A 72,089-nucleotide genomic window follows, 5' to 3' on the forward strand; every position below is an offset into this window, starting at 1 on the left:
TGGGAATAGTTTCTTCGAGCTTTTGAGTTTCTTATTCTTTTACTACTTGTTCAGCCCTACTCTCTGTTTGCCTCCATAACTTAATATAACCAGTGGATTTATAATTATGAAGGGCTGTAAAAATATACACACTTCATTAGGCTAAAGTAGGGTTTCTTGACCTTGGCAACATTGACATTTTGGGCTGGGGCACTTGTGGGGCACTGTCTTGTGCATTGTCAAATGTTTAAATGCATCTCTAGCCTCTTCCCACTAAATGCCAGTAGGCAAAATATCACCAGATATTACCAAATGTTCCCTGAGGAGCATAATTACCCCTGGTTAAGAACTAGTAGACTAAATCAACCATCTTTAGTTAAGTTCCTGAGCAAGTTTATTTCAACTCCTACCACTCAGTTGAAACCGTTCAAATCAAAATTTCCAATTGCTCTCTTGTAGCTAAACCAGTAGATACTTAAGACACATAAAGACCAGTCCATACTTAACTTCACCTCTCCAAAACATTTCATGATTCCCTTTTTCTTAAAATGTTCTCTTCTCTCCTTGACATTTACTTCCCCAGTTTTCCTCTAATTTCTTTGTGTATTTCTTTGCAGCTCCTGTTCCTCTACCCATCTCTTAGAAGTCATTTTTCTCAAGTGTTCTGTCCTAGGCCCTCTGACCCTCTCACTTTATATACTTTCCCTGGGTGATCTCCTCTACCCCTATGGAAGCTATTTCTCTCTGTGCATTGATGATGTCTTTGTCCTTTTCTCAAGCCCAGATCTCTCTCTTAAGCTGTTGGTTCATAAAACCAATTGCCTACTAGACATTTATATTTGAGAATACCTCAGGCACTTCAAAATCAAAATGTACAAAACCAAGAAAGTACAATCAAAAAATGGTTTTTTCCTCCTGTGTTTTCTATTCCAGTGAAAGTCATCACGATTTACCAGTTGACTAAACCAAAACTGCAGGATTCATTTTTGATTCCTCCCTGTCTCTAACTTTCTCTTTTCGTAACCATTGTTCCCCAAGTCTTGTTAACTCTACCTTCCAAGTCAGTGCTTTACAAACTTTACCATGAATAAGAATCACAAGGAGGGCTTGTGAAAGAAAAGGTTCTTCTTGGATTCAGTTCCAGAAATTCTGATTTAATGGGGGTGGGGGATGGCAGAATTGTATTTCTAACAAGCTTCTAACTGCTGCTGTTGCCCTGAAGACTGCATTTTATGTCACACTGTCCTAAAAGACTTCTCATTGTTCCTATAGTAAAGCCCAAGCATGACTTTCAAGGTTGTATAGAATCTTATTTACCTCTTTACATTCATCTCTCACCACTCCTCTGACTTGCAATCTATATTCCAGCCTCACTTACTTTTAGTTCTCTCATCTCACCCCTGGTACTTGTCTGCCCTGAAATTTGAAAACCTATCACTTTGCTTGTCTGATTCCTCCTCTTCCTTCAATGTTTAGGTCATTTTTAAATTCTAATAGTCTAGAAATTCAGGCAGATGAGTTTTTTTTAGAAAAAAATTTACTTTTCTAAAATTAAACTTAATTGTTTGGTTACTATTCTACTGGGTAATATACACCACATCTCAATGTGAGTAATCTTAATAAATTCCATCTCCCCCACATCTTGCCCAGGTTTTATCTATGTTTGAGATGACCTATGAAGTTTCCAGATGCTAGGCAGTGGGATCTCAGTTATCACCATCCAAATATGCTGGCATCCACCATCTATCCGTAGTCTCTTACTCACTTGGCCTTCAAGTGTTGCTGCATCCTTTTTGTTCCACCAGCGAAGTCCTTTAACATAGGGTGACCAACCATCCTAGTTTGTCTATGAATGAAGGGTTTCCCAGGATGCAGGAAATTCAATGTTTAAATCAGGAAAGTCTTGTTCAGCTTGTCAAAAACATGTGAAGACTCTGTGTAGTGCTGGCATTGAGGAAACTGTGTAAGCTTATTTCAGGCTTTCTGTCTAGATATTCCATGAAGCCCTCTCTACTCTATGCCTCCTGGTCCATATTAGACATAAGTGAGCTTCACAAAGCTTGTTACCTTCTTGGGTTTCATTGAGGAAGGGAGAAATATGTTTCCTTTGGTCTTGGATTCCTCAAAACTACTTGAGATGCTATCATTATGAATATATTGGGCTGCAAATAGTGGACTACCCTGCTATAGTAAATTATTATATAAGTTAGGGGTTTGTTTTCTCCAATACAAAATCTAGAGACAGGCAGTGCAGGATTAAGAAGCCAACCCAAGACTATCTTTCTGCTCTGCTGTCCTTAGCGTGTGATTTTTATTTCATAGTTGCAATACAACTGCTGTAATTCCAAGGTTATGAACACAAGTATTTGTTTTTTTATTTCTATAGTAGAGAAAGGTAAGGCAGAAGAGTTTGGAATGTTTGAGCAACATACAGTATCTCCCACAAGAACATTAGTGATGTCTAACTCTATTGCTTTTCCTATAATTCTCTTTCACTAATACTTATCAGTCAAGTGATGACTCTGATGGCTTATGTATTTATGTTTTATGTTTTTTTGTTAAAAAAAAAACAAAAAACAGGTGGTTTGGGCTTTGGAAAAATCAAAATCCAAAAACTAACAGCTAATATCCTATCAGAATCTTCCCCTCTCCTTTTTATTTAGAGACAGGGTCTCATTCTGTTGCCCAGGCTGCAGTGTAGTTGTTGCAATCATGGCTCACTGTAACCTCAAACTCCTGGGCTCAAGCAATCCTCCTACCCCAGCCTCCTGAATCACTAGGATTACAGATTTGAGCCACCATGCCTGGCCACAATCTCCCTTGATACATTGGATGCCTCATGGTACATAGAAATATTAGGGGCAAATACTCACAGGTTAAAATATCAAAATATTGTCCCACCACAATTCATGCAACAAAGTTTTTAAAAATGTTTTGCAGGGACAAGTTTTCACTGTGTTGCCCAGGCTGGTCTCAAACTCCTGGGCTCAAGCAATCCTCCTGCCTCAGCTTCCCAAAGTGCTGTGATTACATGTGTAAGCCACAATGCCTGGCCAACAACAAATGTTTATTGAGTGACCACTGTATGTTGGGCACAGTGCTAGGCCCTGAAGATACAATAGCATACAAGATATCAAAGCATCTAATAGAGCTCATAAACATGGAAACAAATAAATATTAGGAGTATAATAAAAAGTATGAAGAAATCTAGATCACTTTAGAAAGTATGCTGAGGGCAATCTCCTTGAGGAAGTGATATTCAAGGTATTATCTGAAGAATATTGAGATTGAGCTAGCCACATGAGAGGAGGCACATAAGAGGAATAGAATGGAGGCATGTAAGCCTGGAGCATAGTGACGAAAGGGAAGAGTGGTATGAAATGAAGCAGGAAAGCAGGCAACATCTTGATTATGTGGGGAATTCCTAGCTCATGATAAATAATTTGAGTTTTGTTTTCACTTGTTTTTTCTAATTTCTCTGGCTACTATTTAGAGAATAGATTGCAGTAGGTGGTGGGACAAATTGGAGGCAGGGAGATAAGTTGGAAGGCTATTGCAGTAGCCCAGGAAAATCCTGACAGTGGCTTGGACTAGAGTGGTGGTGGAAATGGAGAGTTGATGGATTCAAGGTCTATTTTGAAAGTAGAATTGACTGGATGTGGGGACATGGTAATAGGATCAGATGTAAGGAATAAGAGAAAATAAAAAGATGTTGACTGGGTCTTAACTTCAGCAAATAGATGAATGACATGACTGTTTACTTAGATGGGAAAAACCAGGGGAGAAGCAGCTTTTGGAGGAAATTTGAAGGATCCATTTTAAGCATATTGTATTTGAGATGTCTACTTGACACCTAAGTGAAAATGGTAAGTGAGCAATTGCTTATACACATGTGGTACTCAGGAGACAGATTAGAGGCGAAAGATAATAAATTTAAAAGTTGTTAATATACAGAGGATATTTCAAGTTATGGGACTGGATGAGATCACCCAGGGAGATAATTTTACTGGAGAGACCTAAGTCTGGCATCTTTTAAACTAACATTTAAAAGTTAAGAATGGGTAGCCGGGCGCGGTGGCTCACGCTTGTAATCCCAGCACTTTGGGAGGCCGAGGCGGGCGGATCACGAGGTCAGGAGATCGAGACCACGGTGAAACCCCGTCTCTACTAAAAATACAAAAAATTAGCCGGGCGTGGTGGCGGGCGCCTGTAGTCCCAGCTACTCAGAGAGGCTGAGGCAGGAGAATGGCATGAACCCGGGAGGCGGAGCTTGCAGTGAGCCGAGATCGTGCCACTGCACTCCAGCCTGGGTGACAGAGCGAGACTCCGTCTCAAAAAAAAGAAAAAAAAAAAAAGTTAAGAATGGGTAAAGGACCCAGAAAAGAAATGGAAAAGAATTACCCCATGAAGGAGGAGAAAAGAAGACAGCAATCAGCTGGAAGCAAATAGAGGAGCATGTGCCATGAAAGAGAGAGTGGTCAGGCTGAGTCAAATCTGCTGAAATGTTAAGAAAATGAAAGACAAAGAAGTATGTCTTGATCTGACTTATCTTCTCCTGGAATGGCTGGGTTAGTTGCTACTCCTATGTGGTTCCATAGTTCTATGTACATGTTCTATAGTATCACCCACCATACTTTATTGTAACTGTTTTAATTACCTGTGGCTCTCATTAGATTGTAAGCTCCATGAAGACAGAAGCCATGTCTGACTGAATTACATTTGTAGTACAGTGTCTGGCATATAGTAGTACCTGAATATATATTTTTCAATTGTAAATGAATGAGTGAAGGATGAATGAACCAGAGATATACAAAGGCCATTGACAATCCTCCATCCCAAATGAAAAATAAGAATTATCTGGCTCCTTGACTCTAGCTATTTCATCAAAATTCAACAATTGAGGTCTCTACATGGTTATATGATCATATTGGGATTCATGATATTGCTCTTTTTTTTTTTTTTTTCCTTGCAGATGGAGACTTGCTTTATCATCCAGGCTGGAGTACAGTGACATGAACATAGCTCACTGTAGTTTTGAACTTCTAGGCTCAAGTAATCCTCCCACATAGCTGGGACTATAGGTGCATGTCACTATGCCTACTTAATTTATTTTCTAAAATTTATTGCAGGGCCAGGCACAGTGGCTCACTCCTGTAATTCCAGCATTTAGGGAGACTGAGGCAGGCGGATCACTTGAGCCCAGGAGTTCAAGACCTGTCTGGGCAACATAGTGAAACCCCATCTCTACAAATACAAACAAATTAGCCAGGCATGTTGGTGTGTACCTGTAGTACTAGCTACTCAGGAGGATGAGGTGGGAGGATCACTTAAGCACCGGAGGTCGAGGCTGCAGTGAGCCAAGATTGTGCCACTGTACTCCAGCCTGGGCAACAGAGTGAGACTCTGTCTCAAAACAAAAAATATTGTAGAGACAGGATCTTGCTATGTTGCCCAGGATGGTCTCGAACTCCTGGCTTCAAGTGATCCTCCTGCCTCAGCCTCCCAAAGTGCTGAGATTACAGGCATGAGCCACCATGCCCAGCCCAGGACATTGGTCTTAATTCACAAAAGTAGTGCAAGAACAGGTGGAGAAAGGAAGAGTCATTCCAAAAACTAGATCTCGTATACATTATAAATAGTCCATAAACTCAACTTTATAAACACCACAAAACTGGTGAGGTTGTTCTTTCCCTCCTACAGAAATAAAGCTGCATTTTACCTCTGTGCAACAATTTTTCCCCATTTGATATTGTGCTACATGTTCATTGTTAACTTGATTTCACCTGTATAATTATTCCTGTTTTTTATTGGGGGAAGAGGAGCTACATGAATTTGCACCCTATCATGCCTCAGTCCTCACCATTCAGGAATATGTTTTGAGTTATGCACTCACTGAAGTGTCCTCACATTTTTGCAGCTCTTCTCTAAGGAGGAACTGGAGTTCTAGTTTTTTTGTGTGGCAGTCCCTGTTAAGTTTATACAGACCAATCATAGTTGACTCTAAGACTGACCTAAATTCTTTTTTTTTTTTTTTTTTTTGAGACGGAGTCTCGCTCTTTCACCCAGGCTGGAGTGCAGTGGCGCAATCTCGGCTCACTGCAGGCTCCACCCCCCGGGGTTCACGCCATTCTCCTGCCTCAGCCTCTCGAGCAGCTGGGACTACAGGCGCCCGCCACCTCGCCCGGCTAATTTTTTGTATTTTTAGTAGAGACAGGGTTTCACCGTGTTAGCCAGAATGGTCTCGATCTCCTGACGTCGTGATCCACCCGCCTCGGCCTCCCAACGTGCTGGGATTACAGGCTTGAGCCACTGCCCAGCCTGGCCTAAATTCTTAAGAGCGTAGAATCTATCCCAGAATTGGCCTGAATCTCTTTCAATGCTTCGACTGTTACGGGCTACTTGTTTTCTCACAACATACTTAAGTGTGTTTCCCATGGCTGCTATAACAAATGATCACAAACTTGGTAGCTTAATACAGCACACATTTATTCTCTTTTAGTTCTGGAGGTCAGGAATCAAAGTTAGTTTCACTAGGCTAAAATTAGCATATCTGCAGGGCTGAACCCCCTCCAGAGGCTCTAGGGGCTCCTTGTCTTTTCCAGCTCTGGTGTCTGTAAGCATTCCTTGGCTTATGGCTACATTGCTCCTTAATCTGCCTCTGTGGTCACACTGCCTTCTCCTCTTCTGGGTGTGAAGCATCTCTTTCTGCCTCTCTCTTATAAGGATACTTGTGATTGCAGTTAGGGCCCACCCAGATAATCTCCCCATCTCAAGATCCTTAACTTATATAAAAAAGACCTGTTTCCCAAATAAGGTAACATCTACAGGCTCCAGAATCTAGGAGCTGATATCTTTAGGGGCCGTTATCAGCCTATCACAATTCACATCTATATTTACCCACTCTGTGCTCAAAAGTATGCCAACCTACTTATTGTAACCCATGAAAACTTGCACTACCTTCTTAAATGTCAATGTAAGCTAAATGTAAAAACTTATTTTAACTTCAAAAATTATTTTGGTTGAGTGTCGTGGCTTATACCTGTAATCCCAGCACTTCAGGAAGCTGAGGCTGGAGGATTGCTTGAGCCCAGGAGTTCAAGACCAGCCTGGGCAACATAGCAAGACACGTAAGATACCGTCTCTATAAAAAAAAATTAAAAAATTAACCAGGTGTGGTGGCACACACCTGTAGTCCCAGCTACTCGGGAGGCTGAGGTGGGAGGATTGCTGGAGCCCAGGAGGTTGAGGTTGCAGTGAGCTGTGATTGTGGCACTGCACTCCAGCCTGCGCAGCAGAGTGAGATCCTGTCTCACAAAAAAATTATTTTGTTTTACTATAAAAAATTTTAATTGCTTTGATTTAGTGATAAATGCAAAGTAATGCATTTAGTTTCTAAGATGACCAAGCTGTTAAATGATCAAATGCACACAATTTGAAAAATGGTTGAAAGGATTGGCTGTATCGAAAAGAAGAAAGGAGAAGGCTTAAAGGAAGAACACACAGCTTTCTTCATATGTTTATAGGGAATAGGGATTCCATATATAATGTATAAATAGAAACAGTATTAATTGCAGGTGAAGAGAGGCAGATTTCAATCCAATATGAGGAAGTGCTCAGAAAGAACAATGGAAGGTGCTCTCTCAAAATGAAGTTCTTTCCTAGTTCTAGAAGTGTCTATAAATGTGCAAAGACCCTAAGGGGAGGAATGTGGAGGAGAGAGGTAGAAAATATATCTTTAGATACAATCATGAGGATATTTTATAAAACATAGAGTCTCTTTAATGGTTGGTTCTAAACAAATCTAAAATATTATCCTTCTCCAATTCACTTTTCAAATTATAGCCAGAGTGGTCAAATCTGATTATGTCAGTCATCTTATGAAAATCTTTCATTTGCTTAAAGACCCTTTCAGTATTGATCCCCAACTTCCTCATGGTCTCTTCTGGAGTTTTTTTTTCTCCCTAAATTCTAGTCACATTTACAGTTGCTCAATTTTAGATGCTCCTTCCTATCTGAAGCCATTGAACATGCTGTTATCTCTGTTTGCAAAGCTCTCCTGTCCTTCCTGACTAGGTTACTCTTACCCAAAGATAACTTTCTTCAGGGAAAGCTTCTCTAGCATGCTAAATCAGTTGGGTTCCCATACATGCTTGCAAGATACTCTGAACTGTTTCATCAAGATGAAAGCATTTATTGTATAATTGACTACATCTGTCTTCCCTGATAAAATGTAAGCTCTGTGAGGACAGAGACATTTTATCTTGTTGAGCACAGTGCCTGGCATATGGTGGGCACATTTAAATATTTGTTGAATGAATTAACCGACTCTTTTTCTTTGAGACAGAGTCTTGCTCTGTCGCCAGGCTAGAGTACAGTGATGCGATCTCGGCTCACCGCCACCTCTGCCTCCCGGGTTCAAGTGCTTCCCCTGCCTCAGCCTCCCGAGTAGCTGGGATTACAGGCTTGCGCCACCATGCCCAGCTAATTTTTTGTATTTTAGTAGAGATGGGGTTTCACTGTGTTGGCCAGGATGGTCTCAATCTCCTGACCTTGTGATCCGCCCGCCTCGGCCTCCCAAAGTGCTGGGATTACAGGCGTGAGCCACCGCGCCCGGCCTCTTTTTTTTTTTTTTTTAACCTGGTTTGATGTATGAAAGACGATTGATTTTTTAAAAAATGTTTACCTGACACCAGGTTTCTAACAAATTTTCAGAAATATTAGTATGATTTCTTAGAGGAGTATGGTTTCTTGGAGGCAGGCCGGGTGTGGTGGCTCACACCTGTAATCCCAGCACTTTGGGAGGCCGAGGCAGGTGGATCACTTGAGGTCAGTGTTCAAAACCAGCCTGGCCAACATGGTGAAACCCCCGTCTCCACTAAAAATACAAAAAGTAGCAGGGCGCGGTGGTGGGCCCCTATGGTCCCAGCTTCTCGGGAGGCTGAGGCAGGAGAATCACCTGAACCAGGAGGCAGAGACTGCAGTGAGCCGAGATCACGCCACTGCACTCCAGTCTGGGCGACACAGCGAGACTCCATCTCAAAACTAACAATAAAAACAAACAAACAAAAATGGGGATGCAGATGAGAAAAAACAACCGATCATCAAACAAGCCACCTCAAGGTGGAGTACCATGGAATGTCAGAGGCTTCATGAAAGACAGAAAAACTGAAGAGCACTTGGGGTTAGGAATTCAAAAGTGGGCAGGTCTTATACAGACCTTGCCCTCAACGAACCTATAGCCTGATGAGAGTCAATAAACACTTAGGAAAGTATTAATAATATCCATGGAGTGTGTAAAGCCCTGGTAAAGGAGGTGGTATACTGGTGTTAAGAAACACCTAATTTTGCGAGGTGGGGGAATGCAAGGATGGGGGAAGGAATGGGTGGTCAGGGACGCGGTTTAAGCTGAGACTTGAAAGACGATGGAGTAGTTGACCAAGCGGTCAGAGGAACTGGGAGGCGCTATGATTCGGGATCCCACAGAGAGAGATTGAAGGGCACCTTGGCAGATTTGGTTTACAGTGACCTATGGTGTGAGAGATCATTAGCCTTGTGAACATCCCCTCGGCAAAAACGATGAAGTTCTGCACTTCATTTCCCCAGAGCTGGGCTCGCCTCAAATTCCTGGTTCCTTATTCCCGCAGGCTCCCACCAACTGAAGAGCAGAGGTGGCTCGCAAGCGGCGGGGCTCTGCCCTAGATTGCCAGTAGGCGCTCGACTCACATCCAGCTCCACTCCGGGAGATGCCCCAGAAGCCCCGCCCACGTCCAGGCACGTTCTTCTGGGGCTAGTCGCAGGGGCCGCCCAGGCCCCGGCGCTCACGTGACCTGAGGTGTGACGTAGGAGGAAGGAGACGCCATTAGAGGGAGGCAGAGAGGGATCGTTCTTCGCCTTTCCTCCGGTGCCTGACGTGGTGGCCTGGGGCCCTTCATTCTTGGACTTTCCCTCAGCCCTTCCAGGCCTCGCCCGAGGAGGGAGTGGGGACAGCGCCCGGGTCGGCGGGGCCGGGGTGGTGGGGGCTGAGCCGGCTGTGGCTGTGAAGGCACTGCCGCGGCTGTCGGGAGGGCGGCGCGACACTCGGGCTCGGGCGGCCGGGAAGCGACGGGATGGCTGCGGCCGGCGGCGGCGGCGGGGCGGCGGCGGCGGCGGGCCGAGCCTACTCGTTCAAGGTGGTGCTGCTGGGGGAAGGCTGCGTGGGGAAGACGTCGCTGGTGCTGCGCTACTGCGAGAACAAGTTTAACGACAAGCACATCACCACTCTGCAGGTGCGGACCTCGGGGAGCGGGAGGGGGCGCCTCAGGGCCCCTACCGCTCCGGGGCTGGGGAAACTTTGCCGCCCCGGTCCCCTGGATCTAGGCTGGCAAATCTCAGGCATGTCATCTCCGCCTTCGGTTTACCTTTCCGAATTCGCTCTGGGGAATCACCAGATCGGGGCAGCCTGTAGACGCGAGGACAGGCTGTTGGGAGGGAAGTGGAAGGGCCCTGAAAAGTCCCCAGTGTCCCCCGTGGTGGCTGCGCACGTTGTGGTCCCTGTCCGTGGGCTGTTTTTTCCCATTTACTGCACTTCCTGGGTCCCAGGTGTCTTCAACGTTGCAGTCTCCAAATGTTAGCTCCTTTTCTTTCTTTCAGAATTAGGAACTTAGCTGCGCATTTGATTTTGCGAATTAGGTGATTTGTAACTTCAGCGCTTACCGATGACTAAGTGTTTATGCAAGTTCCATTTTGTCCTGAGTAACAGGAATGGCAAAAGAGCCATCTCTGGAGGTTTTTTGAAATGACCGCTTGACCAGGCGTGTTACGCAGTTTCATTGCAGCCAGCTTGGGTCTGACTTGTGGGTCACTCATAGTCTGCGAGGTCGATTGACCCACGCTGAAACATCAAGTGAATACTGGCCAACAATTGGTCCCCAGACTAAAAGCCGCTGCTGTTACTCAGTTTCTTTTGCCTGTAATAAAAGGCTGGCTTTCTTCTCCAGGTACACTGGAAAGGTGTTAAAATGTTATCATTGATTGAGAGTGAAGCCAGGCCTTTGAGGGAGTTGTACTCACCCCAACTCTCCCAGAGAAATCAGTTTTGATGTATTAGAAGAAATTTATCCTACTAATTTGACTTACCAGTTTGGTCAAAGGCAGTAAAGTCTAGTGGACTTTGGAGCCTGATTGTCCAGGTTCATGTCTCACCTCCATCCATTTAACTAGCTGTGTCATACTGGGTAAGTTACTTAACCTGTCTGTGCCTGTTTCTTCTGTTAAAATGGTCATAATAGTAGTATCTAGCTCATAGGGTTGTCAGAATAAATATACAGAAAAAGCACTGATGACCTGGTCCACTGTAAGTTGTCTGTCTTTAATTACTGCCCCATCTTGCACAATAGGTCTTAATTAGTAAATGTGTAGCATGTGAGAACATCGACACTACTTAATAGAATGCATAATCTCCTAATTGTTGTGACATTGGATGTTTGATGCTATTATTAAACTACTGAGTCTAGAATTTACAAGACGCTCTGGCTCTGATTCCATGTTCTATTTTTACTCCTCTGATTTTACTCGTATATAAAGCATATCTGGAAAAGTGGGTGCCAGGAAACTGCATTTTTAAAAAATCCTTGTACCAGAACACTGACGAAATTTTAATAATGAATTGTTACTGTTCAGTGTCATTAGTGAGAGCCTGGTGTTTTAGATTAAGAAAATTCACTGGACAAATGCCTAGGATCGTTTGGAAGTTTAGAGATTTACTTAGGTAAAGTAGTAACAATAGCTAACATTTAGTGAGTTCTTACTGTGCTGATTATTTTGCTTGCTTTCTGTCATTTAATTCTTATAACACTCTATGAAGTGGATAGTTTAGTGGATAGCCCTACAGCTGAGGAAAAAGGTTTAGTTGAGTAATTTTGCTGGCAGTAATATTACCACAAGTCAATGGTGCAGGAGTTTCCAAGCTCAAATTTGAACCCCTGTCTGACTTCAGATTTTGAGCAATTAAATCACATTACCTCGGGATATTGGTAAATAACCCATCTAGTGTTTTCCTTTATGCAAAGATCTAAGATAAAAGAAAACTATTGTAATTGAGGTCTTCACGTTTTTTTCAAAAGATAACTTGAGTCTTGCCCTGTCGCCCAGGCTGAAGTGCAGCAATTTCCACTCACTGCAACCTCCAACTCCTGGGTCAAATGATTCTCCTGCATCAACCTCCCAAGTAGCTGGGATTACTGGCACGCGCCACCACACCTGGCTAATTTTTTTGTATTTTTAATAGTAACGGGGTTTCACCTTGTTGGCTAGGCAGGTCTTGAACTCCTGACCTCAGGTGATTTGCCCGCCTTGGCCTCCCAAAGTGCTGGGATTACAGGGGTGAGCCACTGCACCTGGCCATACCCTTTCAACTTAAAAATTACACTTCCATTTTAAATTTCTAAAACATTCTTGAAACTAAAAGCAGAGTAAAGGTTTTTAAATATATGAAAAGCCACTGTACTCCTACAGAGGGGAGGACGAAGTTATAGTAGATATCCAGTATTATATCTGAATTATATTATAGAATTTAGGATTTTGTTGTACACCAATGTATGTAAACAGCAATGTGTCTAATCTCTTTCAGAGATATCAGTTCACCTCATCTTTCTTAACAATTTTTCAGAGGAATTTGATTTATGTGACTCGTAAGACACAACTTTGTATTCTTTTAATTTCCAAATGGAGAGGAAATCGTGTCAGAAGATATGAGAGGAAGAGTTCACCTTTTTTCTTGTCAACAGAGTACCTATCTCTGTAAACTCCTTTGTATTTTATAAAGTACATTCTCATACATTTCAAAGAATTGCAGGATTGACAGGAATTTAAGACAGTTTATGTATGGGTCACTGTTTTGGTCTTCTAATGTTTAGTCAAGTGATTGTCCCCCCCCCTTTTTTTTTTTTAACATCTTGGAGGTGAAATGAACTGGTATTATGGAAAGTGGAAAGCTCACTATGTCCTAAGGTGTCCCATTTCATTTTTAAATTTTTTTCTTTTTGAGACGTAGTCTCACTCTATCGCCCAGGCTGGAGTGGAGGGGTGCGATTTCGACTCATTGCAACCTCTGCCTCCTAGATTCAAGTGGTTCTCCTGCCTCAGCCTCCTGAGTAGCTGGGACTACAGGTGCGTGCCACCATGCCTGGCTAATTTTTGTATGTTTAGTAGAGATGGGGTTTTGCCATGTTGGCCAGGCTGGTCTCGAACTCCTGACCTCAGGTGATCCACCTGCCTCGGCCTCCCAAAGTGCTGGGATTATAGGTGTGAGCCACCACTTCCGGTCCCATTTTATTTTTAGACAGGTCTAATTTCTAATAAGTTTTTCTGTATAGAAAGCCAAAATCTGTTTCCCTGTAGTCTTCAGTCCTAATTCTCCCCTCTGAATCTTGGTGTCTCATATGACATACCTTCTGATAGTTGAAGATAGCTATCTTGTCTTCTCTTGGGTAAACAACTCTAGTTCCCTTAACTGGATCTCCAGTGACAGTGAATCGTTTTAAATCCTTTCACTTTTTTTTTTTTTTTTTTTTTTGGGAGGCAGAGTCTTGCTCTAGTGGTGATATCATAGCTGCCTGCAGCCTCCAACTCCTGGGCTCAAATAATCCTTCCACCTCAGCCTCCAAGTAGCTGGGACCGCAGGCGTGCACCACCATGCCCGGCTAAATTTTTTTTTTTTTTTTTGGTAGAGTTGAGGTTTTGCTATGTTGCCCAGGCTGTTCTAGAACTCTGAGCTGAAGCAATCCTCCTGCTTTGGCCTCCTGAAATGCTGAAATTAGAGGTATGAGCCACTGTGCCTGGCCCTTTCACTATTTTGATATCTCTTCTAGACACTATTTAATCATTGTCCTTCTTTCCTTAAAGTGTGATGCCTTGAGCTGTAGAAATAATTCCAGTTGTGGTGGTTTGAACTGAACAGAGAAGTGCAGGCTATCACCTCTCCTGTTGAGAATCCTTTTCCAACACTGAAGTAGAAAAGATTCTCTGAGCTTTTAGGGAAGCTCTCAGAATTTCTTTTTGATAAATATTGAATTTGCTGTCAACTGAAACATCTTAGTCTTAATTGCTTCAAAAAAAGGGCATTATTTGTATCTCTCAAATTCTCTTTTCTTTGGTATTGTAATTAAGCTTTTTCTTTTGTTTCTAATATACTTGACACATTAAGGTTGGCTTTGGTAGATTTGCTCCAGTAGTTAAGCTGTGAATGTCCTCTTTAATTTGGATTCTGTAATTCACGAAACACTCACTGGGCTCCTGTGGGCCAGGCACTAGGTTGGGTCCTGGACATTCAAAGAATAAGGTGGAATCTACTGTCTGGATTAGCTACTTTTTAACTTTGTCATCTGAAAGTTAGGTAAGAATGCCTTTAATGTTCTCAGCAGTTCATTATTAAAGACTTTGAAAGAAAGCAGAGAGAGAGGGCCAAGTACAAAGCTCTGCAGCCAGTTTTACTGTAGTCCAGTGATGCATGACCAGAAGTGCAATTTTCTGTAGACATAGAATCTTAGGGGCTTTTTCGGGCCATGCATGGGCCACAGGCCATCCCCTCCTCCTTCCTTTGAGTAAGAAACAGTTGTTAATGGAGTGCTGTACATATTAATGATAATGGAAGACTGACTGCTATGGGCTACTACCTAGTGGACACAAATCCGTTAATAAAATGTAAACAATTACTCCAGCATTACAGTTCTCCTTTGTGCCCAAGCCACATCTGTCTTGCCCACAAGGTTATCATGAGATGCTTTGTCAAATTCTTGCAGAAGACAAGATACGCTATGTTTCTGCAGTACTCATCTATTAGGAGGCCATATAATGTGGTGAAAAGAGAAAGGACTTTGAAGTTACACTGGGGTTTGAATTCTTACTCCCACTTCATAGCCATCATGATCCTGACAGGATATTCTAATTCACGTAAGCAAGCTCCTTTTCTGTAAAATGGGAGTACCTTACTCATAGGACTTTATGTGGATTACATAGACAGCCGTCATATGTAAAGCTACTAGCACAGAGCCTGGCACATGTTTGTTTAATAAATGTTTGCTGTTTGCTGTTAAATGAATAAATGATGCTGGATTTATGTTTTTCTTTCATGGTAATTCAGCCAAAAAAGGTAATGGGATTATTTTCACGTGAATTATTTTGAGAACTCATGCTGTCTCTGAGGGGTCATTACATTTTAAAATTGCTTATAGGTTAAATATTTTTAAAATAAAGCAAATCCATTCTAGTGTTTTCACTGAGATCTACATTTCCGGAATTCACTTTCTTTTTTTTTTTTTTTTTTTTTTTTTTTTTTTTAATTGTGACATTTGCCATACTTTGGTGTTTTAGTGTGGCTCTCTTTTTCCAGAGCTGCTCCAAGGTACTGATAGTTACGGAGTAATCCTGTAGGTAAGCTCTCTTAACTTATATAGAGTCCCCAAGCTCTCGTGTGATTTCCTCGCTGATTTGAGGCTTTGATAAACTTGGCAAAAATAAGAAAGACAATTGGAGTGAGGGAGTTACTACTGTTTCTCTGGAATTTACAAAGGCAATACTGTTGAATCTATGCAGTTAAATTCAAGAAACATTTATTTTATACTTGGTATATGTCAAACATTGTATTAGCTGGGGAATATAAAGATGAGCAAGGTACTTTAACTATCAGTTACTTTTCTTGACTTTATTCTTAAAGGATTGTGCCATTTTGGTTTTAACCACTTCCTCAATTCGGTGTGCCCTCTTTATATCTGTGGTCTTGGGTTATGTACCCCTTTTTTTTTCCCTTATTGAAGGTGCTTATTGAAGATTAATCAAGATCAGCAGTCCCCTTTCTTTTTAGAGTCCCAACTTCAGAATTCTGCCTGCCTCCTGAAGTCTAGGATAGGTGCCTGGGTGATTAACAGAGTAGTGCTGTAAGGTTGGCTAGGCAGTAGTATCCTAACAGTTTGGCAAATGAGGAAACTAAGACTTGGATTCGGCTGGGTGCAGTGGCTCACACCTATAATCCTATGCTTTGGGAGGATGAGGTGGGAGGATTGCTTGAGGACACAAGTTCAAGACCAGCATGGGTAATGTAGCAAGACTCCATCTCCAGTTTAAAAAAAAAAAATAGCTGGGCATGGTGGTGCACACTCATATGCCTGGGTACTCAGGAGGCTGAGGCTAGTGGATCCCTTGAGCCTAAGAGATTGAGGCCGCAGTGAGCTATGATTGTGCCACTGCACTCCAGCTGGGTGACAGAGTGAGACCTTGTCTCTTAAAAGTAAAAAAGACTTTAATTAAATTTCCAAGGTCCCACAAATAGAAATGGTGTGCCAGCTGGGCATCGTGGCTCAGTAATCCCAGCACTTTGAGAAGTGCAGGCAGGAGGATAGCTTGAGCCCCAGAGTTTAAGACCAACCTGGGCAACATAGTGAGACCCTGTTTTTAAAAAATAAAAATAAAAGGGCCGGGCATGGTGGCTCACATCTGGAAGCCTAGCACTTTGGGAGGCTGAGGTGGGTGGATCACCTGAGGTCAGGAGTTCAAGACCAGCCTGGCCAACATGGTGAAACCTTGTCTCTACAAAAATGAGGGCCAGGTGCGGTGGCTCACTCCTGTAATCCCAGCACTTTGGGTGGCCGAGGCAGGCAGATCACAAGGTCAGGAGATTGAGACCATCCTGGCTAACACGGTGAAACCCTGTCTCTACTAAAAATACAAAAAATTAGCCGGGTGCAGTGGCGGGCGCCTGTAGTCCCAGCTACTCGGGAGACTGAGGCAGGAGAATGGCGTGAACCTGGGAGGCGGAGCTTGCGGTGAGCCTAGATAGCGCCACTGCAGTCAGGCCTGGGCGAAAGAGCGAGACTCCATCTCAAAAAAAAAAAAAAAAAAAAAGAGCCAGGCATGATGGTGGGTACCTGTAATCCCAGCTACTCAGGAGGCTAAGGAAGGAGAATTACTTGAACCTGGGAGGCAGAGGTTGCAGTGAGCCAAAATTGTACCATTGCGCTCCAGCCCGGGTGATGGAGCAAGACTCCATCTCTAAAAAATAAATAAATTTAAAAAATAGAAATGGTGTGCCTTTTTTGGCCTAGTCTACTACTTCTTAAAAGTAAATTTATTTTATTTTATTTTGGAGACACTCGGCTTTTATTTATTTTTTAAACACACCTTAACCTGAGCAACACGTGGCATTCAGGTTGTAGCAGTGGTTTTACATTTTGCATCATAGTCTTAGTCTAGGAATCTTGGTTTCTTTGTTTGCATAAAGAATATTTTGAGTGTTCAAAGTATCTTCTGAGTATGCTTGAAAGCCAATTACTTGTTGATTTAAGTGATTTATTATAATGTCTTCATACAGTATAATAATTGAAGTTCTTTTTAAAATCTTTTTCTGCTTAGTATTTTATTGGTATTTTATAGAAGTTTGGGTGATTTTACTTAAGAAATGAGTTTTTGTGAATGTGGCCACAAATTTCTGTATCTGACTGCCATTTTCTGCTTTGTGCTTTGAGTTACTCTTTAAACATGATTCTTTGACTTTCCTTTTGAAAGTCTTTATTTGGACTCCTAAACTAATTATAGTCCTTGTTTTTAGAAACTAAGAAGAAATGTGGAAATATACAAGCACCTAGTTTAGGTTTTTTTTTTTTTTTTTTTTTTTTCCTGAGATGGAGTATCGCCCTTTCGCCCAAGCTGGAGAGGAATGGCATGATCTCCGTTCACTGCAACCTCTGCCCCCTGGGTTCAAGCAATTCTGCCTCAGCCTCCTGAGTAGCTGAGATTACAGGTGCCCACCATCACGCCTGGCTAATTTTGTATTTTTAGTAGAGATGGGGTTTCACCTTGTTGGTCAGGCTGGTCTCGAACTCCTGACCTCAGGTGATCCACCCACCTCAGCCTCCCAAAGTGTTGGGATTACAGGCGTGAGCCACCGCGCCCAGCCTAGCTTAGTTTTTTGGTAGCTAATTTTTATTGCCTTGCTAGAGAGGGCTAATTTTATAAATTAACCTGCCTGAATTCTGTCATCTCTTAAGTCTGGAAGTGGTAATGCTTTATTCATTTATTTTTTAATTTTATTTAAAAAATTAACAAATAATTGTACAATATTCTTTAAATACTTAAGTCTGCATCAGTGTTAGCAACTAGCAAGAATATTTATTTTGCGCGCGTGCACACACACACACACACATACACACACACACACACACACACAATCTTACTCATACACTCCCCAATGGCAGGCCCCCAATTAATGAAATCTGTTGAATTTAGTTGATACTAGATAAAGCCAGGAAAGTATTTGTTCACAATGTAGTTACTATATTGCTTTCAACAGATACCTTATAACTAACAAATACTACTTTAGGTGGTTTGCTTTGACAAAACGGTAGTTAGCAAGCACAGCAAATGGTCCAGTTAACAGAGAACCAAGAAATTGATTAAACAAGTTATGAAAAGACTTTAATTTGGCAGATATATTTTTTCTCTATTATTTCTCTCTTATAATCCTTTTTTTTAAGTTTTTAAATTTTTAATTTTTTTCCTCCTCCCTGTGATTACCTGTCGATTTTTTTTAAAATAGCATTTTCTTTTTTGTCTTCCACTATGATTTCCAGTAAGCTGTTGGGTAAACAAGAATCAGGTATTAATACAAGTTACAGATGACAACATGAGCTAATAAGATTGTTAATTTTGTAATATCACTAAAGCATAGAAGATGAAATAATTGAGATTAGAAGATGTGCTGGTGAAATAACTCAGGATTTGAAGGAGGTAGGGTGGAGAATGTGCCATTACTTACGTGGATCCTTGCTAGTAATACTTTGTGCCTACCCTGAGAATATTTGGGGAGGTTAGGGTCCAAGAACACTTACTGTCCAAGTGGAGGAGTGCCAGGTTAAGAAATGTGTGTATGTTCTAGAATAGTTAGCTTTGTGCAATGGAAAAACCATTGTGGAGTCAGACAGGCTTCCACCCACTGCAGCACCCAGCTGAGTTGTCTGACCTTCTGTGAGTCACTGTATTTTTTTTTTAAATATCAAGTTCACAGCTGTAAAGTAAGAATAAATATCTACTTCACAGAGTTGTTGAAAATTAAATGAAAAAGCCCAAGCACAGTGCTTGGCACATAGTATGAATTTTCTCCTCTTCCTATAGTCCTAGAACCTTTTGAATTGGCTATTGTTTAATGTCACTCTCCCTCCTTCCATTTGTGGACTGGGAGTTCTTTACTGAGATGTTGCCAGGCATTTATAAATCTATTGGAAGTACGTGGGAATTGTTTTTAGTATGTGCGTATGAGTGGTGTTTTGGGGAGTGAGTAGGTTCATGGCTTTCTTCATATTCTTAAAGAAGTTTGTAATTACTTCTCCCACCCTCACTACCATGTAAGAATTAAGAACCACTGCTCCAGAGTAATTATTATATCTACAGTGGTATCTCAGTAGTCTGGCCAAATTAAGTGTGCATGGTAGAGGTGGTTAAAAAAGAAAAGACAAATTTCAGCCTTTTGATTGTTTGCTGCTATCTTTTTTAATAAATTTTTATTTTTATTTCAATAGTTTTTGGGGTATAGGTGTTTTTTTGTTACATGCATAAGTTCTTTAGTGGTGATTTCTGAGATTTTGGTGCACCTGAGCTGTGTACACCATATTCAGTATGTAGTCTTTTATCCCATACCCTCCTCCAAACCTTCCTCCTTGAGTACCCTAAGTCCATTATATCATTCTTACACCTTTGCATCCTCATAGCTTAGCTCTCACTTATAAATGAGAACATACAATATTTGATTTTCCATTCTTGAGCTACTTCACTTAGAATAATGGCCTTCAGCTCCATCCAAGTTGCTGTAAAAGACATTATTTCGTTCCTTTTTATGGCTGAGTAATATTCTATGGTGTATATATACCGCATTTTCTTTATTCACTTGTTGGTTGATGGACACTCAGGTTGGTTCCATATCTTTGCAATTGTGAATTGTGCTGCAGTAAACGTGTGTGCATGTGTCTTTTTCATATGACGACTTCTTTTCCTTTGGGTAGATACTCAGTAGTGGGATTGCTGGATCAAATGATAGTTCTATAATGCTTTTAGTTCTTTAAGTAATCTCCATACTGTTTTCTATAGTGGTTGTTCTAGTTTACGTTCCCACCAGCAGTGTAAAAGTGTTCCCCTTTCATCACATCCACACCAACATCTATTGTTATTTTGACTAATTATGGTCATTCTTGCAGGAGTAAGGGGTAGCTTATTGTGATTTTAATTTGCATTTCCCTGATAATTAGTCATGTTGAGCATTTTTTCATACGTTTGTTGGCTGTTTGTGTATCTTCTTTTGAGAATTGTCTTTTCATGTCCTTTGCCCACTTTTTGATGGGATTATTTGTTTTTTTCTTGCTGATATGTTTGAGTTCCTTGTAGATTCTGGATATTAGTCTTTTCTTGGATGCTTAGTTTACAAACATTTTCTCCCACTCTGGGTTGTCTGCTTACTCTGCTGATTATTTATTTTGCTGTGCAGAAGCGTTTCAGTTTACTTAGGTCCCATTTATTCATTTTTGTTTTTGTTGCATTTGCTTTTGGGGTGTTAGTCATGAATTCTTTGTCTAAGCCAATGTCTAGAAGAGTTTTTCCAGTGTTATTCTCTAGAATTTTTATGGTTTCAGGTCTTAGATTTAAGTCTTTGATCCATCTTGAGTTGATTTTTGTATAAGGTGAGAGATGAGGATCCAATTTCATTCTTCTACGTGTGGCTTGCCAGTTTTCCCAGCACCTTTTGTTAAGTAGGCTGTCTTTTCCCAAATTTCTGTTTTTATATGCTCTGTCGAGGATCAGGTGGGTGTATTTGGCTTTATTTCTGGGTTCTCTATTGTTCCATTGGTCTACGTGCCTATTTTTATACCTGTTTGCTGCTATCTTGATGTTTCAGCTTTCTTCTTAAATATATTCATAATTTTATTTTTTAAAAACAATTTTCTAAAGTTTTTTAAAAAGAGTTCTCCCTTGAAGAAAATGTCTATAAAATGTTAAAAACTTAGGATTTATATCAAATGAGATGATTTATGAAACAGAATCTTTCCATAGAGCAGGGCTTAAGTTTTTCATTATGAAGGAAAAAAATATTTACTAGGGATCCTTTGATAATATGCTTTACTAGTGCATCATATATATGAGTTAAAATAATTTGATTAAGAAGGAAACTTAGGAGCATATCTCCTACTAAATTGAGTTATACCTGCAATGATTTACCTGGGCATATTGTAGATGTGCATATCTATAATAACAGTATTTGATTGTCAATTATGGACAGGATACTATGACTTCCCCTCACTTCTTCCACAAGACAGGAAGTGTTAGCTCAGATCTCAGTCTGGGAAGTATCGTAGCATAGTAGTTATAATTAATATCTGGAGCCAAACTGCCTGGGATTTCAGATGACACTGTGTCACTTACTGTGTGACCTTGGGCAAGATATTTACCCTCCTTATGCCTCATTTTCCACATCTGTAATACATGGATAACAATTATCTCTGACTCACAAGGTGTTATTGGCACCTGAGAATTAAGTGAATTAATATTTGAGAAGCACTTAGAACACTGCCCATTTCATTGTAAGTGCTGTAGAAACATTAAATAAAAATATGTAGTCTAGTTAACAGAATACTTATACCCATGAAAAGATAATTTATATATATGACAGTATAAGCTGCAGTAAATGCAGAGTCGATTCCCTAAAATTCTTCAGGATAGAAAAATTTAGTGTGCATTGCATGCATGAGTATAAGAGAACATGAAATTTCAAGGAAAAAGAGCCATGTTTGGATAGGTGGAATTCAGATAGAGAACAGAGAATAGGCCCAAATTAGAGGGGAATTTTATGGACAGAAGAATTGAAGAGGATGCAAAAAAGCCATATAAGTTGGAGAATAAGTAAAGAAATATTGGAAGCTATCCTAAGAAGATAGATGTGGACACATTGTGGAAGTCTTTGGATATAAAGATAAGGCTTTGAGACTTTTAATTGTATATGTGGGCTCCCCAACTTTTATAAAGAAGCAGCTTATGAATGATTTTGTGAAAAGCACGTAGTACAGTATTTGGCAGAAAATAAACATTTGATAAATGTTAGCTAGTATTAGCAGCAGTAGTAGAAATGACTGTGTAGTGTTTTTACTGCATGGATGGGCTATTTTTATGAATTTTTAACTACTTACCTATTGAACACAGATAATTTCATTGTTTTTGTTTTTCTGTATAATCAGTGTTGTCATGTGTACCCTTTCCGTACAAGTGTTTCTGTGTATCCGTAGTTCTTTAAGGGAGACTTAATACTGTCCTTTAAATTTGCCATGGGAGAGCGGTGGGAAATTTCGGAGGGGTTGGTAGAAAAGAAATGAGGCAGCTTTACCAACTCTGATGCACTCCCTTCTTGTGAGAAATCTCCACAACACTCATGACCAAAAGGTTATGATATTAGCTGTCAGCAGGGATGTTCAAGCATACTTATTAAAAATGATAACCTGTTAGGGAACCCTTCGATGAGTTGTAAGTAGTTGTTGTGGTTTTTTTTTTTTTGTTTGTCTTGTTTTTGTTTTTGTTTTAACCAGGGAAGCTTTGGGAAGATAATATGGCATGCAGAGCGGGGTGTGAGGTGAACCAGAGGTATTTATGTTATGACATAATAAGAGACTGGTGGTCATAGACCCCAGAGGAAATGTGAAGACAAGGCTTGGTAGATTTTGGAGGCATATAGACTGACAAGGGCTTAAGAAGATATTTCTAAGTTTCTAAACTTCAATGAGAAGGCGAATGTGATCAAAATACTAAACTAAACTTCAATGAGAAGGCGAATGTGATCAAAATCAGAATGAAAATCCAATTTTGAGGAGAAGATTGGTTCAGTCTTTCTTACATGTGTTTGAAAAAGAGGGACTTAAATTCACCTACCCATTAAATATTCGGATAGGATTCAGATTTTGTTTTTTTTTCCATGTGGCATTGATATTGAAACCATGAAAATGATTGAGTTCAAGTAAATTACACAGCTAGTATGTGGCAAAGCTGAGATTCAGATCCACAGGTTCTGCTCCAAAGTTCATATTCTTAGTTCCTATGCTAGCATGAATGGGAGAAGTCATTTATTGTCATAACATATATTTGGTCTTCTCATTTTTCAGGTTACTTTGCTGTTTTGACATTTAATTTATTTTTCTTCTTTTCTGTATAATTTTTATTTTATTTACAAAAATATCTTGAGAATAGCTTGGGCCTCGAAGGCAGACATACATGGGTTTGAACCCAGCTCTGCCGTTTATATTTATCTGTAGACTCCTTAATCACTACATCCTTTTCTTAGTTCTAATTTTCTGTGGTGTGCCCATAGCAAAAAGACCTTCCTGAAATTGAGGTAAAAGAAACCTCAATTGTTTCTTTCCTTCAGTAATTCACCATCCTGACCTTTTATCTGTTTCACCTTCTTTGTACTTTCTCTATCTAAATACACCTAAATATGACTATCTCTATACAGGTCTGAACTCAGCTCTCTATTCCTTTTTTTTGAACATGTCAGCTGACTCTGGATTCTGGATATATTTCGTCTTCAGTAACTCTTAATTCTCTTCTTTCTTTCCTATCTTCATGGTCTTAGTTCAGATCTCCTTTTTTATGTTTTTCTCCAATTTTGTAATAGTGTTCTTTCTACCTATCTTTTCCAGTCCAACCTCCCTTCCTATCCCAGGATCATTCTCTTAAAATATAGATCTTTTTCCCCATTGCTTGAAACCATTCAGTGATTCTCCCTTGTCAGTAGTCCTGTTTCTTCAAACAGTTGTTCTTTAGGATGAAGTTGGTATTTTTCCAGGAAAAAAAGATTCAGTGCTATACAGAAGAAAATCAGGGAAAAAGAGTTCAAATGAGTTTGGGAAATGCTTGTATAAATACAGTCAGCTAGCCTTCCTTTTGGCAGCATCTTAATGTGTTAATGTGCATTGTTGGTGTATAAAAATCAATAAATAGCATTTCCAAAGTATACCTGACGTGTGTGTGTCTAAATACATGTCTGGTGTCTTAGAACAGGTTTTATTGAGACCCACAAGGTAAAGTCCATCTATGTAGTCTCATCTCTGGTATTGACCATACCCACTTGGAGTTCCCTGTGGGATGGGGTCATGTGTTTGAGGCTTCAGTGGCTTCACTCATCTATCAGGAACAATCCATACTGCTCCTAAAGGGGAGATCATTACCTTCTGTCTGAAGCCGCCTTTGATTCATTCAGACAACTGTTATACTTCCTTTCTCAGTGCTATCTTTACAGTGTATTTGGCAAGACCCTCCATTTTAGCAATGATCACATGGAATCGTAATTCTCTTTATTTCTGTTTCTCTAATAGAGTATAAAGGGTAGAATCATGTCCTTTCATTTCTCTGACATTAATACTTAGGATAATTATTGAATATATGTTAAACAATTGAGTTATGAAGTAATTGTGGAACCATTTTGAATAATACTGATATTTGTACGTTAAGTAAGCCACCAGTAAACATTTATTTTATCTTAGAAATCTCTTAGACTCTTTCTTTCTGTGAGTAGATAAGGTAGCATCAAATTAAATGCTCTAGGGAAAATTTTGTTCCATATAGATAAGGAAAAATATTAAGAAAAAAATACTTATTTTCTGTGTGTTTTGTATAACCTATTTTCAGAAAACAAGATTTTTTTAGATAAAAATGTAAATAATGTCTTATCTTTAATGAAACAATTTCGATCATTAATTTAAAACTTGGTGATTACTTTTTCTCCCAGATAACTTTTTCATTGAGATGATTCATTCATCTATAGTTGTTAGGATAAAGAATCTTATTTTATATGAAACATTGTTTAATGTATATTTCTCTTTTTAGGCATCATTCTTAACAAAGAAGTTAAATATTGGTGGGAAAAGAGTAAACCTTGCCATATGGGTAAGTGAACTTTTTCAACTCTTATGCATGGAGGCTTCTTCCTTTTTTCTTTTTTTTAAAGTTAATTGGAGCTTAGCCAACACTTTTTTTTTTTTTTAAATAAAAAGAATCTTAAAATCTGGTTGAGAATTATATCTGGAATATAATTGTATATTTGAATATTGCTGTCATAACTTTTCAACTGGAGAAGGGTCAACTCAGAAGGGTTCCACTTCAGAGAGAGGACAGGGTGGGTGGACAGCTTCCCTGGCCTTTTTTTCCCCACCCTGTGTCTCCATATTCCAGCCTTCTAAGGGAATGGCTGGTGGAGAGTAGGGTGAGGATAATGCAGCGGATACTTGTTGACTGGTGATCTTGATGCATGTGCCGTTTCTCTGTCTCTCCCAGTGTGGGAACTTAAACTTAGGGCAGAGCGTATTCCTGGCTTATAATACTGTGTTGGCTGTTTTGACCCTCTGGCAACTGAAACTGGTATTTTAATGGGGGTGGGGAAGTTGCTGAGGAGGAGGAAGGTTGGGAGGGAAAAAGTAACTTTTGTATATCACTAAAATATTACATATTGGTCATAACTTAAAAATTTTTTGTGTGGCCTGTTTTGCTGTTTTGTTTCTGTTAGTAGGGTTTTGTGGTTGTCTGTGACTTTATGCCATATTTTCCAATTAATCGAAAAGTTCACCGTAGTTGCAATCGCAGATTTGTATTTTTCTTCTGATCTAATAAGCATTTGTTGCTTTCTTTAGGATACGGCAGGTCAAGAGAGATTCCATGCATTGGGTCCAATTTACTACAGAGATTCAAATGGAGCTATTTTAGTTTATGACATAACAGATGAAGATTCTTTTCAGAAGGTATTCTATTCATGGGTAGATGTCTTAGAAGAACAATAGTAATTTTTCAAATTTCCATTAATATACCTTTGTTCACTAATGTGATTAGTTTTGTTTTTAAAAATAAAGTATATAATTTGTGCATAACTGGTGACCACTTACATTTTATTTTTCTTTTTACCTACAACATGGAGGTATACTCATATGTTTAATGAAATATTTAATTCATATGAATTAATTTACATTAGAATAATTAATGGCTTATTACATGGCTTTCTCAAATATTAGGGAAGGGAAATATTTGAAGTTGAGCTTCAGAAAAATATGGGGGCTTTTGTTTTTCCCTCTTAAGGAAAAATCACATAAATTTCCTTAATTCCATATGCATTGGGCTCTTAAACTTGGTGTGGCTGGACGGGTTCCTTTATTGTGAAGAGAAAAAAGGAGGAACAAAATCACATTTAAGCTTTCTCCTTGCCAAATATAATAAAAGTTTTAAAAGGACATTCTTAAAGTTATCTCATTAGTTTTCCCTTCAAATACACGCCACATATGAATGACTCTTTAAGTTGTTTGGGACCAAAAATGAGTTACCATTTAATTACCTCTGAATTTTCATCACAATCAGATGGGTTACTTATTTGACCTTTCCTCCTAAAGCTGTTCTTGGAATATTTCAACAATATGTAACTACAGGTAGTAATGCCAAGGAAGAAGCTTTTCTTGCCTTGAATTACAGGCTTGTTCTTGGTAAAATTACTTACCTTGTTCGTTTTGTTTTTTCTCTTTATTTTTTTTTCCCAGTTAAATCTGATAGAGCAGATATACAAGTTAGCCCTTGGGTTATTAATGATATATGGAAAAACTTAATCCAAGAAGTAGAAAATGAAACGATAGGTACCTTGTAGAATTAATGATTTTTAAAAGTTATTTTGGTGCTGCTGTTTGTTATCTCCCTCTGGCTTTTTGCATGAAAGGACATAGTTTAAGTATTTTATTAAGAGAAGATTGAGGCCAGGCACAGTGGCTCACGCCTGTAATCTCAGCACTTTGGGAGGTTGAGGACAGCGGGTCACTTGAGGTCAGGAGTTAGAAACCAGCCCAGCCAACATGGTGAAATCCCATCTCTACTAAAAGTACAAAAAAATTAGCTGGGTGTGATGGCATATGCCTATAATCTTAGCTACTTGGGAAGCTGAGGCAGGAGAATTGCTTAAACTGGGGAAGCGGAGGTTGCAGTGAGCCTACATCGTGCCACTGGACTCCAGCCTGGGTGACAGAGCGAGACTCCATCTCAAAAAAAAAAGAAGATCGAGTCATTTAGGTTGAAAAGTGACCAGTTCTCTACTGCTATGTAACAAAACCCCCCAAATTTCTGACTTAAAACAATAATTTATTATTTGTCATGATTCTGTGGATTGACCAGGCAGATCCACTGCTCTTCGTGATGTCACTGAAGTCACTCATAGAGCTGCACTGAACTGGGAGTTTGGCTGAGGCTGGAATATCCAAGAAGGCCTAGTTCTCCATCTGGCCTCTCACTATATCTGGTGTCTTATCGTCCAGTACTCTCTCTATGTGCTCTCTCATTATTCTGTATTCTGCCTTAAGCTTTGTATATGACAACTGGATCCCAAGAGTTAAGAGTAGAAGCTACCAGGCCTTCTTAAGACTTAAGTCTGGGATTGGCACAGCATTACTTCTGCCACATTCTCTTGTCAAAGCAGGTTACAAGGGCAGCCCAAATTCAGAGGGTGGGGAATTTGACTCTACCACTTAATGGGAAGATTGGCAAAGAATTTGTGACCATCTCTAACTCACCAAAAATGTATGGGGTTTGTAAAGAATAGATAGAGTGCTTGTGGAGGGGTATCTAATTTGAAATGACTAACAAGCTTTTTTTAAAAAAATTGATCAGATTAGTAGGTTGTGATACTATATGCACATGGAAGAGAGGAATACATAATTGGATTCTGCTGTGTTTCTCTTGAGGTGATGAAGATGTATATTTTATGCCAATTGTATTGGCATAAAATTTTAAGTCAGATTTTTCTTATGTGAAATCAATAAAGTGGAAGTTAAATGCTTTGAAAACTTTCTACATATATGTGAATGAAACAAAAAGATGGGGCTATACTGAGAAAACTGTCATTCAGTGCTGTTATAAAGATAATGTGGTGATGATAACTACCTTTGCTTTTATAAGGATTTTGGGTTGCCAAAGATAGTTTCTCTGCATTCTGTAGAGAATAGGAATGTGGAAGTGTTACATTTGTACACCATAAGACCAGATGCACAGTAAGTGGTTATCACATAGCTAATGTAATTTTTGGAATTTACAGATAGATGTGTATTTTCAGGAAGGTATATAAGTTCAGCGTGATTTGATTACATCCAGATTAAATTTCATTGCAAAGAATGAAGGCAGGTGTCCAAGTTTGCCTTTTATTCTGTTATTATAATCAACAGTGAAAATCATGAGTTCAAAAGATTAATCTACTTAATTCCAGTTTACTGCCAACTGTGTCTACTACTATGCTTCATTCATACTGGAGAATCAGTTCATAACTGGAGTTACTATATATCATTGGTTCTCTACCGGGGATGACAATGCCTGGAGACATCTTTGGTTGTCACAACTGGCGGATGCTCTTGGCATCTAGTGGGTAGGAAGTCAGTGATGTTACTAAACATCATACATTGCACAGAACAGTGCCTCACAACAAAGAATTATCTGTACTAAAATGTCAGTATTGCCAAGGTTGCAAAACCCTGTCATACACTAAATGATGGAATTATTTTAGCACTCTAATTTTTTTTGGTGCTTATATACATTTTTTTTTTGTCTTTAAGTGTGTGACACTGAAGCTCCTTTGCCCTCTATTTAGGAGTCAATTAGGGTATAAAAGACTGTTTTAAACCCATGTGTTCCTAAGTCCAAAGTGATACTGTTATCTATATTGTTAAAGCACCTGTTATCAGAAGCTGGAGTTGATATGCTTTTGCTCTAGTGAATAGCTTTGCTTGGATCTGTAGAAGACTGATGCAGATTTATAATTAGAGTTGCTTCTGTATATTTTTCCATTGTATGTTTACATGTATATAGTTTGCAATACAACCTGGCAATAAATGATTCTTCAGTGAATCATTTCTAGTAATAACTAAATAATATAGACTCTTAAAATTCTGAGGTATTTTGACAGTGTTGAGTTTTTTGGGTGTTGTGATAGTAGTAATTCCAACAGGATTCGTTTTAATATGTGCTGTTTTGTATATACAGGTAAAAAACTGGGTCAAAGAATTACGGAAAATGTTGGGAAATGAAATCTGTTTATGTATAGTTGGTAAGCATCATTACTTTTTTAAAAAAAAAAAGTCCTCTGTTTCCTTAATGTGTTATTGAAGACATTATAAAAAGTAATTTTTGTTTTAAAGTTATATGAGAAAGGAAGAATGGCATATTAATATAAATATTTTAGAATAATTTAGGATTTAGCCTGGTGCAGTGGCTCACGCCTATAATTCCAGCGCCTTGGGAGGCCAAAGTGGGTGGATCACCTGAGGTCAGGAGTTCAAGACCAGCCTGGTCAACATGGTGAAACCCTGTCTCTATAAAAATACAAAAAAAAAAAAAAAGGGCCAGACATGGTGGCGTTTGCCTGTAGTCCCAGCTACTTGGGAAGCTGAAGTGGGAGAATCGCTTGAATCCGGGAGGCAGAGGGTGCAGTGAGCCAAGGTCACACCATTGCACTCCAGCCTGGGTAATACAGTGAGATTCCATCTCAAAAAAAATAAAAAAAGAATAGGCTGGGCACAGTGGCTCACGCCTGTGATCCCAACACTTTGGGATGCTGAGGCATGCAGATCATCTGAGGTCAGGAGTTTGAAACCAGCCTGGCCAACATGGTGAAACCCCGCTCTACTAAAAATACAAAAATAGCTGGGCGTGGTGGCGGATACCTATAATCCCAGCTACTTGGGAGGCAGAGGCAGGAGAATCGCTTGAACCCAGGAGGTGGAGGTTGCAGTGAGCCAAGATCGCACCATTGCACTCCAGCTTGGGCAACAGAGCAAGACCCTGTCTTAAAAAGAATAATTTAGGATTTAGAAGTGATTTTCCAGGAGATTCAAACTCTAAGGAATGCCTTGGGGAGCAAATTGGAAACTAAACAGTTGGGGCTTCAAGTTTCCCAGCCTTGCTTCAATTTGACCTTTCTTTTTCACTGTATGATTTTGCTTAGAAAAAAAGTTTATTTACTTTAAAATAAAATTAAGGAAATGACTTAGGCCTGTGTTCTTACTCTGTATATTTAACTACACATTTTTGAGTAATGGTCAGATTTGACCATAAGGATACCAGTAGATCATGATCCCAGGGTGGAGGAATATTCCTAATGGGTATAAAGGAACTCTGCAACTCACTTTTGGACTCCTGGAATTTTTCTTTGGTTCCCTTTTTCTCTAGATTATTATTTCTATGATATCACAAGTGTTGAACAATAGAAGTATACTAGACACTGTGCTGTGTACTCACAGATGTTATCTCATGTAATCCTCATAATCCTATGAGGATTTTATAGAGGAAGGTGAGTCCTGGAGATAATAACTTGCCCAGTGTCAGGTAGCTTTCAGAGATCGGATTTGAAATGAAGTCATTCTGACTCTTACGTTACTAATCCTTACAATGTATAGCCTCATGCTGTTGTCTCGCTTTCTTTCTACATACCTGATAATATTAAAAGCAATACAGGAGAAGCCAGGGTAGGATCATTTCAGTGGAAGACAAAGGTAATATCTGGGGAAATGAACGAATGGAATGGTCAGTTTGGGGAAATTCTGCTTTTAGCTTTAAGAATTTTTTTTTTCTTGAGACAGAGTCTCACTTTGTCACCCAGGCTGGAATGCAGTGGCATGATCTCAGCTCACTGCAACCTCTGCCTCCTGGGTTCAAGCGATTCTCCTCCCTCAGCCTCCCGAGCAGCTGAGACTACAGGCACGCACCACCACGCCCAGCTAATTTTTGTATTTTTAGTAGAGACAGGGTTTCACCATATTGGCCAGGCTGTTCTCAAACTCCTGACCTCATGATCCACCCGCCTCAGCCTCCCAAAGTGCTAGGATTACAGGCGTGAGCCACTGCACCCGGCCAAGAATTTTTTTTAACTTGAGTTTACATTTCTCATCTCTTGCCACCGTTACATTGGTAGCTTTATAGTCTCAGATCAGGGGCAAGTCTTGGGGGAAAAAAGCAAGATGATTTCCCCTGCGTTTTGGTCTAGATGCTAGATGTTAGGCTAGGCAGGAATGTTTCAGACTGGAACACTGAAGTAGTAGGCTACTTGGAGGTTTGGAACCAAAGCTACAGCTAATCATTACTGAGTTTTGTGTAACTTTGTGTGGTATATGGACTTACTAGGAGTGGAAGTGGCCATAGTAGATGAATGACTGAAGATTTAATATTTTGGGATTCTGATCATCTTTCTGAAGATAGAAATTACTAACATATACATAAAGTCAAGGAAAAGTTGAAGGCATAGCATTAAATTGAACCTCAGGGAAGATACTTTCACTGGAGCATCAGAGAGAGTGGTTGCCAGATAGTGAATTGGTTTCTTTAAAAATATTTATATATAAAGTGTATATTTTTAATGTTCATATTACAAGAAGTTTTAGAAATATTGGATCTGGTAGCCTACTGCCTCAGGTAGGGTCAAATACCCCATTTAATATTATGTAATGTTTATTAATTATTAGTGTGAAGTATAGAAAGCTCTCACTTTCTTCTCTAGACAAGTGTGACATGGAATTTTACTTGGAATTCAGAGTTGGGAGAATTCTGAGAACTCAGGGACCGATTTGAGTAATAATAAAACTCCAGTCTGCCGTTTAAAAAAAAAAAAAAGACTTCTGTGAGCTTATTTACCACTTTTCCCAAACTTATTAGGGTAACTTAAAGGATTAAAAAAAAAGTTTTTTGGGCCTCGTTACAGATACACTAAATCAAAATCTCTATGGATGGGACTAAGAATTAATTCCCTCTTTTCACCCCACCTTTCTTCCTTCTACAAGTATTTTTGAGTGGCTTCTTTGTACCAGGCACTGTGTGCTGTTAATTCTGATTTAGTGTACATACACGCTGGTGTTGGAGAACAACTTATTTTTTCTGACATAGTGCAATAAACTAATTTTTCTTCACATTTAGCTGAAATCATACTCCCTGTATCCTTAACTGATTTTTAAAGTGAGTTTTTCATTGTATGTACAGAAAAGTGTACAAATCTTCAATAACATAATTTTCACGATATGAAAATCCCACGGTGTAAGCAGTACCTAAGGACCCTGAGTTGTGTTGCTTTTTCATCCCAGCACTCACAGTTGTTTTCCCCTCACCATTCCCCACCCCCCGTCACTATCCTTTTTACTGCATGAATTAGTTTTGTTTTGAATTTTATATAAATGGAATCATATAATATTAACTCTTTTTGTGTCTGGCTTTTTTGACTTTACATTATGTGCCTACGATTCCTCTATGTTGTATATAGTTGTAGTTCATTTTATTCTGATTGCTGTCTAATACTTTAATCTATGAATACCCCATAGTTTATCTGTTTTGCTATTGAGGGACATTTGCATTGTTTTTCCCACTTCTTGATTTTTATTCTCTGTTGTTGTAGTTCAGTGTTTATTCTCTCTTCTGTTTTATTAGTAACTTTGAAATAATAATACTACTTCTCAGGGTTATGATGAAGATTACATAATGATTTGAGAAACACTTGGCATAGAGGTAAACATTTGACAAGAATTTATTCTTTTCTGTTTACATAAGATAACCTTTTAAGCTTTTGAAGACTACTTAAACAGCTCACTTTAAGTCTTAAATTCTCTAGATCAGCTGTTTTTTTATGTAGCTTACCTTCCAGACATTCTGATCATCCTGATCATTTTCTCTCCTAGGTTTATTTTATTGTGTCAATATGTCTCCCATACTTGGAAATAAACCATAGAATCCAAACGTTGTTGAGCTAGTGTGTTCTTACAGACCCTGTCTCTCTCCTCACATTGGCCTTCTATCAGGATTGCCTGAGACTGCTTAAATTTTTTAGCAGACATATCAGCTAGTCTCTTTTACGTAGGTTATAGTTATCCAAAATCTCAAGTCCTTTTTTATAAGTATTGCTATTCAGTCAGGTGTTTCCCAGCTTGTTCTCATGTAACTATTTAAGCTAAGTAGAAATTTCAGTTTGTCATGTTTTTGAATCTTTATGTTTGATATACAGTCTAGTAGCATTTTCATGTGTAAATTGAATACTTAACCTCCTAGGTCCTTATCTAAGTCCCTGATATCCATGTGCTAACCAGTAATAGAGAACCACATGTTTCAATAGCAGAGAGTTTTTCCTGTAGGTTGTCATTAATCCATTGATAGGCACCCTTGGCTGTGGTTGATAGTATTCTGCATCTAGTCTATCCTTAATATTTGTATGTTTCTTGAAAAAATATTTATTATTAATCGTAGTCACCATTTATTGAGTGCCAGGCACTGTTTTAAGAACTACACATTTTTTATTTCATTTAAGCCTCCTGACAATGCTGAGGGGAAGACCATTTCATTTTACAGATGAAAAAATGTGCTTAGAGACCTTGAAACTTCCCAAAGTCACATAGCTTGTTAGAAGTAGACCTGAGATTTTAACTCAGATCTGCCTGCCACTTCAAGCCCATATCCTTAATGAACACTTCATTGCTTACTATGTGCCAGGCTTTGGGAATAATGTAGTGAATAAGTAAACAAAATAGATGTGGTTCTTGTCCTCCCAGAGTTTCTTGTGTGGAAAAAAAAGAGGAAAACAAGCTACTATTATATGTTATAATAAATGCTATGGAAGGGAAATGCAGAACGGAGTGCTATGAGAGCGCAAAAGCAAACAAACTAGATTTGGGGTGCAAGGGGGAGATAAGGGAAAATTTCCTAGACCAATGTTAGATAAACTAGGTTAGCTAGACGAAGCCAGTAGGATGATGGTAGAGTGTGTTACCTGCAAGGTGCGGTGGCTCACCCCTGTAATCCCAGCACTTTGGGAGGCTGGGGCAGGTGGATCATTTGAGGTCGGGAGTAAGTTTGTGTTACCTATCATGGACTTTAATTCTCTTATAACAATATTGACTTTCCATTTGATCATTCACTGTGATGAATGTCATTAATATTAATAACTGCTCTTATTGAGCATATAATATATGCTAGGCCTTTTACATATATCTTATTTTCACATCAACCCTGCGAGGTTTGTTAGCGACACATGCACACAGTGAGACTAGCAGATGTTAACTAATTTGTCCAAAATATTACAGTTATGGCCAGGCGTGGTGACTCTCGCCTTTAATCCGAGCATTTTGGGAGACCAAAGTGGGCAGACTGCGTGAGTCCAGGAGTTTGAGACCAGCCTGGGCAACATGGCAAAACCCCATCTCTACAAAAAAATACAAAAATTAGCCAGATGCGGTGGCGTGTGCCTGTAGTCCCAGCTACTCGGGGCTGAGGCAGGAGAATCGCTTGAGCCCAGGAGGTGGAGGCTGCAGAGAGCCGTGTTCACGCCACTGCATTCCAACCTGAGTGACAGAGCAGGACCCTGTCTCAAAAAAATGTAAAACAAAAAAAATTACAGTTATGGAGTAAGCAAGGACTTAAAAACAAGTTTTATCACATATAAAAGCTTTTTGAAAGCTGCTTTCCACTGTGCCCCACAACCATCCAGTCTAAGCATAATATAATTCTAGTTCTGTGTCATTATTAGGCCATTTGCCCTTAGCAGTGGACATGCCCCTTCTATGTTCTTAATTCAAATACGTATTTTTAAGGAAGATCTGCTTAACTTAGAGGGTAGCTTTTTCTCTCCCTTTCCAATAGTCTCAGCCTATTTGTTTATGTTTTTAATTCTTTATAGTACTATACTTTTAAGTAGGTGCTTACTTTGGTTATTGTCCTTGTTTTCAGATGTTTTAAGCCTATCAGAAAGTTCCGTATGTAGCTGCACAGTAGTATTGAAGCAGATATGAGTCTCAAAGCCTTACTCCTTAGCTGTCTCGCTTTTGAAAAAACATAGAAACTAAAAGGGTTTTTGAGCTTTGGAAAGAGGTCGGTCACTAGCCAGTCAGGTTTCTGCAATGTATTCTGTGCTGTCAATCCATTGTGAACACTGATTATTCTAAGAAATAATAGTTATTTAGATTTAAAATGTTTTAAGTTTAAAATAATAGGTTATTAAGATAGATAGCTATTTATTAATGACCTGATTTATTAAAATTAGTCATTTAAAATATTATTAAATAATAAAGCAGTGTCTGAATAATTTCTCCTAAATGTTCATTTGAGGCAGTAAGGTGATTGCCTACTTTTCCTCTCTTCACTCTTTTTATAGGTATTGATGATATTGATGGAATTTGGAAAATGAGCCATTAAATACCTAGAAAAAAAATTCCATAGGGTTTTAGGTAATTGAAGCAAAATTAATATTGCTACTTTTAGTAGGAGACGATCTTATTTTACCTTTATGAGGCAGAATCTTGTTCCTGTTTGTTGCAGCCACTGGCCACCAGGTGGTGCTTTTTGCATTCTTTACAGAATAACACGATGGTTTTTCCTCTGGTTACTGTCAGACATTGTCATATTTAGCTAATTAAAATTTCCAATGACAAATATAATGTAGGAAGTTAGAACTAGTATGAAACTTCTTGCTGTGGTAGATAGCTGTTCAAAGAAGGAAGAGTTTGTTACTGAATTTGTTGGTATCCACTGAGCATTAGTATTGTCTACTTCCCTCTCTCTGATTCTTAGGCTATGGTGGCAGATAGTTTCTTGCAGTTGCCAGCAACTAGGTTCTCAGATTATTCGAGGTCCTCAATATATAGAACCTTTGGACTTGTCCACCTCAGTGCTAAACATTTTATCTTTTATTGGGTGCTTATTTCAATGCCTTATCTGAAATTTATCTGAAATTGTCTACTAGAATCTATGTGGTTCCAAGAAAAAAAGTAACCTTATTTATAAGATTTCTCTTTTTTCTCCCTAAAAGCCATAATAGAAGAATAAAAATGTTTGTTTGAAGTGTCCTTCCGTAGGGTATTTTTCCTTATCGTTATCTACTGTTTTTATTACCTTTAGCACTCTGTGTGTCCAGCCAACTCATCTTAAGTTCAAGGAATCAGTATTTTGCAGTTTCTTCATTTTTGTTCTGGTGGCTTTTTTTAAAAGTATAATCTCAGCTGGGTTCCTTTATTTAAGGAGAGCTAACCTTATAATTTAAATCTGCATGATATACATATATTAAGTTTTAATAACTCACTAAAATTGTTTTTTAAACAAAGAATACAGTTTTTCCGGCCGGGCACGGTGGCTCAAGCCTGTAATCTCAGCACTTTGGGAGGCCAAGGCAGGCGGATCACAAGGTCAGGAGTTCGAGACCATCCTGGCTAACACGGTGAAACCCCGTCTCTACTAAAAATACAAAAAATTAGCCAGGCGTGGTGGCGGGCGCCTGTAGTCCCAGCTACTCAGGAGGCTGAAGCAGGAGAATGGCGTGAACCCGGGAGGCGGAGCTTGCAGTGAGCCGAGATGGCGCAACTGCACTCCAGCCTGGGTGACAGAGTGAGACTCCATCTCAAAAAAAAAAAAAAAAAGAATACAGTTTTTCCTCTTATGATTGTGGAGTACTTAAAAATCTGTACACTTTAATTTTTACTTTAACGATCTTATATCATCCAGGAAACCAAAATACTCATAGGATCCAAGAGGCTAGCTTAATGTATTTTAGTAAACACTAAGATAGCCATACTTGATTATTGACCGGCTCTAAGTTAATGGGAACTGTAGAAAATTTTGCTCTTACTTTTGATCATTTACACTTGCCTAAGAATCATAGGTTTATCTCTAGGTCCCTGGTATCCCCCAAAATCAAAAAAGAGTGCCTGTCTCTTTGGAAAAGTTGTTTTCTTTGTCAGAGGCTGTAGATTCAGGAAAGGTATGAATTGAGTCATTTGAAGGAGGATGAGGCATGATCAACCCTCAGATCACAAGGCTTAACTTTATAATTTCAAGACATTTAGAAGTCTGGTGGGGATTTGCATTATTTTTGCTGGTAATTAAAATGGCAATTTTATATTTAGAATTGGCTTAATTTTGTTATGAAAATAAATCAGTATAAAGATAAATATTTACTTTTTTCAAAATAGGTAATAAAATAGACTTAGAAAAGGAGAGACATGTTTCCATTCAAGAAGCAGAGTCGTAAGTACTGTGACCCTCCCATTCCCCATCACTCCCTAGTAGAAATCTTCCTCTTTATACATTTTGCTTTACCATTTAGGTATCACTCAAATCTCTTAACGTGAATTGAGGTGTTGGATTCAGTGAAACATGTTTACACGGTAATTTCTGGGCTTATGGCAATAAAGCCCTTACTTCCCTTTTTGACTTCAGTAAAAAATATGAGTGATACAAAACTATCATGATCAAATAGGCAGTAAGCCACAAAAACTTTCGAAGTATTTGAGTCCCAAATTAATCTATAAAAATTTCGAGGCTTGTTATATTTGTGTTATTTAAAATTTGATTTAATGTATAGAGAAGTTAAATAGCTATATAAACTTAATTTCACTAAACTTGAGTAAATTAATATGTCACTAAAACTGTTACTATAAAAAAGCAGTTAAGACAAAATCATGAATAATATTTTACATCAATCACCGATGTTACTTTTTTTTAAGGTATGCAGAATCTGTGGGAGCAAAACATTATCATACTTCAGCCAAACAGAACAAAGGAATTGAGGAACTCTTTCTTGACCTTTGTAAAAGTAGGTATATTCAGATTTAGTTTGTTTAGAGATGGTTTTTGGTTTTTATTTTTTAAAAAATAGTATGTAGTTTACACCAGTGTTACTTTTCAAAGAATTGGTTCTTTTTAAACTATTGACTATTGGTAATATTTCTGAAGTGCTGTAACTATTTTTTTTAATGCATAAATACCTACTTTAACCCTGTTTCAAGCAGTAATTAATGGTTATGAAATCATAAGTATGGTATGGGCTAAATGTATATTATAATATATGCATAAGTATTAAAAGTGGAAGGGGAATTTACATATTAAAACAGATTTAAGACCTGTAACAACCTGCTGCAATGAATGGACCTTATTTGGACACCAATTTGTCAAACTAGTGAAAAAGAGTGTTTGTGAAACAAGATATTTGATGATATTAAGATACTATTAATTTTTTAGGTGTGATTATGGTGTTGCGTTTATGCTTTATAAAAGGAGTTCTTATCTTTTAAAGACACATTAAAATAATTTAGGAATAAAATTATGGGTCTGAGATTTGACTCAAAATAATGGTAGGGATGCTTAGGGTTATAGATGAAATTGGGTGATGGATTTTCATTATGCTGTGTTTTCTACTTTATGTTTGAAATTTTCCATATTAAAAAGTTTATAGTTTTAAAGAAAAAGGAAAATAAATTTATATATACTCTGAAAGTCATTTCTTATATTACCAATAAAATGCATATCTGAGTTTATGGACTTTAGACTTGTTTGAGAATTTGATGAAATCATGGTTTCTCTCTCTAGAAAAGAATATTGATATGTATATGTGTGTGTGTGTGTGTGTGTGTGTGTGTACACACACACACACACACACATTTTGGAATAAATTAGTTTTATAAAACCCTCAAGTCATTCATAATTCTTCTAGAATAGTGATTATGTAAGTGATGTTCCCTGATCAGCAGCATCAATATCACTTGAGAATATGTCAGAAATGGAAATTCTTGGGCTCTCCAAGCCTGCCGAATCAGAATTTCTAGGGATGGTGCCCAGAATCTGTGTTTTAACAAACGCTTCATATGATTCCAATGCACACTAAAATATAAGAGCCAATGCTGTACATAACAACTTGGGGATCTTATTAAATGCAAATTTTGATTTAATAGGTGTGGGATAGATTGAGGTCCTCATTTCTACAAGAACCCAGGTGGTGGTGATGCTAGCCCTCAGGATATCCTCCTTCCTTGCCTCCCTCCTTCCCTCCCTCCCTCCCTTCCTTCCTTGTGATAATGCTTTTAAATAACAATGCACTAAGTCAGTGGCTTACAAATGTTATAAATATCACATCTTCAAAACAATTTTTGCATGCTCCACATGTTTATTTAGAAATTATATAACATGTACAAGTACTAATATATTATGTACATTTTAAAACATACCCAAAAAATAGAAATTTTGAAAAGTTAAAAATAAGTAGATATAGAATTTATAATGTTTTCTTATTTCATCTTGTTGGATTGTCACACATACCTCAACTTGTAAACCATTAATCAAGAGCAGTCTCTAATTTAAGAGCCCTTTTCTATTTTAAGGACACCCACTTTTCTTCCTTCATCTTGTCAAATACGTGTTTTGTAAATACTTTCTCCCAGTCTGTGTTGTGTATTCCCATTTTTCTTATCTGTGTCTCTTAAAGTGCAGTTTTAAGTTTCAGTGGGTCCAGTTTATCTATTTTTCTTTTATGATTCATGTTTTATGTCTTACATGAGAACTCTTTGTGTAAGCCAAAGTCACAAAAATTTTCTCCTATGAAGATTTTTCTCCTGTGTTTTCTTCTGGAAATTTTGTTTCATGTTTTACATTTAAGTGTATAATTCATTTTTCATTGTTTTTTGCATAAGATGTTAAGGTATGGGTTAAGGCTGATTTTTTTTTTTTTACAATAGATGTCCAGTTCTATTAATAGGACTGTTTCTTGAAAATATTGTTCTTTCTTCATTGAATAACCTTGGCAACTATGTCAAAAATCAAGAGATCATATCTACGGGGTCTATTTCTGGACTGTGTTTTTTGTTCCACTGATCTATTTCTCCTATCATCATCTCACTGTTTTGATTAGTGTAGCTTTATACTAGTTCTTGCAGTCAGGTAGTGTGAGTCTTTCCGCTGTGTTCTTCGAAGTTCCCTCATCTTAAACTCCATTAGTCTTCAAATATCGCTGTGGTCAGGGACAGTGGCTCACACCTATAACTCCAGTGCTTTATGAGGCCAAGGCCGTAGGATCACTTGAGCCCAGGAGTTTGAGACCAGCCTGGGCAACATAGTGAGACCCCCATCTCTAACAAAAAAAAAAAAATCAGCCAGGCATGGTGTTGCATACCTGTAATAGCTACTCAGGAGACTGAGGCAGGAGGATCAGTTGAGCCCAGGAGTTAAGGGCTGCGGTGAGTGAGTGATGATCACACCACTGCACATCCAGCCTGGGTATCAAAGCGAGACCCTGTCTCTCAAAACTAAAAATAAAAAGAATCATTTACTTAAAAGTATTACATTTCTAGTTGAAGAATAAATCCTGCCTCCTAAATATTACTTGGAATAATTTGAACTTCTTTGACATATTTCTAAGTGTGTTTGGAAAATCTTAAGGATTATCTTTGTACACAGACAATTGTTCAGAGCAAAAAAATTTTTTTCTTTATTGGTGTCACTGTGGCCATTATACCACTGGATAAATAAGCTTACTACTTGATACTAGTTTTTTAAAACATGCAGGTGAAGCTGTTTTAGCGAACTGACACAATGTTCATTATATTTAGTTTCTTTGTTGGTCGAACTTGAGAAATAGCTATCATAGTGATAGCTAAAATTTACACTGAAATTTTAGAAAGAGAAAACGCAAAGATTGTGGTCCTAATAATGTTTGCTTTCTCTCTGTCTTAGGGATGATAGAAACAGCACAAGTGGATGAGAGAGCAAAAGGCAATGGCTCTAGTCAGCCGGGAACTGCAAGGCGAGGTGTACAGATTATTGATGACGAACCTCAAGCCCAGACCAGTGGTGGAGGGTGCTGTTCTTCTGGATAACTGTTCACGCCTAAGAAATTAAAAGACAGAACAAAACTGTGGATCATTGCCCTCAACATGAAGACTGCCATATTCCAAGTCACATTATTTTACCAATGGAATTATAGAATTAACAGTATTTTAAATTACGTTTATAACACTGCAGAGACCTTAAGTGCTAAACTTAGTGGAGTTTGTGACCAGAGAATTGGCATTTTCTACAAATGTTAACAAAGCAATTACCAATGGCCTTTTTACATATTTTTTTCTTTAATGAGGAATAATATGCATGTAGAAAAGACCTACTTAAAGGCTTCATTTATATTCTTTCAAATCAAATCTTTATTTAATAACTTATATATGTTGTTGGAATGGTTACATTTTTGCAGCCCTTTGTATTCTGTGGTAGTTTGAATTGTATCACTTCTAAACAGCAAACTGTTTTTGTTTCTGTTTTTGTTTTTAATTAGCAGATATCTGAAGTACTATTTTTGCAGGGTTTGCACAGGCCCGTAACTGTCTACTACTTTGATATAATCTGTATACATCCTGTATGCTGAGCTGGTAAAATGCATTGTAAATTACATATTAAATATTTTATCTGCTTTTACAAGCGCAAGGTGCAAAAATATATACAATAGTCTCATTGATGACTGTAAAGTGAATTAACATTTGGTGATTATGCCTAAGCTTTTTTGACTAATATAAAGATCATAGCTCCCCTTCACTTCTGTCTTAACTTGAACATGGCGTGTTTAAATTTTCATACATACTTTACTTGAATTATTGCTGTTGTCACATATTTTTGCCTCTGTGAGTTCATCTGATGATTGAACAGTAGCATTTGCCTTTTGGGTTTTTTGTTTGTTATTATAGAAGAGATGACTTCTGCTGATTTTGCTTTAGAATGGTTACCTTAGGAGAATTTGGGTGGCTCATGTTGAATTTCACTTCTGCAATAGCTTTAGTTTTCTCATTGGCTTTGTAAGAGATGGATTCAGTGGTATGAGCAGAGGAAGAGATCCCAGATAGTAGCCAGTTACCAAGACTCATTCATATAGCACGTAGTCTATGTTCCTGAGGCAGCACTTTTAGATCCTTTGTGAGCAAGTTCTGTTTGTTCATTGCTTGCCAGAGATGAACACAGAATGTTCGTTTCATTTTATAAGAACTATCCTGAGTTTCTGTGGATGGAAACATTACATGTAATGCAGATATAGTGAACACTGGAAAGATTTATTAAAGAATTATATTTGTGTATACTTTATAAATTAGTCCCTCATTAGATTTTTTTTTCTTAAGCATATGACTGAACTTAAATATGTTAATTTTAGTAGAATCAGGCACTGCTCACAGAAGGAACACAGATTGTAGAAATTAACATAAATTGTTCTTGTTCTAATATATATATTTTTTCATTTCTGTCATGCTTGGAAAACTAGTAAATACTATGTCTAAGATAAAATGGAATGGCCCCTGGATTTACTTCTTATAAGAAGCAGTAGTATGTAATAAAGCTGTTAGCAAGAGCAATTAAGAGGCTATAAAGAGATTGTAGTTACAAAAGAAATACTGCCATATTTTTAAGTTAATAACTTAAACCTTCTCAAATGGGTTAAAAGTTGAATGAATTGACACCCTGATGTTACGATGTTGGAATTTTAACTTAAACTAGGAGGCATTCTGTGAGCCTTCACTTTACCTTCTTTAATTATTGTCCTTGCTAAACTCAACACAGACCTTTCTGTATGTGTTTTTGAGGAAGTTGGGGTGGGAAGCGTCAGGGAGATAAGCCAAAATTGTCTTCTTGTGTGGGGTAATTGTACTCTGTAGTCTCTTGGTTTCCTGTGAAGTTAGTATTTATGTGGGGGTCGGGGAAGGCAGCAAGAATCATGGTTATCACAGGGTACTTTGTTTTTGCCCTCCTGGCTCTTTCAGACAGAGTGAAGAAAGCTTTTCCATTCTTACTGTTGTAGAAGTAGATAGGAAATAAGCTTTTCTCATTGCAGTGAAATATGTTTTAAAAACTAGAGGAGCTGGGCGCAGAGGCATGCATTTGTAGGGCCAGCTACTCGGGAGAGTGAAACAGGAGGATCACTTGAGGCCAGGATTTCAAATCCAGCCTAGGTAACACTGAGACCTCCATCTCTAAAAGACACAAAAACTATTTAGAGATGAAATTGAGCTTTATTTTAAAAAACATTCTAAAGCCTGATAATTGGAGAGCTATACTTCAGCTTTTCATCCTGCTTTAATGAAACAGCCAGATAGGAACCTCTGCTCCAGAATTGCCAGATAATTATTGGTGGGTCATAACTATTCTCCATATTTTTTTTTCTTTTCTCTCCTTTGGTTTCTGTGTTATCTTTCTTAACCTCATGTATTTCTTTATCCTTTTTAGTGGGGGCCTGTAATTCAGGCTAATTCAATAGCAACAATAGACAACATGATATAGCTGCTGTCACTTTAAAACCCAAAAGGTCTTTGGGTAGGAATAGAGTAATGAAAGAGGATCAGTCAACTTCAGTATATATACAAAGGAAAGACAAAGAGATGATAAACCAAGGCTGAGGAAGTTTTTCTGATACTTTCTTCATTTCTCTAATATATCTTTTGCATTCTTTTTCTGATACTTTCTTCATTTCTCTAATATATCTTTTGCATTCTTTTTCTGATAATTGTGCTATTAGGTGGAAGACACAAGTTACCACGTTGTGTATTAAAAGCAGTAGGTAGGTTGAGCCAGTATTTTTTCAAGTAGTAAGCATATACAGCTAACTTATATAATTAAAAATTGGTTTAAGATAGTGATTAAAAATACCTGAATATTATGTTAAAAGTTACAATCATTGTTTCTGTAATGATGATGGGTATTCTGCTTCTTGTGTTTTATTGTAATTACAGGGGAAGATTGTTTTTAAAAATGTATATTGCCATGTTTTTGGGGTAAAGCCGTAATATGAAAAGAAAAAAGCATTATGTTATTGTTTGAAATATAAGTGTTCAGATTTGTTTTGTTTGGGGTGTTGCCTAAGAATACCCTAAAGCTATGGCTGTTACTGCATTGAAATCTTTTTTTTTTTTAATAGTGGCCATATGTTATTAGTGGAGTACTTTATATTTGACATTAAAGTAAAGAAGAAGAGTAGTACTTCACTTTTAGATTTTTAGTAATGAAAGATAAAATTGGAAAAATAGGGAAAGAGCGTAGGGAGGAGTAGAATGGAAGTCAAGTAAATAAAAAACTACAACCTAACAGTTTTTTAAGTCACTTTGAAAAGTACATTACTTTCATCAAAGTTTCTAATTAAGGCAAACTATGCATTATGCCAAATATTAAGAACATTTTAAAAATGGATTGTGATACTTTTTATTTCTTTACTTATATAGTTTTCAATTTTCTGTATTATAAGTGCTACCAGGATTCTAGATAGTTGATCTTACATATTCAGATAATACAGTTTGCTCTTATAATTACCCGTTACATTATCTCTAAAAGTGGTTTGATCTGTGCCTTTAACTTTTAGAATCTACCTTTTGACTTGTTTGCCATTGTAGAGTTTTCAGTTTTCTCTGTAGATTCAGTGTGGCAAAGAGGGAATACATAATTTGTGACCATTTAAGATCCTGATGTTTTCTGGAAAAGGATATAGATAGTAGTAGTGACCAGCAGGAGCCTCACAATAATGTCTAAAGATATAAAGACTGAGTAGATCCCTAAGTACTCTTCTCTAAGTTATAAAATGCATTACCTAGGCTTTAATAGTTAAAAGCTGGGATTCATTGAACCGCATCTACTTGATTTCATAATATGCATTGATTTTAGTATGTTGCTGTTCTGTTATCTGTAATCAACTATAACAAAGTAATATATTTGGTGTTCTGGACCAAAATTCGTGCTATACATATGTCTGACTTTGATGGCCTTTACCTTTTCGAGAAAACAGTTGCAATTTTGAGCAAAATTTTCCTAGTTGTAATATTTTAATAGTGTCATGTAATGGAAAAAATTTAGAAATACTCCTAAGAGAGTTTCCAATTTCAAGCAGAAATGCTTCTCTTCTAAATAAATACCACTTAATTGATAGACCTTTAGCAGTTCTTGTGCTATCTAGGATTTACACATTTTTGCTTTTCTGGAAAACTGCTTTGGCGTGTTAACCTTTCTACTGCCACATTTTCTCTTCAGTAGATACATGAGTAAACATGATGAGTTAATGTTACACAGCATACCCAGTTAGGACTCTTATTCTTGAAGCATCTTACTCTCTTTAGAAGTCTGCACATATTTTCAAATGCGTAATATTAAAGCCACAAGTCCAGAGGAGGTGGAGTTGCCTACTTCAATGGCCTTTATTCCCACTATACCAGTTCTCACTCTTGATTTTGATACTTCCTGGCAACTGTATCATCTCTTCACTATCAAGTATTTAAGAAAAAGCTAGGGTGATTTCTTTACAATTGAACATGTGTAGATCAATGAGAGAAAGGTGAGGGATAGGAAGGATAAAGTATAATGTTGAAAAGTAGAAGTATCTGCTAAACTCTAGCTTTAGTAGCAAGCTATTTTAAGGAAATCATCATGTAGTACTTCTAGAAATATAAAAGTTCCTCATTTTGTATTTAATTATGTAAGAAAATGTTCTAGGAAAAGAATAAAAAATACATACTGTCAAAGTGCCCTTTGGTAGTGCTCCCAAATGTTAGTAACTATTGGTCTCTAGTATATACTCCTCAAGTATCTTTTTGCTATGTATTAATATATCTATATGTTTACATATAGAAATACATAGTGTTGTGGGTTTTAAATTTTCACATAAATTGTGTCTTATACATGTGTTTTGCCATTTGCCTTTTCTCTTGCCAACATGTCTAGGAGCTCTTTGGTAAATACAGACTTTTTCATCTTATTTCCTCCCACATTTCTATGGATGTGTCTTGCCTTTTTCTTTTCTTTCTTTTTTTTTAAAATAGCCTCTGACTCCATGAAACCTGAAAAGGAATCTGGTCTGTTAGGTGGATTTCATTGGTATCCAGATTTATTTGTTTATTTATTTCATTTTTTTGAGACAGTCTCGCTCTGTCACCCAGGCTGGAGTGTAGTGGCTCAATGATAGTTCACTGCATCCTTGAAATCATGGACTCAGGCAATCCTCTTGTCTCAGCCTTCTGAGTAGCTGGGACTACATGTGTAAGCCACCATGCCTGGCTAATTTTTGTATTTTTCATTTTTAGTAGAGATGGGAGGTCTTGCTGTGTTGCCCAGGCTGGTCTTGAACTCTTGGCCTCAACCAGTCCTCCCACTTCAGCCTCCCAAAGTACTGAGATTACAGATGTGAGCCACTATGCCCAGTCAGTATCATAGAATTTAAATGCAAGCCAATACTTAGACAGAATCAGGGTCTTCTTTAAGCATGTGAATCAGGAAACTAGAAGGCCTCTTATAATTTATTTGAAGTTCATTACTTTTGGCTGACGGTTGACTGCTTAGTATATAAAATCTAGTAGTTTAGCAGATTCTTTTCTCAGAATACGTTTTTATTGGAGGGAAGAAGGAAAAAGAGGAAAGGTATAACTGATGGGGAAAAGTACAAGTAAACTAAAACAAGTCTTTATACAACTCTGACAGCAACTCCCATAACACAAGACATGGTGCTACCAAAAATTCAAACTTGTGTTTGATCTGTGCCTTCAATATAGAGTAAAAACAAAAGTTCCTTTTTAGATCTCCCTTCTCTCATCATCCCACATCCCTTTTTAGAGGTAACCATTGTTAACAGTTTGGTTTGTGTCTTTATTATGCAGTTTTATATTTATATTTGGCCTTTGTAAATTTTCCATTCGCTGAATGGAACTTCTACCCTATATCAAATTCCACCCTCAACTGACCAATTTACCAAGGCAAACTAGAATCATACTTCTTTTTCTGGAATTTTTTTTGAGACAGGGTCTTGCTTTGCCACACAGACTAGAATGCAGTAGCATGATCATAGCTTACTGCAGCCTCAAACTCCCGGGCTTAAGCAATCCTCCCACCTCAGACTTCGAAGTAACTGGTATTACAGGTGCATAACACCACCACCCACGCCTGGCTAATTGTTTTGTTTTTTGTGGAGATGCTCTCGCTTTGTTGCCCAGGCTGGCTTTTGAACTAGTTTCAAAACGATCCTACTGCCTTGGCCTCTCAAAGTGCTAGGATAACAGTCATGAGCCACCATGCCCACCCTAGAATCATACTTTTTAAAAGCAAGTTAAATCAGCAGTAATAGTTCTGGAACTGAAAGTTAACTACTTACTGGACTTTTATGATAAACTTACATGTTTATCATACATCAAGCTTAAAAACTTGTAGCATTCTGGGAAAGTCAAGTCAAACTCTTGAATGCTATCCTCTGGAAATAGTGTTGGGAAAGAGCAATGTACAAATCCAAGTTCCTTAATACACATGTAACTCTGGGTTGGGCCCATCCTCTTGGTGTGTTTTCCTCCTTGGGGAGCATTACAGTGTCCAACAATTTATTGCAGCTTCTCTGCACTGTCTAGACTATAGCTTAGCATATGGGTGCTATGACACAAGGTTAAACGTGTGCCCCAGAACAAACGCATTTATTCATGTTTGACTTTAAATGAAAATTCGGAAAGCAGGTTAAGCATATATGTGAGTTTAATAATTGTTTCTGTATTGTCTTTTTAAAAATTTTAAAACATTCAGCTTTTTATGACTTTGGTTAGTTTCACTCATTTGTTGAGTGCCTTCTGTATGCCCAGTGCACAAACTGCTGTGTGCCCAGTGTACGTACGTGGGAGAACCAGATAGCCAAAGTGCCTTCCTTTATCGTTGGAACCTAGAGATGAGGAGTTGATACCTGTTGCCCATAGTCCAAGATATAAGTAATTTATCTGGGGATATAAGGTCACCCGTGCACACATGTTCACATCCTGTATTTGATCAGGTATGTACTTGCCAAACTTTTGGAGTGAGGTAATTAGAAGGACAGTAGTCGAAGCTGACAGTGAATTTGAGGTAAAGCTGGAAAGAATGTTTTTGAATTTTGCAAATAATACATTTTCAAGCCAGATTAAAATTGAATAACTTGCTTTCTAGCTTCAAGGGAGTAATTAAGTGATCCTGTAACCCAAATTGCTTTTCCAAATTTTGTGGTAGCAGTGAATAAACTGATGCCTTCTGCTTATTTAGACAGCTGCCATTTTTGTTTGATTTGGTTTTGTTTTGCGGTGATTTTTTTTTTTAACCTAGAGAAAATACAATTTAAAAAGCAATCATATTGTTTTCTTTGCCTTTGACAGATGTGGCCTTGTCACCACACAGTAAGCCAGAACACAATCCATTCCTGAGTCATAGTAGGATAGTTTGTGTAATTCTAAATGCACTGTCCAGTTTGAGAGTCTGGGTCCCTTTTTTCCTATCTGAAATTGGAGATATAGATCAGAAAGATAGTTTAATGAATATGAATTTTCTAAACATCTTTTCAGTGTCTTTTAAGGATATTTTTGATATTACAATATAATAAATCATCTAGTCCTCCTGGCCCTTCTGGGCAGAAAATAGAGCGAAATCATCTGTTGAAAAAACACATGCACACACACACACACACACACACACAAAACTATCCCATTAGTTGGTTATAAACAAGTAACTTTACCTGCATTCTTACTAGTTCACAAAAGGTGAGTAAATTTAGTGATTTAATGAGTTCTTCAAAACATAAAACTCCTGTAAAGGAAAAGCTAGAGGACGTGAGAGGAGTAATTCCTCCCCATCAAAAGATTTTAGCCAATAGTAGTGGCATAAGAAATTAATTTATGTGAAAGACATAATTTTGGGTGAACTTTCTTGAAGATGGTCAGAAAGGGCATTGTTAAAGGAAGGAGATGGTAGATTTGGGGTTCTAGGTTCTAGGCTAATAATTTACTACTTATCTTTGGTATGTTGCCTTGAGGCTGACATTTGCTGCTCTGCTAAGACTAAAGTTGGCCCTTTCCAGTCAAAAATGTTAAAAGCTGGCCAGGAGCCATGGCTCATGCCTGTAATCCCAGCACTTTGGGAGGCTGAGGTGGGTGGATGGATCCCTTAAACCCAGGAATTCAAGACCAGCGTGGACAACATGGCGAAACCCCATCTCTATCCAAAAATATACAAAAATTAGCCAGGTGTGGTGGTGTGTGCCTGTAGTCTCAGCTACTCAGGAGGCTGAGATGGGAGGATTGCTTGAGCCTGGGAGTCAGAGGATGCAATGAGCTGAGGTCGCACCACTGCACTCCAGCCTGGAAGACAGTGAAGCCCTGTCTCAAAAAAAAAAAAAAGAAGAAAAAAGTTGAAAGTTGTGGCCAGGCACGGCGGCTCACACCTGTAATCCCAGCACTTTGGGAGGCTGAGGCAGGTGGACCACCTGAGGTCAGGAGTTCGAGACCAGCCTGGCCAACATAGTGAAACCCCATCTCTACTAAAAACAAAACAAAACATATATATATATTTTTATATATATTTATTTTTTATATATATTTATATATATATATATATATATAAAATTACCCGGGCATGGTGGTGAGCACCTGTAATACCAGCTACTTGGGAGGCTGACGCAGGAGAATTGCTTGAACCCAGGAGACGGAGGTTGCAGTGAGCGGACATAGTGCCACTGGACTCCAGCCTCAGTGACAGAGTGAGACTCTGTCTCAAAAAAAAAAGTTAAAAGTTGTTAACTGGATGTCGAATTATTTGCATAGTAATCACCATGTGTAAGCAATTCTCATCTGTGGAATGTTTGGCAGGGATAAGATTATTAAAAATTGGGGGAATTTTCTTAAATATGGAACTAAGAGCTAAAGCTTAAGAGTTCGATGTTGATTGAGACCACTAATCTGGCAAGTGACTTTTATTTGTCCTTTTCTATTGATAATAAATTCTAGGAATATGGATGGATTTCATTAGAGAAATAAAAATGGGCAAGATTTGTGATTCAGAATATTAAAAGTTAAGAATCCATAAATATCCCCTTAAAAAATATTGTCAAAGCATCATGGTATTTGTAGTGGTGCTTAAAAAAGCAGCAGCAGCAGCTGTTCTAAGCCAAGCACTGCTTGAAAACAAAACAAAACAGAACAAAACCTTATATTTAATAAAATGGAGAAATTTGGGAATGTCCCTAGCATAATAATGCCTTCTACTGACATTATTTAAAGTCAGCTTAAACATCATTAGGGAAGACTAAGACCGTTCCTATGACCTCTAGTCACAAATTTAACTAATTTAAGGTTAACTAATACCTCTTTCAGAGTTGGCCAAAAGAAAAAAAAAGGTTTTATTTGTGATCAGTAAATTATAAATTACACAGAAGCTTCCAGCTACCTGGTATTTGCATGAAGAATTCTAAATTTTGTATATGCCACAATTTTTAGTAATGCTGTCCTTGAATTCACTGACATCTCTGCTCTGGTTTTTTGAAGCTCATGAGGATGATGCCTGTCATCTCTTGGAAACACTGGAACTAGAGAACTGGAGGTGTTCACCCCCATTTTTTGCTGCACTGTTGAAAACTGAGTAGAATTTCGTGTCCAAAAATCCTTAGTCTGTGATGGGATTTTTTTTTTTTTTTTTTTTTTTGAGATGGAGTCTCGCTCTGTTGCCCAGGCTGGAGTGCAGTGGCGCAATCTCGGCTCACTGCAAGCTCCGCCTCCCGGGTTCACGCCATTCTCCTGCCTCAGCCGCTCCGAGTAGCTGGGACTACAGGCGCCCGCCACCACGGCCGGCTAATTTTTTGTATTTTTAATAGAGACGGGGTTTCATCATAGTCTCGATCTCCTGACCTCGTGATCCGCCTGCCTCGGCCTCCCAAAGTGCTGGGATTACAAGCGTGAGCCACCGCGCCCGGCCTGTGATGGAGTTTTTTAAAGTATATGTGAAGTTTTTCACTTCTTCAGTTTTTCAAGATAATTTTGCTGTTTTTGCTTTTTATTTATTTGCAACTAGAAATTGCATGTGCCAGTTACTTAATTTAATACATCTAATGGGAGATTCAAAGCAAACCATTAAAACTACCATATAAACTCAAATGAAATTTTATGACATTGTAATGTACATACTCGCCAAGAAATGCTACAAGGAGCCTCTCTGCAAATGCCTGATAGGGCACTCTGAGAATTAAACAGGAAATGGACAGGAAAAGAGGCAAAGCATAGAATAGTCTGTGTGGTATTCACACAGACAATATAAAATCCAAGAAATATAAGGTCCAAGGAAGAATTGGTTATTGAAGTAGAGAAAGAACCTCATCATGAGATTTGAGAATAGCTTTAGAGTCACTCTTGGGATAGTGTCACATGGCCCTGTGAGGGAACTCTACAAATTTTATCCATTTTGCTGGGCAGTTTTAAGAGCTACTTTTTGTCTGTACTTTCCTTAATTTTCATATTATTTCTAGCTTTTACTTCATCTTATGAAAGATTAACTTAGAGGTTAGAATGCTTACATTTGCAAATAGCCTGAGGAATAAACACATGCTTTATCAAAGTGGAACTTCTGATTTTCGGTAATATTAAGATGGACATGTGACTGGCTTATCCTTTCTATCTAGGAAACTGGTATCGTTTGGAAATATGTTAACATAAGATCCCTGACTATAAAGTAAGACTTATTATCTTGTATAGTTTGTAGCATTTAATCTTCTATTTCAGTGGTTGGTTTGGATCTATTTAATTTTAAGCTTTACTTGTCATTTGTCCCCCTTACATTATACCTAATATGTGTGTAGTTTTTAAATGAAATCATACATAATTTCAAGGAAACTGCTAGAAACAATGTTGAGTATCATCACGAACATTTAATCAAACCTGTTGACTAAGAACTTTAGTTTGGCTTACAATTTCATATGTAAATCCAAGAAAAAAGACTTGTAAGCTAAAAGGCTTGTTTTGTTCGGAAAAAAAGTACATAACATTTTAAAGATTTGTGAGAGGAAAAAAGCATTAGATGGGATGGAATGGATTAATCTCTTTTTAGAAGTAAATTAGTTTTGGCTTCATTTGTAGGTGGTATTGACAAAAGTGGTAGAAATAAATAAATTGAGCAGATTCAGAATTTGATAGACACTTCGTGTTTCCATTTTCATAATGGGGGTTAGTCATAAACCACTCTATGTGGAGCATTTTACAAGGGCTCTGAAAGGTATACAAAATGTACTGCTATAATTAATGTCCTCAAGGAACTTAAAAACCTAGGGAAGATTTATTTAACAGAGGTGAGAGAATTTAGATCCATTAAAAATAGAGGAAAAGGTAAAGTTAGTATTTGTAGATGATAATGCAAAGCTTAAAAGAGTCAACTGGAAGTCTCTTAAAACTAATACAGTCACTGGGTATAAAGTTCATCCCAGAAATAAAAAGCTTTCATTTATAAAAACAACAGCCAGTTAGAAGATGTAATAGAAGAAAAGGCCCCATTTAAAGTAAGACAGAGGAGAGAAGATACCTAGGAATAAACAAGTTATATGCGTGACCACAAAACCAAAACTTTGTATTTCATCTGAAAATAAATTCAAACACATGGAGATGCATATCATATTCTTGGATAAGAAGACAACATACACATTCCAGTTCTCTAAATTGAATGCAATCCCAATAAAAATATAAGGATTAAAAAAAAAAACAACTAGATCGCTGATTCCAAAGTTTCTTTGGAAAAAAAAAAAAGCAAGACTAGCCAGGAAAACTGAAAGAACAATGAGGAAATACTGGCCTTATGAAATATTTAAACAAGAGAGCTCCAATAATTAAAACAGTTTGGAACTGGCATATGACTAGACAGATCATTCAAACAGAAGGAAAATGAACCCAGATATGGGAATTTGGTGGAGGAGAAAGTTGACATTTCAACTCTGGGGAAAATATGGTTTATTAATTAAAGGTAGTAGGACACCTGGGTAGCTATAGAGAGCAAAGCTGGATTCATACCTCATATACCAAAATGAATTCCAGTTTAAATATGAAAACTGAAATGTTTAAAGTACCCAAAGAGGTTGTCAGAGAATTTTTAAAGATTTTAGTGTGGTAAAGGCTTTCCTGAATTTGATATAAAATTTGGAATAAAATTTACAATAAGAGATGATAATGTTTTCACTATAAATTTGTAACAATAAATTATTATTATTATCATTTTTGAGACGGAGTCTCACTCTATTGCCCAGGCTAGAGGGCAGTGGCACGATCTTGGCTCACTGCAACCTCTGCCTCCCGGGTTCAAGCAATTATTCCTACCTTAGCCTCCCAAGTAGCTGGGACTACAGGTGTGCACCACCACACCTGGCTAATTTTTGTATTTTTAGAAGAGACAGGGTTTCACAATATTGGCCAGGCTGGTCTCAAACTCCTGACCTCAAGTGATCTGCCCACCTCGGCCTGCCAAAGTGCTGGGATTATAGGTGTGAGGCACCACGCCCAACATATAACAGTAAATTAGATCACCATATAAAATAAATTCCTCACAGCAAAAAACCACCATAAGCATAGTCTGAAGAAAAATGACAAATTTGGAAAAAATATTTTCAAATCATATCAGGCATTGCTTAATTTATAAAGAACACCAAGAAATGAAAAAGTCCAACGATCCAAAAAGAAAAAGGTGCAAAATTGTAAACAGTTTTCACAGAAAAGAATAAAATGATTCAAGCCGGAAAAAAAGTTCAACTTTACTATTAAGAGAAGTATAAGATAAAACTATACTGAGATACCAGTTTTTTAACCTATTAAGAAAGATTTTTCAGTTTTATAAAACATTGTAATATGTAATGTAGATATTATTGGTAAGAATGGAGGGAACAAGTATTTTTGCTGATAGAGGGGTAAACTGGAACAACCACTAAGGATGACAGTGAATTCTGGATTTATTCACCCAATGTACTCTTCAAGTTGTAGAGGCTGAGAAATTATTAAACTGTTACCCAGAACTTTTTATGCGATGGGGGGCAGTCTGAATGCTAATTAAGTTTTCTCAACTGTATGCTCTCTCCTCATGATTTGAAAGGCAAAAGTGAGGCAGAGGCCAAGGCCAAGTTTTTGAAGTTCTTGAATGTTACAAGGTAGTGAAGAACGTTTCCATGCAGCAGTGATCAAGTGTCGATCGTTCAGCTTCCTGAATATGGAGAGGCTGTGGTGGTGGCAGCAGCTTCTTAATCTGACATTCCAACCCCTAGATTGTGGTGTTACATCTTCTTTCTCCAGCTTCCCAGGAGTGAGAGGTTGTAGTGGCTGGCATCTGGCTCCCAGCAGGGCTCCATGGTGACCAGAGGTTGTGGTTCCCCCAGTGAATCATGTTTGTGTCACTGTGGGATTCATTCCCACAGGCTCAACCTAGATTCCTAAACCCTGCTTCTTCACCCTTCCAGTAACTTTATAAGCACCAAATTCCATCTAAAAAGTGCCTTCCTGTTTAAAATATCTATAATGGCTTCTGTTTCCTGCATTGAAAACTGACTGATCTGGAGGGCAATTTTGCAACAGCAATCAAAATCGTCTTTTCTTTTGACCTAGCAGTTTCACTTCTTGGAACATATCCTGTGAATATGCTTATGTATGAAGGAAATGAGTTTGTACAACATTTTTCAATGCAGTATTGTTTGTAAATTGACATCAGTAGGGGAATAGTAAAATCAATTATTATGCATGTATATAATAGAATTTTAGGTAGCTATAAAAAAGAGAATGAGAAAGCTTTGTATATTTAAAAGAAACCACCAACAGGAATATTAAGTTTTTTAAAAAAGCCAGGGCAGAACAGTGTGCATACTGTATATTTTAAAATTGAATAAGTATAGTAGACAAAATTAATTGACGTATAGTAAAGATAAAATTAATTGCACAGGCCAGGCACAGTGGTTCACACCTGTAATCCCAGCACTTTGGGAGGCCAAGATGGGCGGATCATTTGAGGTCAGGAGTTCAGGACCAGCCTGACAAATATAGTGAAATCCCATCTCTACTAAAAATACAAAAATTAGCCGGGTGTGGTGGCAAGCAGCTATAATCCTAACTACTTGGGAGGCTGAGGCAGGAGAATTGCTTGAACCCGGGAGGCGGAGGTTGCAGTGAGCCAAGATCATGCTGCTGTACTCCGGCCTCAGCAACAGAGTGAGACTCCATCTCAAAAAAAAAAAATTAATTGCACATAAAGTGTACAAGTTCGATCTGTGAAACCACCGTCACAGTGAAGATAATTAACACATCCATCATTGCACAAAATTTCCTTACACTTTCTTGTAATCCCTTCTCCCTCCCATTCCTACTTTCTTTAAACTATAGATTAGTTTGAATTTTCTATAATTTTATATAAATAAAATCATATAACAGGTATACTTTTGAGTCTGCCTTCTTTCATTCTGCATGACTATGTTAAGTTTCACCCGTGTTGTTGCTTGTATCGATAGTTCATTCCTTTTCATTGCCAAGTAATATTCCTTTGTATAGATTAACTACATTTTGTGTATTTATTCACTTGTTGATAGACATTTGTATTATTTCCCATTTGGGGCTATTACAAATAAAGCTACTGTAAACTTTTACATGCCCACATCTTTATAAAGACAGATGCTTTTACTTCTCTTTATTAATCAGGTGAATGGCTGGATTATTTGGTAGGTATATGTTTAAATTTTTGACAAAGAGCCAGACTGTTTTCCAAAGTAGTTGTACCATTTTACATTTCCACCAGCAGTATGTGAGTGTTTCAGTTCCTCCACGTTCTCGTCAACACTTAATATGATCAGTCTTTTCAATTACAATCATTCTAATAGTTGCATTTATCATTGTGGTTTTAATTGGCATTTTCCTAATGATATATTACGTTAAGCATTTTTTTAAATGTGCTTCTTTGACTTCTGTATATCTTCTCAGTGACATGTCTGTTCAAATATTTGTGCATTTATTAGGCTTTTTAAAATTTAGTTTTGAGAGTTCTTTATATATTTTAGGTATAAATCCTTTATCACATATATGATTTGCAAATATTTCTTTCTTGTCTGGCTTGTCTTTTTATTCTCTCAGTGTCTTTCTTTCTTTCTTTTTGTAAGACAGAGTTTTGCCCATGGAGTGCAGTGGCCACTATCTCTGCTCACTGGAATTTCCGCCTCCCGGGTTCAAGCGATTCTCCTGCCTCAGCCTCCTGAGTAGCTGAGATTACAGGCACCTGCCACTACACCTGGCTAATTTATGTATTTTTACTAGAGATGGGGTTTCACCATATTGGCCAGGCTGGTCTCGAACTCCTGGGCTCAAATGATCCGCCCGTCTTGGCCTCCTGAAGTGTTAGGATTACAGGCTTGAGCCACAGCAACTGGCTTTCGAGTGTCTTTTGAAGAACAAAAGTTTTTAATTCAGTTGAAGTCCAACTAAATCTTTTTCTTTCTGAATTGTGTTTTGGTGGTGTTTCTAAGAAATTTCTGCTTGGCTCATGGTCACAAAGATTTTCTCCTATGTATTCTAAAAGTTTTATCGTTTTAGGTTTTACATTTAGGTTTATGATTCATTTGGAATTACTTTTTGCATATGGTACAAGGTGAGAATTGCACTCCATTTTTTCTGTTCCAGCACTAGTTGTTGAAAAGACTATCCTTTCTCCATTGCAATGCTTTGCACTTTTTTTTTTTTTTTTTTTTTTTTTTTTTGCGACAGAGTCTTGCTCTATTGCCCAGGTTGGAATGCAGTGGTGCAATCTTGGCTCACCGCAGCCTCCATCCGCCTCCTGGGTTCAAGTGATCCTCCCTCCTCAGCCTCCTAAGTAGCTGGGACTACAAGCATGCACCACCATGCCTGGCTAATTTTTTTATTTTTTATAAAGATAAGGTCTCTCTATGTTGCCCAGGCTGGTCCCAAACTCCTGGGCTCAAGTGATTCACCTGCCTCAACCTCCCAAAGTAGTGGCATTATGGGTGTGAATGACTGTGCCAAGCCTGCTTTTACACCTTTAAAAAAAATGAGTTGTTTGTCTCTGAGTGGTTATGTTTTGAACACTATTCTGTTCCACTGATTTGTCTATTTTGATGCCAATACCACCACACTGTGCTGATTACTGTAGCTTTATAGTCTTAATATCAAATTGTGCTAACCCTCCACCTTTGTTCTTTTCCGAACTGTTTTTTATTATTATTGTAGGTTCTTTGCATTTTCATATGAATTTTAGAATCAGCTTGTTAATTTTTATAAAATAATAAAAAAGCCAGGCATGGTGGCTCATATCTGAGCCATGGTGGTGAGAAATTGAGTGTGATAGGGGAAAGGGTGGGAAGCAAACTTCTATTAATAACTGGATACCTGTTTGTATTTTTTTGGGGGGGGAGGGATGGAGTCTAACTCTGTCGCCCAGGCTGGAATGCAGTGGTGCAATCTCGGTTCATTGCAACTCACTTGAATTCTCAGATTCAAACAATACTCTTGCCTCAGTCTCCTGAGTAGCTGGGATTACAGGCATCTGCCACCATGCCTGGCTAATTTTTGTATTTTTAGTAGAGATGGGGTTTCACCATGTTGGTCAGGCTGGTCTCGAACTCCTGACCTCGTGATCTGCCCACCTTGGCCTCCCAAAGTGCTGGGATTACAGGCATGAGCCACTGTGCCTGGCCCTGTTTTTTTTTTTTTTTTTTTAAGTAGAAGTCATGCAATATATTGTCTATTCCACAAAAATAAATAAATAAAATACATATATAAATAAATAAATAAAAATAAAACTTAAACAAAGATTAGGTGTAAACAGTGTATACTAAAAAACAGTATTTTTGCAAAGAAAACAAGAAACATGGGATAAGGGAAATGACAAAGTAATGAATTAACAAAGATAAATTTAATCATTTAAGAATACTTGGTATTTGCAATGGACTTTGAAAGAAGAGAAACACGGATCAAGGGTAACATTTTAAGAGGAGTAACATTTTAAGAGGAGAATATATGCAAAGACATAGAAATGGGAAACAGCAAATTTCAACTAGCAAATTAATTTAGCTGGGTCACTGGGCTTGGTAAGGGAAATAAAAAGGAAAGATGAGCGGGTGCTTTGCAGGAGAATCAAGATTAACCTAAATGGCAATTTCATATGGTTCAACCCAATACCTCAGGCGCATATTTACCTTCAACTTTCTTAATTTGGCCAACAGATATTTAATAAGTGCTTGTTAATCATCAGGTCGAGTGTTGGGTGCTGCATGTGTTCACAGTGGTAAACCAATTGGACCTGATCCCTGTCTTAATAGAGCTTTTAGTCTAGTGGGCATTTCTGGGCCTCAGGAAAATGAGCAAACTTGATGTTCCTTTTTGTTCCAAAATTCTGGCTATATATTCAGTCTGACATTCTCTGAAAATCCCTAACCCTTTGTCTATTCTTACCTTCGTCTATGTAAAATTCAAGGTAGTCTTTAAACTCTTTGAACTCCCTCTTCCTCACCTTTCTCTCTTATCAATATACAGTAGGGATTGAGACTATGGACTTAAAGGCCAGATGCCTGGGTTTGAAATATTACTTACATTTTTCTGTGTGATGTGGACAATTAACTTTCTATGTCTCAGTTTCTTCACTTATAAAATGGGGATAATAATGTACGTCATAAGGTTTCTCATAATAAATGAGTTATTACATATAAAGTGCTTAGAATACTCTGACACATGGTAAATTTCAAATAAATATTAGCAATTATTGCTATTAGCAGAAGATCTTGCTTATATCATTCTTTCCCTCCAGGGCTGACACTCTCCACTACCTGTATCCCATCACTTTCTACCTGGTGGTCTTTTTATAGATTATCCCATTTTCCCCACAGTATATTGAACAAACAGTCTTTTTACTGGCCCTTTCTCTAGAATTATAAACATGATCAGTTCCTTCCACAAAATTCATCTTTGTGAACCTCTTTTCTTTCCTATGAAAGTTCACACTGTTGTTTCCATGTTCTCCTGTTCTCTTCTCAACCTACCACAATTTTTGACTTGATCCCATAACTCCACTAAATTGCTTTTACCTAGGTCAATTACAACGTTCTTCATGATCTCTTGTGTCATCCCATTGAACCCCATAACTTCCTGTTCACCCTTCTTAAAATTATAATTTCTTCAACACTTCCCATTCCCTCTAACAGTGTACTTTTTAGTCATTCTTTTATATCTGTTTTCCCTGGTTGGAAGATAAAATCAGGAAGTGATATGTACAGGAGGCAGGGAGATACTGGGTAGAAGGGGGCGGTTCCTTGGCAAAGACCCCACCCTCAAGTCTGGAAACCCATGGCCCTAAATGGGAACATGCATTTCTGTTTTCAGGCCCAAATGTTGTCTTTTGGTCTGCCACACCCCCCTCTCCTGTACCCAAATAAACCCTAAACCCTGGGCTCCATGAGCAGAAGAACAGAGTAGTCAGAAGAGCAGTGCAGCAAAGAAGGAGAGATGAGAAGGAGTGTCTGAACATTGAGAGGAGTTCGGCTGGGGACGGTCGGAGAGATTGGTGACGGGATGGCCAAACTCTAGGGAAAGGTCATCTTGCCACTCCATTCCCTTTCCAGCTCCCCAGTTATCCTGCCGAGAGCTACCTCTATCTGGCAATAAAGTCCCGTACATTTACCATCCTTCAATTTGTCTGTATGACCTGATTCTTCCTGGATGCTGGACAAGAACCCAGGTATCAAGAGGGCACTGAGCTGGTTAACACTTAAGCTGCCTGTGGAGAGCACAGCTAAAAGAGCACCATAACACGCCCACTGGGGCTTCGGGAATTGCAGGCACTCACCCCTAGATGCTACCATGGGGCCCGAGCCTAAAGCACTCTCATCGGCTCCTGCACCTGCCCATCTACCTTCTCCCCCTTCTTGCAAGGCGTTTGAGCAGGACAAGCCACATCCCTGTGCACATCCTGCGAAGAGGGTCAGGGAACTCTCCTGTTTCAGGACAGTGATTTTGTCCACGTTGTTCACTGCTGTATCCTTAGCATCTAGAATAATACCTGGCACATCCTAGACTGTCACAAAATATTTGCTGAATAAATATTGAATTGTGATGATCTGTTTTCTTCTAAATTAGAGTGGGAACTTCTTTGAAGACTGGAACTGCTGTTCTTATCTCTTTATTAGTCCTGTTGGCTCAGTGCCTGGCTGCAGGTGAATGTGACAGTGACGAGTGCATGGGGAGTCATTATGGTACCAGTATTTTTTTATTGCAATAGTGTTTGGGGTAGAGGTGATTTCTGGGTGCAGGGATAAGTTCTTTAGTGGTGAATTCTGAGATTTTAGTGCACCTGTCACCTGAGCAGTGTACACTGTACTCAGTATGTAGTCTTTTATCCCTCACCCCTCTTCCAACCTCCCACCTTGAGTCCCCAAAGTCCATCATATCACTCTGCATGTGTTTGCATCCTCATAGTTTAGCTCCCACTTACAAATGAGAACCTATGGTATTTGGCTTTTCACTCCTGAGTTACTTCACTTGGTACCAGCATTTTTATAAATGCTTCTGGATGATACTCAAAGACCTGAAAAAGTAGTTTTTAAATTCTACTCTACTTTTGAGATCTCCAAAGAGGTGATATTAGGATTTTGCAAGCAATGGTGATTTAAGTTGCCTAAAAAAACTGTTTATCCCTTTAAATTCTATTATTTATTGAGATTTCTTTGAATTAATTCTATGCTAAAGTAAGTTTGAAATTATGGGTTTAAATTAAAGAGAGGGGAAAGAAAGAAGTACAAAGAAAGAACAGAAGGCATAGTTCTCAATACTGAGTGCATATTAGAATCATTTAGGTGAGTTTCTATACTGATATCAGGACTGCACTCCCCTGATATTATTTAGGGCTAGGGGCTGAGCATAGACATATATATATATTTTAACTCTTTGGATGATTCTAATGTGCAACCAGGGTTGAGAACCACTGGAATAGGTAATTCTTGAGGAATAGGGCAGGCTACAAGGGAAAATGAAAGCAAATGCAGTGAGAGAGGCAGACTGTCCCCAACAATTGCTTAAGGTCCTCTTTAGTAATACGGGACCATAAACAGTCCCTGTTATTGTTATTTTGTAGTTGTGACCACTAATTGGATCCAGACACTTGAGGGGACATAAAAGCGAGACCAAGTACTTAATGGTTAGTTTATGGGACACTAAAACAACTAAAAAAGTTAAAAAAAAATTCTTCCTTGAAGCTTTCTAAAAGGTTAATTATCAACCAGTTCTTTCAACCCTTAAATTACTTTCTGAGAGTAAATTAGAAAGAGGGGCATGAATTCTGTTAGGAGATTGTGGTACCACTGTAGATTAATTCTTCTTATTAAACGGTATCCTGTTGTTCATTTTTCACCACAAAGAGGCTAACTTAATCCTTATTCTGAGCTTGGATATTGGGCAATTCTGGATAATTGCATGTAGAATGATAACCTTTATAACAGGCACAATTCAATGCAAAGAAAAATTTGTTCTTGGAATGCAATTTAAAATTCATAAAGTGAAACTTAATATCTTGGAAAGAGAGTATATGAGTTTCATGGTATAGTATTATTATTCCTAAAGGAAATTTCCAATATTCTGTGATTCAATATAGCCTCAGGATAAATATATTTTACTGGCACTACCTCAGGCATGCTAACAACTTAGCCACATTTGACCCATTTGAAGATAAGTATGGTTAATCAAAGGTTATATAATTTTGGTCACAGGCACCTTGCTTTGTTAATATTCTCTTTATGAAGAATACATTTCAATTGCAAAAACTCTCCATATAAAAAGGACATGTTATAATCCAATTCTTCGTAAAGAGTAAGGCTATTTTCATGGGATTGGAAGTATTTTTTTTCCTTCAAATTAACTGGTTTTTGTGAGTAAATTTGATGAAATGGTTTACACAAGAATTGCCTTTTAAATTCCAAAACAAAAGCATTAAACACAAGTTGACTTTAACAGAAATCGATGTTGCATTATTTCTTTTGCAAGTGCCTGTACGTTTTATGTTGTAATGATTTATGTTCCCTGATATGCTTTATCTCATGCTTGACTGATTACAAGTGTGAAGGAGGGTTAAATGTATTTGCTGCTGGCAATTTAGCATTAATTGTAATACGCCGTAATCCAAATTACAATCTGTCATTTCCAGTCAAATTGTGAAACACTGTAATTGTATTTTAGAGTTCCACTGCCGTTGATTATAGCTACCTCATCTGTGTTTTAATATACCATGACGAATTTGTGAATGGAAATACAATCTTGTAACAAGCCAGGAAACAAGTATTGTTGTTTCTTCCTATTACAACAGCAATAGAATTATTTCTTAACAAATGAAAAGAGAAGGTGATGATAAGACAGTAAAGAGAATTCATTTAAAAATGAAAAAGACACAGAAAGATTTCAATTTCTAGCAATGCATAAACATAAGCCATGGATTTTCGGAAAACATTTTGAAACAAAACATTACAAAAATATTTTTAAAATTAACTTTATTTTTGAAATCTATTCATACTCATACAAATTGCTCTTGTTCATTCCTCTGACAGCCATATAATAGTCTGCAGCTTATTTACTTCCATTCTTTCCTTGATGGTCATTCAGATTGTTTTCAAGAATTTATTATTACAACTAATGCTTCAGTGGATATTCTTGTACATTACCCTTATGGATATAGAACACTCACTAGGGAATATACTTAGAAGTGATAATTCTGGGTTGTAGAGTATACACATCCTCTGTTTTATTTGATGTTGCCAATTTGTTCCTCAAAATTGTTATACCAACTTATACTTCTGTTATAGGTAGATAGATAGACATGAGCAGGGCAGGAGAGGGCTTTCCCCCCACCCACTAGAAATACTGGGTGATGGTTTGGCAATTACCATATTGCCTCTCTAAAAATAATAATTTGACAGCCAGGGAGAGACAATCCTCTGAGGGTCCACACCTGTTAACGTTAAAATTGTTAATTGAATGCAGGTCCCAGGAAGAAATAGCTTATTGGGCATGCGAGTTAAGAGACAAAATGGTAAAGTATGATGTTCCAGGGGCACCTGCCAGCTGAAAAAGGAAAAAAGCCTCAGATGGGCATGCGTATAGCTCCCTAAATACATTGTGGCATGCTCAATTCCAAAGGGTAAGGAAATGACAGCATGCGGGAAGCCCACCCTAGGGGAAGAATTTTGGGGAAGAGACAAGCCTAGAAAGTCCTAGGATCAAGGTTACAGGCCCTTTCTTTCCTGCTGTCTTCTCCTCTCTCTTGGAGAAGTGTGCCCTTCTCTTCAGGTGCCCGTGTGGGTCTCTCCCAAGAGAATTTTCCTTTCTTTACTGTTCTAAAGCCTTTTAAAATAAACTTCCACTCCTGCTCTGAAACTTGCCTGGGTCTCTTTTTCTGTTTTATGTCCTTCAGTTGAATTCTTTCTTCTGAGGAGGCAAGGACTGAAGTTGCTATGGACCGGTAGGTATATGGCACCAGTGACTGGAGGTCCCTTGGCTCTCTTCCACTGCTGACACTTCAATCGGAAGTATAATTCACTTCTCTACATCCTTGCTTTAGTCAGATTTAAAAATGTTGCCTATTTGATGGATGCAAATGGCATCTAATTTTGGGTGTAAGTTTTTTTGCCTAGTTACTAATGAGTATGAACGTATTTTCATACCTTTATTGGCCATTTGGATCTCCTGTGAATTGCCTATTTATATTTTTCCCACTTTTTTCTGTTAAATTGTTTATCTTTTTAATTAGTGAGGGTCTGTTATACAGACTCGTTGGTTATGTGTATTTCAATTGTATATCTATTCATTCAAATCATCTATTGTGCTTACTACTGTCTGCTAGGCACCGATTTAGATGCTGGGGACACAGCAATTACAGAAAACAAACAAACAGACAAAATCTCTGCCCATATGCAGTCTTTAATCTCAATGAAGTGACAAACTGTGAGCAAATAGAAATACAACATGTCAGATAAATGGTATGAAGAAAAATCAACCAGATTAAAGGCAATTCCAAGTGGTAAAGTTTCCCCTGAATACAGTAAGAGAATTAGCTATTCTATATGAGGGAAGAGGATTGTAGGCAGAAGGAACAGCAAGTTTCAAGGCAAGAGTTGGGACCATACTTGACATATTTGAGGAACAATGTGGTTTTCAACCAGAAAATAACAGGAAGAGTGATAGGAGATAAATTTGGAGAGAGAGATCATTTAAGTCCATAGTAAGAATTTAGGGCTTTATTTAAGTAGAATGGGAAGTCTTTGGAGATTTTTGAGCAAAGGCGTTACAATATTTGTCAAACATCTTAAAAGGACCACTCTGGCCATATGTGGAAAGTAGACTTTAGGTAGGCAAACCTGAAAACAAAGCAGCAACAGCTGTAGTACAGGTGAGAGATTATGGTGCCTTGGATTAGGATGGTGGTGATAGAAGTGGTGATTCTGAATATATTTGATAGTAGAGATGAGATTTTCTGATTAGAGGATTAGGATTAGGACATGAGAGAAACAGAAATGTAGGATGACTACAAGGTTTTTGGCCAGAGCAATGGAGTGAGTGAATGTTAGCTCTGGAAATAAACCTTATTTCATCAGTTCGAAGACATACATATGATCTTAGAAGTTAGGAGGCATCTTCTGATTATAAATCACCATCATTGAGATAGTAATGTAATTTCATTGACTATTTATAAATTGGTCATAGTTGCTATCTTGTCATCATTTCAACTGAATTGTGTATATTATTGGTATTACCCATGTTGATTTTAATTGCCAGTAAGTAGATTTTTTAAAGTACACTATGATTTATCAGTGAAACTAAAATTCATTTGCTGTTTAGAAAGGCTCAAACAAATCAATTAAGCAAAAAATCAATATCATTGAATAGATATTTGCTCTTAGAGGATCAATCATAATTCCATATTTTTCCACAAAGCAACAACTAGGGACTTTACAGTGATCTCAGAGATCAAGATACCCACAAGTGGATGAAGCTATGCACTGAAATATGTGCACTGAGATATGTGCCCAATTGCCTATCACATGCCAAGTCATACAACTGAAGGTGGGAGAAATTAACAAATTGCCTGGAGCAGATGAGGGAAATGTCAAAACACAAGGGTGGTGTAACTGATTTACTCATCATGCAGAATTATCATTAAGGCATTAAGTTATTAATTGGCAGCATTTTTTCCTTTCCTAGTTTTAAGTAAAGTAATGGTGAGATTTAACGACTAATGACTTCTTACATTTGATAAGATGCAGTACACTTAGGAAATTTCAGAATGTACAGATAGTCAAGTCATAGGACTAGATGAGATTCCCTTAGAAAGGAATGTAGTTAGAAAAGAGCACTAGAGATTCACTGGGAAACTCCAGCATTTGGACATTGGGAAAAGGAATGCATCTGGTGAAGATACTAAAGGAATGGGTAGTTGGGTGGGAAGAAAAATGGGAGAGTAGGGTGCTCTGGGAAGCCAAAAGAAGACAGTGTTTCAAGGAGAAAGGAATAATCAATTGAATCAAATGTTATTGATAGGTTGAGTAACATGAGGATTGAGAATTGGCCACTTAATTTGGCAATATGGAAGTTATTGATGAATTTGACAAAAGTGAAACAAAGTCTGGGTTGGGAGAGAGCATGGCAAATTCAAGGTTTCTGTATCTGAGAAACCAGATCTTCTGGACTTACCACTTTTAAATTTTACTAATCAAGATCTCTCAGGGTCGAAATAGGCCTCAGAGATCATAACCCTTAATATTCTATATCTGAATTAGTCTGGAATCTTTGATTTGTTCTGAATCTAACCACTCCAGAGTTTTCCTGGGTCCACTGCTGCTCATGTTCTGTTGCAATGGCTATTTAGTAGAACTTTTCTGGAAATAGGACATTCATACTATTAATTTGGACAGTCTGAAAAATATGTCCTGCTTAATTAATTTTAATGTTTAGGGCACATTCAAGGATATTATTAGTAAATAAAAGGAAACCCCAAGTAAATGAAACACTGTACCTAAAAGAGCCTTGTTCTTCTTCATATTCGGAGTTCATAAGATGTAGCAGTGAAAATAGAGGAGCATGTTGCTCTGCATAAAACTGAGGATAATCTTTCAAAAGCCATGGCAAGTCTTTTCCTCTTCTTAAAATAGCCAAAAATATAGGTAAAGAGGTTTTAACATTTTGAGGCTTCATAATCATGTTATATTATCTTAGAGATTATCCCAATGAGTCACATCAGGACGGGTTTATCAAGCTAGATCATGGTGCTAGAATATTATGCCTAGGATCTGGGCAAGGTACAGAAGGAAATGAAAGGATATAATTCTTCAAAGAGCATATGCGCTGAATTACAGAGCTTCCTTTTGGTAGATAAATGATATATAAAAATGACATCACATGAGGGTTACTACCCTCTAATTCCGTGGGCAAAGGCTCCAATTTCCTGATTCATCATTATGACTAGAATTATGAAAACAGTCAGATCATGTTTTACTTAACCAGTTTTTTAATCAGTCCTATGAAAAACGTGACTGTGACTACAGAAACAAGAAAAATAGTTGAAGATTAACAGATTATGTGTTTTAACATTAGTATCATTTATTCAAAACCTAACACAAGACAGATAATGTTCGTGGAAAACCCCTTTTTGTGAGTAACAACAGGTCAATTAGTAAAATAATAACAACAGCAACACAAATTTGTTATTTAGATTTCATTATAAGAAGACAAATTTAGAAAACTTCATTATGTATTAGAGTTGTAATAAACAAAAATAAATTAATAAAAATATATTTAGTTTACTGAAGGCCCCAGTGGAAGAAGTATTTATAATCTCGTGATCAACATTAATTGAATGCTATGTAAACACAATGCTAGGCATTAGTGGTATTAAACATTTTTCTACTATCAGCCGGGCGTGGTGGCTCACGCCTGTAATCTCAGCACTTTGGGAGGCTGAGGCGGGTGGATTGCTTGAGGCCAGGAGTTGGAGACCAGCCTGGGCAACATGATGAAACCCCATCTCTACTAAAATCACAAAAATTAGCCTGGCATGTTGGGCACACCTGTAATCCCAGCTACTCGGGAGGATGAGGCAGGAGAATTGCTTGAACCAAGGAGGCGAAGGTTGCATTAAGCCGAGATCTTGCCACTGTATGCTAACCTAGGCAACAGAGCAAGACTCTGTCTTAAAAGAAAAAAAAAAAAATTCTACTATTGAATGGTTTACAAACTGAATAAAATTTAAAGATTTTAGACATGTATCTCATTTGGCAAGTGCAATAAAACTCAAAGTTTGAAAGAGGTAGTTCTATCTTTTTCTACTTAGTGATCAAGGTATTTATGAACTTTGAAACCAATTTATGAGAGGTGATATTGTTGCTCTCCTTATGATACTGAAACAGCAACCAAACAAGATTGCTCATGTCCACTAACAGGAAAAAAAAATTTCCACATCAATCTATAAGAAATGATAATATTCAATAGAACTTCTATGAGAACCATCTTTACCTACTGCTTTGGAGCGATCTCCAGGATATATTATTAAGTGAAAAAGAGCAAGTTTTAGAATTGTACATATAGCATGTTTTATTTTCTCATTTTATTATCATATTATTTATTTATGTATTTATTTATTTTTGAGATGGAGTTTCTCTCTTGCTGCCCAGGCTGGAGTGCATGGCGCGACCTCAGCTCATGGCAACCTCCACCTCCTGGGTTCAAGTGATTCTCCTGCCTCAGCCTCCCAAGTAGCTGGGATTACAGACGCCCGCCATCACACCTGGCTAAATTTTGTATTTTTAGTAGAGACGGGTTTCACCATATTGACCAGACTGGTTTGGAACTCCTGACCTCAAGTGATCTGCCCGCCTTAGCCTCCCAAAGTGCTGGGATTATAGGCATGAGCCGCCGCGTCCAACCTATTTTATTATTATTTTTTTAAGACAGAGTTTTGCTCTGTTGCCTGGGCTGGGGTGTAATGGCGTGATCTTGACTCACTGCAGCCTCTGCCTCCCGGGTTCAAGTGATTCTCCTGCATTAGCCTCCCGAGTAGGTGGGATTACAGGCTCACCCACCACTCCCGGCTAATTTTTTTATTTTTAGTGGAGACGGGGTTTCACCATGTTGGCCAGGTTGGTTTCAAGCTCCTGATCTCAAGTGATCCGCCTGCCTTGGCCTCCCAAAGTACTGGGATTACAGGCATTTAAGCCGAAGTTTTAATAATGAGAGGGAGCCTGTCATGAGATGAGCCAAAGAAGGAAAACTCCAGTTAGTATAAACATAAAGTACAAAGACTTCAAGGTGGGAACAAATAACTGAAAGAATAACAGAGCAATGGTAGGAAATTTTAATTTATTCTAAGTGCAATACATAGCCACTGGAGGGTTTTAAGTAGGGGAAGATAACAATCTTGTTTATATTTTTAAAAGACCAGCTTTGCAGTTGTGTACAGAATGGATTGGATGGGAGCAAAAATACATTTTGGAGACAGGAAACAATTGCAGGCTTTCAGGCAAGAGATGTGAATGGCTTCAACTGGGATGGTAGCAGTGGAGATAGGGAGAAGTAAATAGAATCAAGACATATATTAGAGATAGTTGTGACTTGATAATGGATTTGACTGGGGAAGGGAAGGGAAAAGGGTCCTCTATTTCCTAGAGAACTTCTAGGCTTTATTAAGTTGATGCACGGCAATATCCCTGTAGACGGAATTTTGTAACTTAGGCCTTCATAGTACTTAGGTTTGTGTTTACAGAACATGTTGTTGTAAAGGTTATTTCATAAAAGTTATTTCATAAAAAGGAAATTTTATTTAATGATAAATTTGATTTATCCTAAGGTTGATTTACCCTACCAACATACAGCAAGTGCTACAAAGAAGCTCCAGGACACTGAAACTCCTTCCAATAAAGGCAAAATGAATTATGAAGATAAAAAGGAAAGAACCTATCCCTGTTCCTCATCTGCCCTTTTCCTCTCGCCGCTTCATGTTTGACATACACTGCGGATGTTTCACAATAATCATTCTCAAAGCTGTTGACAAAACCTGCAGTATTCCTTCAAGAAACCCAGAACACACTCCTTAGAAAGCTTTGCAGTCTTATGAGGAAAAATCTTTTTTTTAAAAAAAGATGAACTTGGAGGACATTATTCATTTTTTTTTTTTTAAAAGATGAATATGGATGAACTTGGAGGACATTATGTTAAGTGTAATAAGCCAGGCACAGAAAAACCGGCTGGGCACAGTGGCTCACGCCTGTAATCCCAGCACTTTGGGAGGCCGAGGTGGGTGCGTCACCTGAAGTCAGGAGTTCAAGACCAGTCAAAATTTTGCTGAGTATGGTGGTGGGTGTCTGTCATCTCAGCTACTGAGGAGGCTGAGGCGGGAGGATCACCTGAGGCCAGGAGGCAGAGGTTGCAGTGAGCTGAGATTGTGTCCCTGCATTCCAGCCTGAATGAGAGTGACCCTGTCTCAAAAAAAAAAAAGGAAAAGGCCAGCCACAGTGGCTCACGCCTGTAATTCCAGCACTTTAGGAGGCTGAGGCAGGCCTTGCTGTATTACACAGATCAGGATCATGAGGTCAGGAATTCGAGACCAGCCTGACCAAATGGTGAAACCCCATCTCTACTAAAAATACAAAAATTAGTCAGGCGTGGTGGCGGGCACCTGTAATCCCAGCTACTTGGGAGGCTGAGGCAGGAGAATTGCCTGAACCCAGGAGGCGGAGGTTGCAGTGAGCTGAGATCATGCCACTATACTCCAGCCTGGGCAACAGAGCAAGACCCTGTCTCAAAAAAAAAAAAAAAAAAAAAAGGGCCGAATAGGAACAGCTCCGGTCTCCAGCTCCCAGCCCCAGCGACACAGAAGACGGGTGATTTCTGCATTTCTGCTTGAGGTACCGGTTTCATCTCACTAGGGAGTGCCTAACAGTGGGTGCAGGACAGTCGGTGAAGCACACTGTGCGTGAGCCGAAGCAGGGCGAGGCATTGCCTCACTCGGGAAGCGCATGGGGTCAGGGAGTTCCCTTTCCTAGTCAAAGAAAGGGGAAACAGACGGCACCTGGAATATCGGGTCAGTCCCATCCTAATACTGCGCTTTTCCAACGGGCCTGGAAAACGGCACACTAGGAGATTGTGTCCCGCACCTGGCTCGGAGGGTCCTATGCCTACGGAGTCTCGCTGATTGCTAGCACAGCAGTCTGAGATCAAGCTGCAAGGCGGCAGCGAGGCTGGGGGAGGGGCGCCCGCCATTGCCCAGGCTTGCTGAGGTAAACAAAGCAGCCAGGAAGCTCGAGCTGGGTGGAGCCCACCATAGCTCAAGGAGGCCTGCCTGCCTCTGTAGGCTCCACCTCTGGGGGCAGGGCACAGACAAACAAAAACTCAGCAAGAACCTCCACAGACTTAAATGTCCCTGTCTGACTGACAGCTTTGAAGAGAGTAGTGGTTCTCCCAGCACGCAGCTGGAGATCTGAGAACGGACAGACTGCCTCCTAAAGTGGGTCCCTCACCCCTGAGCAGCCTAACTGGGAGGCACCCCCCCAGTAGGGACAGACTGACACCTCATTCAACCGGGTACTCCTCTGAGACAAAACTTTCAGAGGAACTATCAGACAGCTGAATTGGTGGTCTCACGAAAATCTGCTGTTCTGCAGCCACCGCTGCTGACACCCAGCCAAACAGGGTCTGGAGTGCACCTCTAGTAAACTCCAATAGACCTGCAGCTGAGGGTCCTGTCTGGTAGAAGGAAAACTAACAAACAGAAAGGACATCCACACCAAAAACCCGTCTGTACTTCACCATCATCAAAGACAAAAAGTAGATAAAACCACAAAGATGGGGAAAAAACAGAGCAATAAAACTGGAAACTCTAAAAAACAGAGAACCTCTCCTCCTCCAAAGGAACGCAGTTCCTCACCAGCAACGGAACAAAGCTGGATGGAGGATGACTTTGATGAGTTGAGAGAAGAAGGCTTCCAAATTTCCCCACATATTTACCTTTTCTAGTGCTCTTCATTCTTTCTGATACATTCTATATGGCAAAGCAAGTCACAAGGACTGCCTGGTTCAAGGAGTAAGGAAATATTAATAAACATCACCTCTTGATTCAGGAAGCTGTAAAATCAGTTTGCAAAGAGGCATGCCTGTTGGAAGGCATGAAGAAGCATGGGTATTTTTGCAATCTACTGCAGGGATGAGAAAATCATCTAACTCAATCCCTGGCTTTCAGTTATGAGCAAACCAATATACCCAGGTTAGAGACTAGTTGATCTGCCAAAGGTTACACAACAGTTAAGTGGTAGCACTTTCCTTGAATCTGTTTCTAGATGTTCTTCAGGGCCTCTCTCAGGTGTTTCTGATTCTCACAGTTTGTAGTGCAGTATATTGATACAGTAGATATTTAGCAAATACAGCATTAATGGATAGCTACATTTTAAAGGGAAGAGCTAAACCAATTTTTAGAATATTTTACTCTGATATTCCACTCTTCAAGCGAAATATTCAGATTTATTTGTATAGAATAAACGGTGTGAGGGTTTGGGGGCTTGAATCCCTTGATTCTCCTCATAAAAGAAGATACAGAAAGAATAACCAAGTGTAATGTCTTTAAAATATTCTGATTATTTTATGATTTGAAAGTAATAGTCAGTGCCATAGGAGCCTTTCTCCAGATTGTTCTTTTTTTTTTTTTTTTTTTTTTTTGAGACGGTGTCTTGCTCTGTTGCCCAGGCTGGAGTGCAGTGGCACGATCTCGGCTCACTGCAAGCTCTGCCTCCCAGGTTCACGCCATTCTCCTGCCTCAGCCTCCTTAGTAGCTGGGACTACAGGCACCCACCACCACACCTGGCTAATTTTTGTATTTTTAGTAGAGACGGGGTTTCACTGTGTTAGCTAGGAAGGTCTCGATCTCCTGACCTGGTGATCTGCCTGCCTCAGCCTCCCAAACTGCTGGGATTACAGGTGTGAGCCACTGTGCCCAGCCTCTCCAGATTCTTCTTAACCTCTGACCTTATGGGAGCCTTGTGGGTTTCCTGGAGGAAAAGCCCAGGGTGGAGCGGGTAGGGGGAGACCTCCCTTTATGGGACTCTCCAGCAGCTTCGCATTCTGGAGCTGGCCTCTGGTTGGCCTCCAGGAATTCATCAAGATTTCTGGTTTGAACTTCCTGGTGGCTGTGCCCCTGTTAAGATGCTGGCCTCCTGACTCGTAAGAATATAAGTTCAGGAGCATATAAACCATCACATTTGAAGACGAAGCTTCTGATAGACTGAGGAAACAAATATCAGAAGATCAAGTTTCTTGCCCAGCATCATATTATCACAGTCCAATGGGTTCTTGTTGCCTGCTGCCCTGAAAAAAGCCAGTAAGAGCAGCAGGTGTTGCAGCAAAGAGTTTGATAATCGCAGGGCCAGCCAAGCGAGGAAAACAAGAGAAACTTCTCAAACCAGTATCTCCAAGAATTCAGAGGCTAGGATTTTTTTTTTTTTTTTTTTTTTAACT

General features: G+C 38.4%; 1 protein-coding gene across 1 annotated transcript; it reads left to right on the forward strand.

Moving 5' to 3' along the window:
• The first annotated feature begins 9,834 nt into the window (after positions 1-9,834).
• On the forward strand, positions 9,835-41,274 carry RAB21 (RAB21, member RAS oncogene family). The gene is made up of 7 exons (XM_032170748.2): positions 9,835-10,244; positions 24,862-24,921; positions 25,662-25,769; positions 29,029-29,092; positions 36,975-37,029; positions 37,509-37,597; positions 40,507-41,274. The coding sequence occupies exons 1-7, from the start codon at positions 10,086-10,088 to the stop codon at positions 40,647-40,649; spliced, it is 678 nt and encodes a 225-aa protein (XP_032026639.1). The 5' UTR covers positions 9,835-10,085; the 3' UTR covers positions 40,650-41,274.
• Positions 41,275-72,089: the final 30,815 nt, after the last annotated feature.

This window comes from Hylobates moloch, unplaced genomic scaffold (genome assembly GCF_009828535.3).
Source record: "Hylobates moloch isolate HMO894 unplaced genomic scaffold, HMol_V3 SCAFFOLD_12, whole genome shotgun sequence".
NCBI lineage: Eukaryota > Metazoa > Chordata > Mammalia > Primates > Hylobatidae > Hylobates > Hylobates moloch.

Excerpts from the sequence above, each read along its gene's own strand:
- RAB21 (XM_032170748.2), top strand. The coding sequence starts at position 10,086 with ATGGCTGCGGCCGGCGGCGGCGGCGGGGCGGCGGCGGCGGCGGGCCGA. Across the intron at positions 10,245-24,861 it reads AGCACATCACCACTCTGCAG|GCATCATTCTTAACAAAGAA; the intron begins GTGCGGACCTCG and ends TTCTCTTTTTAG. Across the intron at positions 25,770-29,028 it reads ATGAAGATTCTTTTCAGAAG|GTAAAAAACTGGGTCAAAGA; the intron begins GTATTCTATTCA and ends TTGTATATACAG.